The 57,346-nt window shown below is 38.4% G+C and overlaps 2 protein-coding genes across 4 annotated transcripts in view; one reads left to right on the forward strand and one right to left on the reverse strand.

The window, feature by feature from the left end:
* Window positions 1–8,537, reverse strand: part of LOC120543300 (heat shock 70 kDa protein 4-like) — a 42,722-nt gene extending 34,185 nt beyond the window's left edge. Inside the window, exons 1-3 of the mRNA XM_039776336.1 lie at window positions 8,113–8,537; window positions 212–269; window positions 1–94 (exon numbers count right to left, since the gene is read on the reverse strand). The exon at window positions 1–94 is cut by the window's left edge and continues 47 nt beyond it. Of these exons, the coding sequence (XP_039632270.1) occupies window positions 1–94; window positions 212–269; window positions 8,113–8,219 (259 nt within the window). The 5' untranslated portion in view covers window positions 8,220–8,537. The remainder of the gene's footprint in view (window positions 95–211; window positions 270–8,112) is intronic.
* A 15,510-nt stretch (window positions 8,538–24,047) lies between these two features.
* zcchc10 (zinc finger, CCHC domain containing 10) lies at window positions 24,048–45,262 on the forward strand. Of its 3 annotated transcripts, none has more exons than XM_039775226.1 (5): window positions 24,048–24,392; window positions 24,641–24,769; window positions 30,210–30,371; window positions 31,383–31,433; window positions 43,833–45,262. In XM_039775226.1, exons 2-5 carry the CDS (start codon window positions 24,753–24,755, stop codon window positions 44,113–44,115), a joined length of 513 nt encoding a protein of 170 aa, XP_039631160.1. In that variant the 5' UTR covers window positions 24,048–24,392; window positions 24,641–24,752; the 3' UTR covers window positions 44,116–45,262. The 3 variants fall into 3 exon arrangements, with proteins under 3 accessions (XP_039631160.1, XP_039631159.1, XP_039631158.1); XM_039775224.1 differs by lacking the exons at window positions 24,048–24,392; window positions 24,641–24,769 and adding exons at window positions 28,785–28,840; window positions 29,406–29,569; XM_039775225.1 differs by lacking the exons at window positions 24,048–24,392; window positions 24,641–24,769 and adding an exon at window positions 28,743–28,840 and having other exon boundaries at window positions 43,833–45,261.
* The last annotated feature ends 12,084 nt before the right edge of the window (window positions 45,263–57,346 follow it).

Below are 57,346 nucleotides of genomic sequence, written 5' to 3' on the forward strand. Positions count from 1 at the left end.
GATGATCCTTTGACAACTGAATGAATGGGTCAGAATATGCACGCCCGTGGAACTGTTTAAATCCGATTACAGTGTTTTTACAATTTGTGATTGCCTAGATTTGAATGAACAAAACAGGAAAAAGGTCATATACTAATATACACTAAGTCAAATAGATGTGAAAAAGTGAACAATTTACGACATTCTCATTTGGGGGGAAAAAATAACTTGCCTGGGTTTTAGCTGCTGCTCCAATACTCCGATTCCTTGGGCCAAAGGATACACAAGCCCTTAGAGAAAATAAAGGAAATAAAATTACCAACCTATTCTTACTGAGGAAATGCTAATATAAAAAAATATAAAACAATTAAAAATAGTTTCAGAGATAACTTAAGTATTATGTTAACTCAACCTACTACATCTTGTTCATGGGAAATTAAAGTCTATAATAACCAAAAAAAAAAAAAAAAATTCAGGAACAAGATATGGACAGAACACCAAACAAAGTGTATATAGAAAAGAATCATTCTGCCTCCAAAATATTCACATTTTGTTGCTTTGCAGTAGTGCTGGGAGTTATACCGGTTCATACTGAAAAGTTTCTTTTTTTATGATATGGATTTTTCTTATACCGCAAAACCTGTTTAAATAGCCTAAACAACGTTCGGAACGTGACGCAGCAGGAAACTGTTTAAGGGTGGACCTTTTCACTGCTACACCGCTAAACATGCATACAACGGAGTACATACATTAGTGGATGTACTGAGCGGTCAAAATGGACACAGAACATTCCGAAACTGAAGCTGTAGCAGATGATAAAATTGAACATGATGACACAGAAGAACTTTTGCCGAAAAAAGGACCCGTGTCTGTTGTCTGGAGATACTTTGGTTTTAAAAGGTCAGATGTGGACTAAACAACCATTTACTGCAAATGCTGTTGAGCTAAATTTGTCGCTGGAGGCGGGAGCTTGAGCAATTTGCTGCACCACCTTAGCTGCAAACATGCTTTGGAATACCATGAATGTATGGAACAAAGATTGGCACTCTACACGTCCTCAGGTAAAACTGAAAAAGCTAGTGGACACTTGAGTCAGATGTCACTTGTAGATGCATCTGCTAGAGGTACTGCCTACAGCAAAAAAGCAAGCGGGTGGATTGAGATAACCAATGCAATTACAATCAATATAGCTAACATGTCAGTGGACAGAGATTAACAGAAAGTGCAGCTGATTTACAAAAAATATTTACTACTATTCTTTTTCTAAGACATGTTCAGTGCAATACAACTTTTGACAAGCACCTCTGGATATTTTACTAAGTCTAAATGCCTCTTTGGATGGTTGAAAATACAGGCAGTCCCCGGGTTACATACGAGATAGGGACTGTAGGTTTGTACTTAAGTTGAATTTGTATTTAAGTCGGAACAGGTACATTATTTTAATAAATGCTATTGTTGACCGACTGTAACCAAGTGCTCTGCCAATGAATGATGGAGTTTCACCTCTCTCTGACCTTATTATTTCTACTTTATTTTCCCTGGTGATGGTTTTTCTCTTCTTTACTGTATCACCAGCACTTGCATTAGATTTTTGTTTTAGAGACATTCTTGAAGGGTGAAGACAAAAGGTTAAGATGAGCTCTTCTGCACAGCACTGTACACGCTATCACAGCAGGAAGGCACCCGTCGTCAACACGTCTGATGTACTGACAAGAGACAACTTCCTGCTATGCATAACAGTACAAGCAGGCTTGCTATTGAGAATGAATGGGGGCAGCGAGGGACGGTTCACTTACACTACAGTATGCTGCCTGCAGCATCCGCCCACCGAAAATGAACACTGTGCGGCCAAAGACGGGTAGTGAATCGCCCACCACCGCCCCCATTCAACAGGCAGCCACCCTACAATGCTACCCCCCGCAGCCCCATTTACCCTCAATGGCTAGTCACATATTAAATGCTGGACATATGATGTTGGAATTATAACTTAAAACCTGACCCCACTAGTTACAGTTTACCTGTAGATATTAAACAATCTTAAAGTGGTATTTTTTATTATTAAAAAAAAACCTTGTAACCTCTGTTATTGTAGATCCAGAAAACAGAGGGAACAGAAAAGATAGGGGAGCAGAACAACATGATACTGAGCTGGAACTACCACCTCTCAAAAGTCGATTCTGGAAGACTGGCTTAGAGATTATTTAACTGAATCAATGGCAATGCCCATTAGCGGGATAGAGCAAGAAATTGACATGTACATAAGAGACCCCCTATTGCACTCCTGTGCTGTCCTTTGAAATGGAGGAGAGAAAATTCTCCAAAGTACCCACTATTATCCCCACTGGCCAAAACATATCTCTCAACTACAACAAACTCAGTTCCAAGTGAATGTGTTTTTTCAACTGCAGGAGATATTGTGAATGCCTAAAGGTCACTGTTCATAATTGAAAATGTGTAAAAGGTTATGTTCCAAAATAAAATTGGTGATACCCTACACTAAGAAAGGAGAATAACCTTTGCTCTTATTGTTTATATTCAGTCCTATTACTAGATTATTTGTACTATTTTGGCACTATACTTTTTTTGGGAATGAAAAACTTCTTTAAAAAAAATAAGTAGTATATTAAGCATAGTATTAAAAATGTGATGTGCTCTTTTATATATTGTGCAGAAGACTTTCAGTCTTCCCATATTGTCTAAGTAGGGGAAAGGAAAATGCATTGTTGATTCTGAAATGCATGGAAGAGGAATTGCCTCAGATATAAATAATAAAGAAAATGCTTTTCAATCATAGGTTTTCTTCATTCAGATTTTCTTTAAAAATCTTGGGTTATTGAATGGCAAACCCAGTATCATGAATCGAGTTGTTACATCCCTAAAAGAATTATATTTTCACTGTAAATACGAAAAAAAAAAAAGTTGGACATGAGCGTCAGTAGGTTTTGCACCCTAAGAACCAAATTACTCTAACTATTCTGTAACATTTCAGTTATTACCTACCACTCTGATGCTGACCTTTCTGATCATAAAATATGTAATTACAATAGCAATTGAAGAGAATAATTCATTATTAATTGAAGAATTACAATATTTGCCATAATTACCAAGATATCAAAAATTCATCTGAGGGCTCTTTTAGAGTGACTCTTTCTCTTGCACAATTTGGCTCAAAAACGCACATTGTCATCTCATAACATGCTTAAGTTTTGTTTGGTATTTTTCTGTCCAGCCATTTTAGCTCTAGACTGTCCTCAAGAAACTGAGACACACAGACACACACACATAGACAGACAGACACCCATCATTGAGATATCAATGTTTTTGGTATCAGGAGACCCTAAAATGTCACAATCCTTCAAAAACCGGAGATGGAAATTTCTGATGAACCCAAAGCGTTCACTTCTCCCCCATAGATGATAGGTTAGGGAGGGAGAGTGTACAGCAACATGTCACCTTCATGTGATTTAGCTGTTTAGCGGGACACCTCTTGAGGCCAAATGTGGCTCCCATAGATTAAAATTATCAAGGCAATGTTTAACCTGATTTGCCTGATGAGGCAGGAAGATGTCATTAACAGTAAAAATGTAAGCATTCTACGACTTTTTTTTTTTTTAGGTGTAGGTGTGAAATAAATTCTTATTTTCCACTTTATTTAAAAGTACTTTAAAATGTAAGAATTTCCAAGAACAGAGTGAAGCTTGCGTGATTACGGTGAAGGCAAGCAATTCCCAAAATATCCACATAACATTGATAAAAAAAAAAATCAATAAGCAAAATACACCAGATAATACAAACTTGCTCCCTTATGACACAGTACATTTTCTTTCACAACTAAGTAGTAGCGAGAGCAACATTTGTGTGTTAAGTGTTTTGCAGACAATCGCAGTGAAGCTAAGCCACAATGAATTTCACACAACCTCCAGCAATGTATGGCAAAAAAAAAAATAAACTAAATAAATAAACACCAAACAATAGCCAGTGGAAATCATTTTATATTGTATGTCATATGTCTGACATTAATGTGGATTCATTTCAAAGCAGTGAAGGTTAATGAAAAAGAATTAAAAACACAGTGCAAGGGGGGGAAAAAAAAAAAAACGGACACCCAGCACTTTAAGTGTATCGCCCCTTAATTATTTTAATAAGTTTTAGTTGTGGTTGAATAATTGAATAATCAATGTTTTTGATGTAACATGAAATACAAATTGCTCAAGTGAAGACCATAATATATTCTAAAATAAAACATTATTCAATTGTAGATGTCACACACAGATATTTGCTTTTAATAATTTATTGGTATACACCATGTGGCCGTATTTCAAATTAAAATCCTATTAAACTATGTTCCATAAACCAAACTTTATCTGAAACTTCAGCGTTAAGATGTTGGAAATATGTGGGGCATGTGTTGAGAATGGCAGCATCTAGAATTCCTAATACCTGTCTCTTCTTGGAGCCCCAATTTAGATAGAAAAGACCTAGAGGGGGAGTTCACCTAACAAAAAAAAGCGGCAACTTCAAAAATCAGGCTAAAATTGCATTATGGTCCCATCTGGCTTGAGCAGAAAGAACAAGACATGGCCAGTGCATCTGACAAACCTGGCAAGGGACCAGGTTTAATGGCGTGAGCTGCCCCATAATGCTGTTGAATGATCAAAGGATGGTTGAACTCGACAAAAGTACAAGTACAGAGTTATGTATGTATCCAGCACAAGATGTACATGAACAAAGAAAACGTTAAATGTTGGTGCATGGTTATTAAAGGTACAATACCCTGTATAAATTCACATCACATGAAGTAATCTTTACATGGGACGCATATTTTAATATTGTATCTATATTAATGTAGTACATACAGGAAATTTGTCAGTATAGTTGTAACCTAAACATGGCAAGAAAAGTAATTTGACTAAAATTAAAAGGTGCGCATCTACAACTGGCAAGTTTGCTTTATGTCTAATATAAATCAATCACAAAAGGTCTGAAGATCAAGACAAATTAGACTTGAACAACCTACAATATAAAGATATTTGCAAGTTCACTATTCAATATCAAATAACATTCCTGAATACAGATGTAAGCCATGAGACTGCCCTCTTCATATAATCGGGCAACTTAAACAGTAGACAAAGACGGCAAATTAAAACAAATTGCATTCAGATAGCTACAAACTTTAAATCACAATGTAATGAACTAAAAATGAAGCATAAACATCACCACATTCATCATTCAGCTAGCTATTTTTACCTCACACACTCAAGAGACCCATTACAACACAACCTTTGCTATGCCCAGCCGGTCTTACATAAGGCATTAAAAATTACATGGTTGGTAGGGAGGAAAAATAACTTATGAAATGGTTTTACCATTATATGTACAGTACTCGTTTCCCAAAATATTTTTCTATACAAGCTAAACAACTGTTAATATGCCACAATTGTACTGTAAATCTTTACTAACATTTGAAAGGATGCTTTAAAATGCTTGGAAGAAAGGAGGTGGCACCTTAGCAGCATTTTATAAGTGGTATAAACCTAGACTAAACAATGGCTTATTTACTGGAGTCTGATTAGCACAATCTGCACCTGAGAGAAAAATGTCAGTTAAGTTGTCAACCAAGAAGTCTAGAGACATAAATGAACAATTTATTTAAGGGCATGCACAAGACTAAAGTCAAATATAGCCAAGGAAGTGAACAGCAGAAGCAGAGAGCCAAGGAAGTGAACAGCAGAAGCAGAGAGCTTGTAAAACTAAAGCTCTTACTTCAAAGAATAAGATTAGTTCAATGAATCATTTACATCCAGTAGACAGATAGGAACCATCCCCTATGACCCAGAAATAGATTAAGCAGGTTTGGGAGTTTTACTTTGCTCTTTTAAATGTTACTTGCCATAACTGAAAGTTGCAAGAAGGCAGACTACCTTTATAACATCCATAGTAATGATGCTCTTTAGTTGAGTGCATGTTTACCTATATTAAATACTATGAATGAGCAAGCGTCTCAAACTTGAAGAGTAAATTGCTCATAAGAAGCAGACCCTTAACATATTTTTACACACAACCAGTCAAAAGTTTTTGAACACCTCGTTTTTTAATTAAATTAAAATCAGCTGAAATGCAAAAGGTTTAAAGTGTAGGTTAGCAAAAACTGAAAAAGGGAAATGTCAGAATATAACAATCTGACCTTCTTCAGAAAACAACTAATAGATTACAACTTGTAGATGTCCTGCAGAAGTTAAAGTAAATTAAGCCTTCAAGTTTAAGCAAACAATTCGCACAGAAGTCCCAGCATCTGTAGAGTACTCAAAAACACTGCTGGAATAGACTGTGCTACTTCACCCTCTGATATACAACTTGGAAAATACTGCAATGTAGAAAGTTGTACATTCCAGTGAGAATGACAAGAAAATGGCAATTAACACATGCAAAGAGACTGAGCATTATTACCCTTAGAAGTGTAGGCCTTTCATTTAATGAAATTCCAAAAAAAAAAAAAAAAAAAAAAATCCCAAGGCAATGAGAAACTGGAAGAAACTTTGATAGGAAGAGATCTCACAGACCCAAAGGTCCAACCCAATCAGATGACAAGTTTCTGTGGGTGAGTTTCTACTACAAAGAGGTGAATTTCTACTGCAAATTTTACAGGGCAAGTTGCAGTAAGTAAGCCATTCCTTAAAGGACAAAATAAAGTGAGGCTTGCCTGGGCCATGAAATACTGGCTGTGGACTACTGCAGACTGGAAGAAAATCTAATGGACCAATAATCAAAATCTGAAACCTTTGGTTCATCATACAGGGTGTTTGTACACCTTCCAGTTGGTGAAAGGATGGTTCCTTGGTGCGAGACACTAACTGTCAAACATGGAGGAGTAAGTGTGATGGTCTGGGGTTCTTTTGCTAGAGGCATAGTTGTGATTTGCACAGAGTGACTAGAACTTTGAATCAAAAGGGTTACCACTGCATTTTGCAGCACCACTCAATACCTGCTGGTCTGTGTCTAGATCAGGAGTTCATCCTACAAGCAATACAAAGACCCAAAATATACCTTTCAGTCTATGTCAGAACAAAGTTAAAAGAAAAGAGCAAGAAGGTACGCTACAAAACATGGATTGGACTGGACAGTACAGTCTCCACACTTAAACCCCACTGAGTTAGTTTGGACAGAAGGGTGAAAGGAAAGCAACCTACAAGTGCATCACATTTGTGGGAACTTATGCAACAGTGTTTGGAAGATCTTTCTGACCAATATTTGATTTCCTTTATAGAAGCCATGCCACAAGAATGTCTGGCTGTTATATCAGCAAAAGGTGGCCACTTTGATTAATTTAAAAATTGTAATACATTTTGTACACTTAATGATTCAATTTTTTTTTTTTTTTGGTTAATTTAATTGAAATAATCAATTTTGAAGTAACAGCGGATCCAGTCATGGCCCAGGCGATATATAAATTGCAAGACACACTAACTCGTAATTCATTTAATTTAAACTACGTAGTCACAAACTGGAAAAAAGTAACAGAATGCCAAAGTGTGGATAATTGTTGAATATTTTTAGATTATGAATGGGCTCCAGAGTCACTCGAGCTGAACCTAATGCCACAGTCCAAAGCAATTAAAGGCTCAGTGATCTCCACTGCGGTGAAGTTAGATTTTTTGATACACCTCAGCATTTTTCACATATAGAAGTATACTTTGCTTATGTACGGCAATTTAGTTTATACAGTACCCGTTCCGTTTACATTTAAAAGGAACATACACGCTTACACGTACATCGCGAAGAAAACAAAATGATCTGTGAAACTTTCGCTGCATTTAAACGAAACATAAAATTAATAGTGAAATAACTAATATATCGGACAGTGAATGCATCATACTACTGATACAAAGTAGAACTGCAAAAAAAATCATGTTTAAAAAAAATCACGGAATGAGTTCTATTTTAACGCGAGGAAGAATAAACGGGCCGACATCGTGCGTGACCTGACAGGCCCGATCCAAACCATATTGGAGGGGTTACTTCACCTAAGAGGGATTCGTTCGCAGATGGCACGCGTACCCCGGGAACCTAGTTGAAAAATAACCACTGAACCTTAATACTTTGTAAACGCACAAACTTTAAAAATGTAATACTTACGGCGTGCAGCGGTCACTGTACTCGTTGGCCACCGTCTCGATTCCTCCAGCCCGGGCAACCGCGACATAGCAGTTCTGAAATCCTAAATCGATACCAACCACTGACATGTCTCAGAATTAATAACAGAAAACAAAGAGACAAATGACGTTTATAAAAATCACACGTAAAAAAAGAGATGGCAAATACAAAATTTGAACACGAAAAGTGTAGCAAAATATCCTCAATTCAAAAAGCGTTACTGTTGATTATGCGAAAAGATGAAAGTTGAAAAATGATATTTGCAGCTGTATGTGAGAATTAATCTAAACTTAACCCTTCTTTCTTAATGGGTTCTATTTAGCACGGCGGTTGAATTAACTGCTAAAAGCCGGTAGCACACTGTCTCTCCTGGTGAAATCTCGCCGTCAGGCCCACGGCTGTGTTCTCGCGAGGTTTAAACTCCCGTTTCTCGAGTTCTCTAGATTGTTCTTTAACCCTTCGTTGGAACACTGAAAAGAAGAGAATGAGAGTCTGTGGCCTAGCAGCTGATTTCCTGGACTTCTCAGTGTAGAGTGGAACATTTTACCAACACCATGTGAAAAATTTTGAACCAGGAGCATTAATTAATCAGTATATTTACGGAAGCGTATTAGGGCCACGGTGAAAAAAAATACGGACACAGTGAAGAAAAAAAACTATATGACTACACATTTCCACTTTAATCTCGACGCATATGACGAGGATAATCTCGACACGTTGACTTTATTCTCAACATTTCCACTTTATTCTCGCCGTTTATGTCGAGATTAAAGTCGACATTTTCACTTTATTCTCGTAGTTTATTTTGTCAGTAGAAAGTCGTAAAGGAAATTACGAACGAATTTACTATATTACACATTAAATATTAAATATATTGCACATTAAATGCCTTGTGTTCAATGTTCCCCAACCCAGTTGTTAATCGCAACGTGCTTCTTAAACTGACTTAATCTTGCACCGAGGAGGCGCAGGCAGCGATCGCCGCACAGAATACTGTAGCGTCCCGGCCAGGTTGAAGCCTTTTCTTTTTTTGAGTGACTGTTGGGTCCGATTGAAGGAGAGCGGAGTACAGCACAGAAGACTGACAGCGGGGTATTGGTTGTACAAGGGGTTGGAGAGGGTGATGGAAGGTTGTGTTTGGGGTTACGAAGTCGCCGTTCTTTTTCTTGATTATAAAAGTAAAACTTTTGTGAGACTTTACTACGTCTGTTAGTTTTTTTTTTAACTTGTTCTCTTTTCGAGCCTAACACGGAGGTCGCTACATTACATTCACGTCATGATATTCCAGCTCTCTGAACGTTTAGAATGCTAAGATAAATACTTGATATCATTTTCATGATGAAGTGCATTAAAGCATGTATTAATCATGCACGGTGCTGTTCCCTCGCCGTAAGGGGTCCCCAGGTCTGCCTTCACTGTAGAGAACTTTATGGCAGGTGTGACGAGGCTCCAAAAAACTGGATGTATGAATGGGTATCGCACAGGTTTAACTGAAATATTATGTAAATGTTTGGTTCGTGATATGGTGGACGGAGACACGAACACAGGATTCAATGGATGTTCTTCTGAGCGGGCTTTCTTTATTGCACGCGTGCTGTCTGTATTTGACATACCAAAACTACCTTCCTTTTTCTATTTTCCATTTAACCAAACACCACACAATAAACGTAATTGTGAAATTAAAACTACTTATAAAACTTAGACCACGGAGTGTTCAGAACTTAAAAAAAAACTTTCTTATACATGTTTAATTATGCCATCCGTTTAGGGTTGCGTCCATCCTGGCAAGCATCGTGTGCGAGGCAGGAGCAAATCTTGAATGGGGCGCCAGCACATCGCAGGTTGAATACGAGCAACACATACACTAGCTGGGTCAATATACAATAACAAACCTCCACATTCTACATGACTTTGAAAGGAAGCTGAAGGACGCCGAGTAAACCCACCAGAAAATCATGCAAACTCAAGGCAGGGAACACCCGGGATATCTGGACTTATAAAGGGCCCCACGTCTCAAACAGCTTAGGGCCTTACCAAGTCTAAATCCAACCCTGAGCACTGCAGCCTCCACGCCACCGTGCCCCACGTGATTAACATATGTTTTAATGCATTTCATCATGAAAATGATATCACATGTTTATCTCAGCATTCTAAATGTTCAGGGAGCAGGAATATCATTAAATTAATGTATTGTGTGTGATGATCGCTGCCTGCGCATCCGCTTAGTGCAAGTGGAAATCAATTAACATGACTCGAGGAACACTTAACAGAAAGCATTTAATGTGCTACATTTATTTATGACGGTGTTTAAGAAAATATAGTAAATATTCATTTTAAGATGAAGTTTAGTTTACGATGTTCTACTTTAATGACAAATTACGAGATTAAAGTCAACATGACGACTTTAATCTCAGCAAAAACGGCGAGATTAAAGTGGAAATGTCGAGAATAAAGTCAACATGTCTACTTTATTCTCGACATAGTTTTTTTTTCTTCACAGTGTCCGTATTTTGTGTCTTCACCGTGGTCCTAATAGGCTTCCGTATAAAAGCACAACACCCCGCGGAAGAACCACTGAGGTTAGACTTTCTCTCGATTATTTCATGGACTTTTACAAAGGTGCAGCGCCGGGTCAAGCCAAGCACGAGATTACTGGATTTTCAGAACTGGGTGGGAAGCGCGATTGTAAACCAGGTAAAGGCCACATTACATGCGATCCACAGCGCATCTTTGAGAGAGCGTGTCCATAACAGACTAAAGAAAAAATAATTTGCTTCTGTCCAACAGAGCGCCACAGGATTCAACTAAAAAGAAACTAGAGTTATGACATCTGAGCGGCAGCCGACACGCTGAAGCGCGAAAGACTAAAACGATCGACGTGTTTGTCAGTATTTATAGTAAGTAAACTCCTTCGTAAAGGTTATGCAGTAAACATAAATATCATTTCATTTATGAATTTAAAAGCCTGTCTCGAAATGCAAAGAGACGCCAAAAAATGGTGCACTGATTGGATGCTAATGTATCCTAGTTTGCATAGGCAGACAAAGAGTGTTAAGATGTAGCTTACTCATTGGTAAATACACATGACTATTTAATTTTGTCGCATTTTAGATTAAATTAAGAAAGTAAGTTTGTTTGTAAGAACATCTTATGCTATCGCATATTACATGTATATGGGGTGACTTGGACAATTAAAATCTGGCAGATACAAGAACTCACACACCATCAATATAAAGTTAGGCAATTGCAGGTACTTAAAATACTTTGTTACTGGACGTAAACTTCAGGATTAAGTAATGAGGATAGTGTGATATTTTTTTCTATCGGTACTTTATATCTCAAATTAATATTGTGTTTTTCTCATTCACATGCAACGGATATTCGACCGCCTTAACAGCAATAGCACATACAAGCAAACGCATCTTATCCAGCGCTCTTAAATGTGCCCTCCAGAATCCCAAGAAAATTCTCACCAGGCTCAGCATGGCATTGAAGCAGTCTGTCAAAGTCCCAACAATTAGCGCAGCCTGTTTAAATTACTTTTGACAAACGGGATTGTCTGAGGCTAAATTTAACGTGGGTAGTTTTGCCGGACCTGATAGAACACAGATTTCAAATGCAGAACTAGATGTTTGGATAAATGATGAAGATGAAAGGGGGATTGTGAGTGTCCGGACTGCAGATCTAGTCAAACGCACGATCGCTCAGTTGTCCCCATATAAATCAATGGTGTTCAATTACTTCAGAGCAACAACACTGCCAATGCAGTGAGGAGTGAAAACGTCTGTACATGGGAGAGATAAAACAACCACTAAGCAAATTCATGGCCCATAAATTGGAGGGTCAAATGCTGCGGTCCACCCTCCTTTCAGCCTAGTAAAGTTGATGTCTCCCTAGTTGAGCTGAAATGAATTAGAGTTAGAGGGCCTGTCATATTTAATGATGGCAACTGCTGAATCTTGTAACCTCTGACAGTGTTGAACTATACGACTAGGAATCGCCAGGAGTGACTGATGGCACGATTCCCACACATAAAGCATTTTTATTACAGCTCCAAGTGTCCTATTTACGCCACTAAAATATCAGAACTTTGTCTCATTTTGACAGACGATCAGAGACAACTTCAATAGTTAGCCTGGAGACTAAACGGGCACTTACCGGACATGCTGTCCACAGTCTCAGGCAAGCTCTTGTTGGCCCCAAAGTCCAATGAACTGCTTATCTCTTTGTGCGGTCCAAACCTTTCACTTCCCTTCTTTTCTTGTAGCCATTCCTCTTCTTCCACATTTGTGGGAACTGCATACATTCCAGTTCCAGTTCAGTTCTCCCTCTCCATCATGTCCGGCACACACACGGGCCCACCTCTGTGTCCGGCAACTCGACACCATTAAGTCAAATCAGACTGGATTCGCTGTAGTGAGTCACAGAGCCCTATAAGAGGGGTGCTCGGGGTGCCTCACTAGCGGAAGCAGCTTGTGCAGTGGCTATCCACGGCAAGATATCATTTTCTACTTATAAAAAATGAAGCCTATGACAGAAAAGCTGTATGGTGACGTTAGCTTAAAGAACGCAGTAGGGACAATTTAAAAGCGTTTTCACCTTCAGTTCACAAGAGTATTTTTATAAGAACTGTGGAGAAATTTCCCTGCAGTAGGTTTAATTTGGCAGACATTCGCTCTGCAGTGTGTTTGTACAGTATAAAAAGAGCAAGGTCTTCTGGACACTTTTATGTTCCTGGCCCCTTCCTCTACGTGGGTTGAGAGTTTCTTATATAGGTAGCTTTGACCTGCAGAATTTCCAGATTCGAAAACGGTCAACGTCCCCATTAACCTATTTGTCACAATCTCTGGGGAGAAGGGGTCAGTACCCGGCCAACTCGGTCCTTAAGCAGAACTAGACACAGTCTCGCAGAAGTTTACTTCTCCATGCTACTAACGTAATCCTTGAAGGGTCGACAAACGGAGACCGTTTAACTGCGGACAGAGGTCGTACCGCAGAGCTCACTTCAAATTATGCCTGGCTCGTCATCTTTCTTGTTATGAAGCTGTCGTTTATGAGACCGTGGAAGGTTTGTGCTGGTTTTCCAAGCTGCTGGTCCCTTAATGATCAGCAATTAGTTGAGACATCGATACTTTGAGGAGTGTCACTCTGAGAGGTGCTGGTTTAAATTCCATATCATTGTCAATGATGAATAAACACCTCTCAGAATCTCCTTTCATGCTCGGATGGCTATTCAGACACACTCTGGACACGGCTGACTGGGAAAGAGTCCGGACTGGTTAAATCTCCTTCAATATGACCTACCTAGAAATGAAGGAGAAGAAAAGGAAATGTTTTTAAATCCGTGCTTTTTATTACAGAGCACCATTATGCCAGGCTCACGCTACACAAAATTCCTTCTTGCGATCAATTGGCTTTCGTGGTGGTAGAGTGCACGCTACACAATAAAGTGCAGATGCCTTCATGAACTGCAACATCTTTCCCCCAACGAACAGCACCCGATTCCAGAACTCCGTTGTTTGAGGAAAACGCAGGTGAGACACGACTGTTCCTGTTGACGTGACTTTTCTAATATGCAGCCAGGAGAGAGGCTTGTAGCACGAGCTGTCCGTGCTCTCAGTAGTCCAGAGAGAAGATACATGACAAAAAGGAAACGAGGGAACGTGCAAGATTTAATCAAAGACAGGTAGATATTATCAGTAAAGAATAAATCAATTCGTTAATTCAACATGATAGGACACTTGCGGACATCCAGGCGCTGAGGTTATAAACTTTGGAAGCTTTTCTGAGACGGTTGTGCTTTGAGCGGCGCTATCCTTGTAAACGAGGTTGTCTCAAGTGAATGACTTTCAAGAGTATTGCAACATATAATTCTCAAAACCACTTTTTAACACAACATTCTCAAATTGTGTTCACTGTGTACAAAAAAGGAAGCAGTACAGGACAGGGGACCAATTCATCGCAGGACCCATTCATGCATGCGTTCAGACTCATGCAAAGCTGCTTTGCTTTCTCTCATGTAAGCTTCGCAGACTCGGGGACATGGAAGAATGAAAGTGACAGCTTTAAATTCAAGCCCTATTTTCCTGGCAGCCTTCAGAGTAATATTACAGACAAAATTAAATAAGTGAATAAAAAATAAACAAACATATTCTGTGGCACATTTATTTATTGCGTTCATACTAAGTGCCCTTCTCATGATTTATTGTGACATTTGTCATTACTTTTTTATTTGCATATTTGCTCTTGTATTTATTTACATTTTGCCTGAAATATTCCAACATACAAGGAGAGGTTCCGAAAACACTGAAGTCCCAATTCGAAGGGGGTGAGGGATGAAGACTCGGTTTCAGTGAACAGGTGTCAGCACTGTTCTACAAGACAAAAAAAAAACAAAACAGAAATGATAATGAAAAATTGATAAAGGAAGGAGAAGTAAGGAAACATTGTGGTAAACTGGAAGAAAGCAACGCGAGGTAGAAGCTCAGTTGGTATATATAAAAGATTCCCCCCAGCATTTCTTAAAAAAATTAAACCATAGACGTATATGTATTTTGACAAACGTGTTTTGCATAATAAAAAACAAGTAACAAAAATGATCGAAGCGAAAATTGCTTCTTGGTGATGGATAAATGTGACATTTTTTTCCTGGTGAAAATTTTCTAGGGATTCTGAAAGGCATGTTTAAATAAGAAGCGTTTGGTTTTATGTGCTACTGCTATTAAGGCGGTCGAATATCCGTTGCAAGTGAATGAGAAAAAAATCATTTGGAGATAGAAAGTACCGATAGAAAAAGAGAGCACACGAACCATCCTACTTAATCCAGAAACTAATGTATTTAAAGTACCTGCAACTGCCTGACTTTATATGGATAGTGTGTGTTATTTTTTTATCTGTCAGATTTTAATTGTCCAAGTCACCCCATATAACGATAACATAAGGTATTCTCACAAATAAGCTTACTTTCTTAATTTACTGTAAAATGCAACAGAATTATATAGTCCTGTGTATTTACCCATGAGTCCATCTTAACACTCTTCATCTGCCTATGCAAACTAGGATACATTAGCATCCATCCAGTGCAAGATTGTTTTTTTTTTTTTTTTGTTTTCTTTCTTCGCACTTCAGGACAGGCTATTAACTTCATAACTGAAATGATACTTATGTTTACTGCATAGGAAGTGCATAACCTTTACGAAGGCGTTTACTTACCATAAATACAGAGAAACACGTCGATCGTTTTAGTCTTTCGCGCTTCAGCGTGTCGGCCGCAGCTCAGATGTCATAACCCTCGCTTCTTTTCAGTTCAGTCCTGTGGCGCTCAGTTGAGCAGAAGTACATTCTTTTTTCTTTAATCTGTTGTGGACACGCTCTCTCAAAGACGCACTGTGGATCGCATGTAACGTGGCCTTTATCTGGCTTGTAATCGCGCTTCCCACCCTGTTCTGAAAAGCCAGTACTTCTGTGCTTGGCTTGACCCGGCACTGCACCTGTGTAAAAGTCCATGAAATAATCGAGAGAAAGTCTAACCCAGGGGTGGGCAAAGCTTTTGGCTCAGGAGCCACATTGACTTTTAAAATTTGATAGACGGGCTGGGCCAGCACTAGATGCTTACATATTAAATATAAACATAGAAAAGTCATTACAGTTGTTGATAACCCTTTTTTGCCAGTGCATTGAAGTCTGGTGTTAGTTTTGTTGTGGCAATTCTCAGAACAGATCTGAGGTGTTCATCGCTCAACTGGGATCTGTGGGGTGCTTTGTTGGTGTTCATCAGACTAAAAGTCTGTTCACACACATACGTTGAGCCAAACAACACCAGCATCCTCTGTGCCATCTTGTGGATGTTTGGAAATTTGGCTGCGCTTAATGAAGCATAAAACTCATCCAGTTTAAGAGAGCTGAACTTCTCCTTTTAAGACGGTGTCACATTTGAGATAAATCAGTTCCAACTGCAACTCCCGTGGCGCCGTTTTAGGGTCCTGTGCGAAGGGACATGACACCAGCTGAAGTGACTTGTACATTTTTCCAAAATCTGAGAACCGACGGCAGAATTCTCCATGCAGGTCGTCCAGTGATTTCCTGTATTTTTTCACAAGTCGAGCGTAGCGTAGCCTGTGCGGTTAAATGAACGAATGAGTTATTTGACATTTGCTTTGAGAATAAAGCTAGCTTGGTTTTGAAGGCTCTGACGTTTGTGTACATTTCATGCACAAACTGGTCTTTCCCTTGTAGCTTCACGTTAAGCTCATTCATGTGTCACTATGTCCACAGCAAAAGCTAAGTCACAAAGTCAATCTGTGTCACTCAGCTCAGGAAAATCGTTAGCTTTCTCAAGTAGCTCCAAAAATGAGATAATCTCCTGTTTGAGCTCCCACACTCGTCGACATACTTTCCCCAAACTTATCCAGCGGACATTGGAGTGGTAAAGCAAGTCCTGGTGATCAGCGTCAATTTCTTCAAGAAACGTAATAAACTGACGATGCTTAAGTCCCCTCGCTCGAATAAAGTTAACGTGGTTTTACAACTGGCTTCACTACGTAGTCAAGCTGCAATACGGATTTACACAGTGCTTCCTGGTGGATTAGGCAGAGTAAGAAAATTACCTCCTGCTCAGGGTTGTCCTCTCCCTCACCCTCTCCTCCATTCTTTTGAGCAACCCGACGTTTTTTTCCAGTCAGATTTGGCGATCCATCTGGGGTAACGTTGACGAGCGTACTCCAAGGTAGATTGTGCCTATTGATGACCCCCGACACGCTGTCATACAAGTCATCTCCCCGCCTTTTCCCCTTTAGGGGTTCCATGGCCAAAAACTCCTCCGTTATCTCAAAATTGTCATTAATCCCCCTGATAAAAATTAAAAACTGAGCGGTGTCCTTTATGTCATTACTTTCGTCCAGTGCCAAGGAATATAATGTAAATGACTTTACTTTTTTGTTTAACTTGCTAGCTAAGTGTTCGTCAATTAGCTCAACACGGCGAGTCACTGTCCTGCGTGATAAGCTAATTTTTTCAAATGTGTTCTTGCTCTCAGGTCACAAGATACCTGCTGTCTCTACCATGCACTCTTTGAGAAACTCCACTTTGGAGAAATGCTTGCTGGTCTTTGCTAATTTGAATGCCAGCACATTACTTGCCTTCGTGCTTGATTCTTGGATGGCAGTTTGTCGGATGAAGGTGTTTTGCTGAACCTGTAAACTAGCTGCCAACAGGAGCGGTAGTCGTCCGTTCTTGCATTGACTGGTTGTTAGCATAATTAGCATGCTTGGTGGAAAAGTGACGGCTGATGTTGTATTGCTTTAAAATCGCAACGGTTTCTTGGCAATTAAGACATACCTGTACAGCCTTTGACTGGACTTCAGTGAAAAAGTATTTAGTTGTCCATTCCTTATTAAACACTCGGCACTCACTGTCGACTTTTCTTTTCTTTGACCCACTCATAGTTACAGATGGGTTCAGAGCAGTAGCAGAGTAGTAACAGAGAGTGACCCTGGCTCTGCAAAATCAAGTCAATGTATCACGGCGCCTAATGCGCCACCTGGTGGAACGAGAAGCATTACAGGACAAGGTCAAATGAATGCTGTCATAATTATATGATTTGATTTGGGCAATTCTGTACAATTCTTCGTCGAGCTGGATTAAAAAGACCAACAGGCCGGATGTGGCCCGCGGGCCGTAGTTTGCCCACCCCTACAGTGGCGCTTCAACTAGGCGTTGTGCTTTTAAGCTAACGACTTGGATCCAATCGCGCTTTCTTTAATCTTCTAATGTCTGAAATGAATGTTCCTGGTAAACGTAGCGTTGAAGCAAAGCAGTGCCATTGTGCAGTAAGCCCGCTGAGCTCCTGAACATTTTCAGAAGACGAAAGGAAGAGACGTCGGATCTTCACACTTGAGATCGGTCTTTAAAACTCCATCCTGACAGTCCCATCCTCCTTCATCAGCAGTGGTGCACGCTATAGCATGGAAACCACTTCTGTTGTCCCACCTGAAAGACACAACTCACTATAAACAATAGGGATGCTTTAAAAATCGGCGGCATGACAAAAATAGTACACAATACAAATAATAGGGACGCGTTTAGAAACAGTCGTGAGCGGCATGAAATAATCGCGCGCAACAGAATTCAATCGCATGCGTCAAAAAATAATCGTGCACGTCAAAATTCAGTCGCGCGACAAATTTGAACATCCTGTTAATGCACACCACCTGTGTCCCAAAAAAAAAAAAAAACGCTTCTTGGAAAATCGAAACACCTTCTGGTAATCTTCGCTTGCGCCAGTAGGAATACTTGTATGGAGGATGATGTATGGATGGCTGGCTCACATGTGCACAAGTGCCATGACATAAATAAGTAGCTAATTCAGAGTTTGCTCTCAGGTTGTGCCAGTTACTCCTGCTCTTTTTTGTCTTCAGTGCATCAAATGTTAGTAGAGGTACTAAAGACCAAATCTGAGGGAATGAGGGATGAAAAATCTGTTTCAGTCATATCAGTAAACAGGTGACATAGTGTTTTAAAAGGAAAAACAAGAAAGGGTAATAGAGAATGGAAGGAGAAGATATAAAACTATATCCTCAAATAACATAAAGCAACTCAAGATTCATTAGGTGCCTTTGGGTGGACTTTTTGGCCCATATCCAAAATAATTTGCCCACCAAACCAATTTTTTAAAACATCATATTTCATATAGGTTTATAGACTTTTACTGAACATGTTTTACTTATAAAAACTGAAAATAAATAAATAACCTGACTCAAATTTACTTTTTGTCAAGAAGAGTGCAATGTGTCATTATTTTACCTGGACAGCAATTCCCTGAGATTCTTGAGGACAGCTTCCAGAGTGCTTAGTTTTAAAACTGACAACAAACAATTTCAGTTTTAGGGTTTTCCTTGAACTTCTCAGGTATAATTTGAAAAAACTGCCTGGATCGTTTCATGTGTTTGTAAAAGTTTTTGGGTGCTGAATTCCCCAACATAAAACAGATTTTTAGCGGTCAATTAGTAATTTTTTTTATTGTTCTCACACTATCACAAAACATCAATATTTTATTTTAATGATGCATTCTGTAAATTTTAATATTTCTGAATATTGAAATCTATTTTTAAAGCAAGCCTTTTTTTAACAGCTTTGAACTACTTTGAGCATCATTGGTTCGAGTGGAGACCTGAAATTTCTGTGTGTATCTTACCGAGTCCTCAGTCAGGATTCACACAATTCCCAGATTTTCTCTGGAAAGGGGACCACAGAGCCAAGAATTGATATTTGGGCACTGAAGGAATGGCCAGCTAGAAAAAAAAGTTACAGCTTGGTGCCAAAAATGGCATCAGACCACCTTGGTGGATCTAGATTAAGTGCTCCTACCATTGCTTCATATTTAGTTTGCTACAATGAAGCAGTCTGTCAAAGTCCCATCAATTGGTAGAGCCTGTTTAAATTATTTTTGACAAACATTTGCAGGTTTGTCTGATGCTAAATTTAAAGTGGGTAGTTTTGCCGGACCTGAAAGTAGAACACAGATTTCAAATGTAGAACTAGATGGTACGATAAATAATGGAGATGAAAGGGGGATTGTGTGTGTCCCGACTGCAGATCCAGTCAAATACACGGATCGCTCAGATGTCCCCATATAAATAAATGTTGTTCAATTACTTCAGAGCAACAACACTGCCAATGCAGTGTAATGCAGTGAGGAGTGAAAACGTCTGTACATGGGAGAGATGTAACAACCACTAAGCAAATTCATGGCCCATAAATTGGAGGGCCAAATCCTGCAGTCCACACTCCTTTCAGCCTAGTAAAGTTGGTGTCGCCCTACTTGCGCTGAAATGAATTAGAGTGCAATCCAAACCTTTTACTGCCCTTCTTTTCTTGTAGCCATTTCTCTTCTTCCCCGTTTGTGGGAACTGCATACATTCCAGTTCCAGTTCAGTTCTCCCTCTCCATCGTGTCTGGCACACACACGGGCCTAACTTTGTGTCCGGCAACGTGACACCATTAAGTCAAATCAGACTGGATTTACCGTAGTGAGTCACAGAGCCCTATGAGAGGGGTGCTCGGGGTGCCTCACTAGCGGAAAGAGCTTGCGCAGTGGCCGTCCACAGCAAGATATAATTTTCTTATTATATAAATGAAGCCTATGACAGGAAAGTGGTATGGTGACGTCAGCTTAAGGAATGCAATAGAGACAGTTTAAAAGCGTCTTTACCCTCAGTTCACGGGAGTGTTTTTATAAGAACTGTGAAGAAATTTCCCTGTGGTCAGGTTTAATTCGGCAGAGGTAAACACAACATTCGCTCTGCAGTGTGTTTGTACAGTATAAAAGGAGCAAGCTCTTCTGGACACTTTTACGTTCCTGCTCCCTTCCTCTACATGGGTTGCGAGTTTCTTATATAGATAGCTTTGATCTGCAGAATTTCCAAATTCAAAAAGGGTCAATGTCCCCTTTAACCTATTTGTCACAGTCTCTGGAGAGAAGGGGGCAGTGCCCGGCCAACTTAGTCCTTAAGCAAAACTAGTCAAAGTCTGACATAAGTTTACTTCTTCATGCTACTAACATAATCCTTGAAGGGCCAACAAATGGAGACCATTTAACTGCAGACAGAGGTCGTACCACACGTAGAGCTCACTTTAAATTACACCTGGCTTCTCATCTTTCTTGTTATGAAGCTGTCTTTTATGAGACCGTGGAAGGTTTGTGCTGGTTTTCCAAGCTGCTGGTCCCTTAATGATCAGCAATTAGTTGAGAATTCGATACTTTGAGGAGTGTCACTCTGAGAGGTGCTGGTTTAAATCCCATATCATTGTCCAGTAATGATGCATAAACATCTCTCAGAATCCCATTTCATGCTTTTGTGGCTGTTCAGACACACTCTAGACACGGCTGACTGGGAAACTGTCCCAACTGGTTAAATCTCCTTCAATATGACCTACCTAGAAATAGAGAAGAAAAGGAAATGTTTTTGTGAGCACTTCAGAATTCACTCCTTCAATCTGTGCTTTATATTACAGAGCACCATTATGCTAGGGTCACGCTACACAACATTCCTTCTTGCGATTGATTGGCTTGTCCTGGTGGTAGAGTGCACACTACACAATAAAGTGCAGATGCCTTCATGAACTGCAACGTCTTTCCCTCAACAAACAGCACCCAATTCCAGAACTCCATTAATTCAGGAAAATGCAAGTGAGACATGACTGTTCCTGTTGATGTTACTTTTCTAATTTGCAGCCAGGAGAGAGGCTTGTAGCATGAGCTGTCCGTGCTCTCAGTAGTCCAGAGGGAAGATACGTGACAAAAAGGAAATGAGGGAACGTGCGTGATTTAATCAAAGACAGGTAGATATTATCAGTAAAGAATAAGTTGTTAATTCTTTATGATTTGGAGGACATTTTTTCGCACATCCAGGCACTAAGGTTATAAACTTTGGCAGCTTTTCTGAGATGGTTGTGCATTGAGCGGCGCTATCCTTGTAAACAAGGTTGTCTCAAGTAAATGGCTTTCAAGAGTATAGCAACGTATAATTCTCAAAGCCACTTTTTAACACAACATTCTCAAATACAAATTTGGAGTCGGGTGGTAATGTAGAGCAAATCCATTCAGCACTGGGTGCAAGGAAGGAAGCAGTACAGAACAGGGGACCACTTCATCGCAGGACCCATTCATGTATGTGTTCAAACTCACGTAAAGCTGTGTGAGTGGTTGTTTCATCTCTCCCATGTATAGACGTTTGCACTCCTCACTGCATTACACTGCATTGGCAGTGTCGTTGCTCTGAAGCAACTGAACACCATTGATTTATATGGGGACACCTGAACGTTCCGTACATTTGACTGGATCTGCAGTCGGGACACACACATTCCACCATTCATCTCCATCATTTATCGAACCATCTAGTGCTGCATTTGAAATCTGTGTTCTACTATCAGGTCCGGCAAAACTACCCTCTTTAAATTTAGACTCAGACAAACTGGTAAATGTTTGTCAAAAATAATTTAAACAGGCACCGCCAATTGATGGGACTTTGACAGACTGCTTCATTGTAGCAAACTAAATATGAAGGAATGGTAGAAGCGCTTAATCTAGATCCACCAAGCTGGTCTGATGCTATTTTTGGTATCAAGCTTTTTTTTCTAGCTGGCCATTCCTTCTGAACCCAAATATCAATTCTTGGCTCTAGATTTCAGTATTTGGAAATTTTAAAATGCAAACAAAGCATCATTAAAATAAAATATTGATGTTCAGTGATAGTGTGAAAACAATAAAAAAAAAGTCCTAATTGACAACTAAAAATACGTTTTGAGTTGAGGAATTCAACACCCAAAAACTTTTAAAGACGCATGAAACCATCAAGACACTTTTTCTCAAATTATACCTGAGAAGTTCAAAGAAAACACTAAAGCTGAAATTGTTTGTTGTCACTTTGTAACCAAGAACTCTGAAAGTTGTCGTCCAGAATCTCAGGGAATTGCTGTCCAGGTAAAATAATGACACATTGCACTCTTCTTGACAAAAAGTAAATTTGAGTCAGGTTATTTCTTTATTTTAAGTTTTAATAAGTAAAACAGGTTCAGTAAAAGCCTATAAACGTATGTGAAATATGATGTTTTACAAATGGGTTTGGTGGGCAAATTTTGGATATTGGCCAAGAAGTCCACCCAAAGACATCTACTGAACCTTGCGTTGCTTTATGTTATTTGAAAAAATAGTTTTATTTCTTCCCTTTCCATTCTCTATTACCTTTATCTTGTTTTTCCTTTTAAAACACTCAGTGTCACCTGTTTACTGATATGACTGAAACTGATTTTTCATCCCTCATTCCCTCAGATTTGGTCTTTAGTGTTTTTGAAACCTCTACTAACATCTGATGCACTGAAGACAAAAAAGAACAAGAATATATGGCACAACCTGAGAGCAAACTCTGAATTATCTACTTAGTTATGTCATGGCACCTGTGCACATCTGGGCCAGCCATCCATATATCATCCTCCATACAAGTATTCCTACTGGCGCAAGCTTAGATTACTAGAAGGTCTGTCGATTTTCTGGCATGTGGTTTTGTTTTTTCTTTGACGCAGCTGGTGTGCATTAACAAGAGGTTCAATTTTGTCACACGCGATTGTTTTTAAATGCATCCCTATTGTTTGTATTGGGTTCTATATTTGTCATGCAACCGATTTTTCACACATTCCTATTGTTTGTATTCAATTGTGTTCTGTCGCGCGAATCTCTTTCAGGTGTGACAACAGAAGCAACTTCCATACTATAGCGCGCACCACAGCTGATGAAGACTGTCAGGATGGAGCTTTAAAGACTGATCTCAAGTGTGAAGCTCCAATGTCTCTTCCTTTCCTCTTTTGAAAAAGTCCAGGAGCTCTGTAGGATTACTGCAGAATGGCATTGCTTTGCTTTAATGCTATGTTTACCAGAAACATTCATTTGAGACATTAGAAGTTTAAAGAAAAATCGATTGAAAATTTATTTTGTCAGTAAAATATCATGAAAATTATATCATGTATTTATCTTAGCATTCTAAATGTTCAGGGAGCAGGAATATCATGAAAATAATGTACATGTATTCTGTGTGATGATCATTGCCTGCGCCACGTCTTAGTGCAAGAGGAAATCAGTTTAAGAAGCACATACCGATTAACATGGCTCGGGGAACACTTAACACAAAGCATTTAATGTGCTACATTACCTTATGACGGGGTTTGAGAAAATCTAGTAAATTAAATATTCATTTTAAGATGAAGTTTAGTTTACGATGTTCTACTTTAATGACAAATTCAGAAAATATCATTTAAAAAAGAAAAAGAGACACTTATTTGATTTTTAACTTGAAAGGGAAAAATGAAAAACATAAAACAATTACTTTTTTCCTTTTGTTCTTTCGCACATCAGAAAAGAAAAATGCAAGAAGCAAGAAAGAGAAAACGCCCTTTATTTATTTTATCTGAACCGGGAGTTTTTGTAGGTCAACAACCTGGTCAAATAAGGCGTCATTTGCAGCAAACACTGGTCACTAGTGTGTAGATTGGACCATCATCATGACGTTGAAACAGTACTCAGACGTGACTTTAGAGATGGCAAAACAAGGCCTGTCATCGAAAATTATATCTGAGCGTCTGTCATATGAACACGTAGAAGCGAGAGGGTTTTCTGTGAGAAATGTTAGAAAGTTTTATGCTGAGGCAATCTCGGATTGTCGACTCTCTGACACACATTTGGAGATAGGGGTGACAAAAGCTATATAAATAAGGTAAGGTACTCTCTTCCTACACCATTTGATTGTGTCTGCTTGTCTTAACTGGGGTTAGTGGGGTTAATTCTGTGACTGTGTGTGCGTGTGTTCATGCATCTTGTAGGTGGTGGATTGTTATTTAAAAGATGTCTGTCACTGATATTAGTACAGTTAATTAGCACAATAATGTTTTAGTGTTACACATTTGGTTTTAGAATAAGCTACTTTACCATTTGCTATTCTAGCATGAACTTTATTTTAAACAGGTGGGCCCAACATATGGCCTCAAAATGATGAAGGGTTATCTGTCTACAAAAGGGATACATGCTGCAGAGGGACGAATTGGGTCAATTTTAAGAGAAGAGCATCAACCCTATCATGAAGCAAGATGACAAGTATGTTATTCAGTAATCTTCTGCCAGAACTGTATTCAAAAGCTGTTTAAATCATATTTGTGACATAAAACCTGTAATGGTAATTCTGTTTTACCGAATACAAAGTTTGAATTAGTTGACATTTCTCCATCTTATGATAAAATCTGTCTTTATCCTATTAGCTGTCATTTATTCTTGTAATTTTTTAAGGGAGCTCAGAATCTTAACCCCACACCATACCATGCTTAATACATGGGGCACAAAAACAACTTAATGGTCCATCCAATGCTGATGCCAGTGTAACTTCAAGGTTGTCGATCAATGTGTTGTGAGGAGGTCTGTTCGCACGTGTGTCAAAAATCACACAGAAGAAGTACTTCTGGTTTCAGACAACGAAAATGCATCTGTTTTGTTGTTTTTGAGCTATTACACTTTCATTATTTGAATCACAAATAAATACAGAAAAGTATGTGTAATTTAAAGTTTATGACTGCTATTTTTTACCATAGAATTAAAAAATACCTTATTTTCCCTCATTTTATTCTTTAATCAAAAATCTAAATCTGAAAATTCCTTTCGTTTTTGTTATTGCTTTCAAAATGAAATTTCAAATACCAAAAAGTACACGGACCCATGTCGACTTTAATCTCAGTATAAACGGCGAGATTAAAGCAGAAATGTCAAGAATAAAGTCAATGTCAACTTTATTCTCATCATGAGCATCGAGATTAAAGTGGAAATGTTGAGAATAAAGTCAACATGTCGAATTTATTCTCAACATATAGTTTTTTTTCTTCACTGTGTCCGTATTTTTTCTTCTTCATCATGGCCATAATACGATTCTGTAGGTATATAATGTACTCTGCAGTACTGTATAAAAAGATGAGGGTCTCTTAAAGGGAGTATATCTACCTTACTGAATCAGCCCGAAATCTCAGGAGTTCTCTTTGACTCTAGCATGTCATTTAAAGCACATATTACAAAGTTGTCCAAATCATGTTTCTTCCATCTTAAAAATATTAGGAAATCAAGGTGTTTTCTAAATAAACAGGATTCTGAAAATGTAATTCATGCATTTATTTCTAGTAGGATTGACTACTGCAATGTGGTGTTCACTGGATGTTCAAACTGTTCTTTATACAGCCTCCAGTTAATCCAAAATGCTGCTGCAAGAATTATCACAAGAACAAGAAAGTACAAACACATAACTCCAGTTCTTAAATCCTTACACTGGCTCCCGGTTAAGTTTAGGGCAGATTTCAAAATCCTCCTTTTAACATATAAAGCATTAAATGGCCAAGGTCTGGCTTACTTGTCTGAACTTATCATGACTTACAAACCAGAGCGCACATTAAGATCTCAAGACGCCGGTCTGCTTATGATTCCAAGGATTAATAAAATAACAGTGGGATGTCGAGCTTTTAGTTACAGGGCCCCTAAATTGTGAAATGGTCTGCCTGCTACATGCCCCTTCGGTCTCAGCTTTTAAATCCCGGCTGAAGACTCACTACTTCAGTTTAGCATATCCTGACTAGAGCTGCTGATTTACTGTACATACTGCATCTATGTTGTTAGTCATTAGCACTAAAACATAAGTAACGTGATAGTTATAATTTGATACTAACCCTCACCTATTCTGTTTCTCTTCTCGGTACTCAAATGTGGCACTCGCTGCCATGGCCCACCTGCCAGGTTGTTGTGCCTGCTTATGGTAAAGTCATCCCTGATGGATGATCGCTGGAATCATGGGAAAGAGAGGTCCTTTCGGGTTGTCCAGCAATCGGAGGGTCGCAGGTTCGATCCTGGCTCCCAGCATGAGAATGCAGCTGTTGTGTCCTTGGGCAAGACACTTAACCTACCTTGCCTGCTGGTGGTGGTCGGAAGGATTGGTGGCGCCAGTGTTCGGCAGCCTCACTTCTGTCAGTGTGCCCCAGGGCAGCTGTGGCTACATAGTAGCTTATCATCACCAGCGTATGAATGTGTGTGTGAATGGGTGAATGACTGTTGTGTTGTAAAGCGCCTAGGGGGGTTCTTGAACTCTAGTTAGACGCTATATCAAATACAGGCCATCTACCATTTACCATTTTTCATTGGATTGGCTGGCCCTGCAGTGTTTCAGCTGTGAAATGGCCAAATGGGGGAGGCAGCTTGATGGATGAGGTCTCCAGGATTATAAACAAATCTAAATCATATTATGTGATGTCATCCATTCTTAAATTCTGCTACGTACTTTTAAAATTTTTATTTGTATACTGTATTGAGGTTTTGTTCTGTTCTGTGTATTGTATTGTATTGACCCCCTTCTTTTTGACACCCACTGCATGCCCAACCTACCTGGAAAGTGGTCTCTCTTTGAACTGCCTTTCCCGAGGTTTCTTCCATTTTTTCCCTACTGGTGTTTTTTGGGGAGTTTTTCCTTGTCTTCTTAGAGAGTCAAGGCTGGGGGGCTGTCAAGAGGCAGGGCCTGTTAAAGCCCATTGCGGCACTCCTTGTGTGATTTTGGGCTATACAAAAATAAATTGTATTGTATTGTATTGTATTGTATTATATGTTAGGTTTTGACAGTAATGCACAAGAACAAATTAGTGTCCATATTAATTGACGAATATTCTGTGAAGTCAGTTTCCAATAGCATGAAAGTAATGAGCGCCACTAGTTTAAGATATTACACTTTGACACGATTGCAATATTGTAAGCATCTAAATTCCAATAGTGGCCTGCCATACCTTTGACGTCAGTCGCGTAAACTTCATGGGATGCCCACAATGTCGACCTGCAACCATAGACATATATAGATAGATGCCGCATTCACTGTGTTGCCCAGTCAACACGATACGTCAGAGCATCCGTCATATTGCGAGTGGCAAAAGTGCCATTTAAAATAATACAGGTAGATGTGGAAACCGGGTTTTCTGATGAAAAAACAATAACGTTTAAAACAGTATCGTTTACATACAACAGATTTTGGTGAATTGTTTAAATGCAGCTATTTATATCCATTTATACACTAATAATGGCAATTATTAAATAATAATAATAATAATTATAATTATTATTAAATAATTCCTCCCATATTAGTAACATTTCTCGGACCGCCTTCTTCCATCTCCGAAACATTTCTAGACTTCGTCCTGTTCTTATGCAACACAGTGCTGAAGTATTGGTTAATCCCCAAGTCACCTCATGCATAGATTACTGTAATGCTATTCTATCTGACATCGCTCAAAAAAGGGTCCATTGCTTACAACTTCTTCAAAATTCTGCTGCCAGGATAATAACCTGTTCTAAATCCACTGAATAAATTACACCTATTCTCTCCCAACTCACTCAGATCCTGTAATTTGAGATTATTCAATCTTGGCAATATGGCAGCCTTAGTTTGTGGAAGACCTGAACAAACTGATTGATCAAAGATACACTGACAGCTTGCCCTAATGTCGCTCAGCTACTTTGACCACCTTCACTGTACCCTCAGAGGGAATCATCTAACCTCCTTTGTTTTTTAATGTGAGCAAGTAGTAGCTTTGAACATATGATGCCAGTACACCATCTGTTACCAAATTAGCACGGTACACATTACAGGACAGTTTTTTAGCTATTAACAGCTAACAACAATCTACATAGTGACAATACTTTTAGCCAAAACGTTGTTTGGAGGCTCAATTGAGCACATAAATGCATAGCTTTGCTAGCTTAGCCTGACGTAGCTAAAGTTAAGATTATAAAACGGGATTTTCTAATTGTCAAATATAACCAAAACAATTGTCCAGCCTTACCTATAAAGTGTAATCCCCCGGGATCTGGTTTGGATCGTGCAGCGGTTTGCACAATTCCAAGCAGCACATGCATGAAACATCTTCATCCATTACTTCACTCCACAGCGGTGCCACTCGCAATATGGCGGCGATGTTGACGTACGATGCTGCTAGTCATGCGGCGTCTAGTAATCCTATGCCTATGCCTGCGACAGCAATGACGCTATCTGTGGGTCGCAGTTGCACATGCGTGACGCTTTATCGGCCCATGCTGCTTTGCGTTCCGCGCAACCAAGATGGCGACGCCCATGCATAGAATACTTGCTCGTAGACAGGCGTAAGTAAATGATCCATATTAGATGATACTTCAGATGTTTCTTTCAGGTTGCTTCAGACAGACATTACACTTGGTTGTTTTTACACTTACTAAAAATGGACTTGATAAAACAACTAAAAAGTACACGTTATGCCATCCACATCACTAAGTGTTAAAATGATACATATTGTTCTCCTATAAGCCGTCTCTGGAAGGGTAGGGATTCTGTACTTAAGACACAAAGTGCGTGCTTTCCATTTTTTAATCGGTTTTCACGTGTATGTTGAGAGCCAGTTCTACCGCCACCTTTTACCTCCGTGTTAAAAGTAAAGTAAACCAAATAACGTATTTTGAGTACCGTTCATAGTTATTTTTTGTAATATGGAGAATATTAAGCGTTACAAATGTACACGTTGTATTAGATGTTTGCACAAAATCCGGAGCAAATCGGACAATTTCTGAATTTGAACTGATGATTTCTTAACGATTATACCAGCGATGGTGCCGAAAGCCAGGTACATAATGCAAGGAGTTAAAAAGACGGCGTTATTTCCACAACTCGTAAAGCAGCAGTTGTGTTTTTCAGTTACAAGGAAACTGCAACAGGTTCACTCGTGTACACAATAAAGTCTGTACACCTTGTTCTCCAGCGGTGCTTCTTATATGACTAAACTGACCCTGTTTGACTCAAGGAAGACACTCTACGATGAAGATTGTGTTGAATTCTATCTATTCATCCATCGATCCACGGTTTGTTCAGTCTATTTGCCCATTATCAGCATAACCTATTGACCTTTATGTTTATGCAAATCCTTAAATAGATATCTCACACACTGAGTTGGGAGATGCCATGATGTTTTGCATGAATGATAGTCCATTCTGATATGTCCCTTCTGAATAGTTGTTTCTTTCCACTCTCCATAATACTGTAATAATGTTACAAAAATATGCAACTAAAACAAATTAATTCCAATTCATTTTTGTTGTCATATACATACTTTAGAAATTTGGAAGGCACTTTTTCGGAAATCGGAACCATTACTCATTTAAACTATAAGTTTTCAAGGATGTTGTTCATATTTAACCTAGTGTCCCAGTGACTTCCATTATAATGTGTAGGTGTGTATGTGTTTTTTTGTGTGTAACTTAAATTAATAATTCACAAAACAATGCAACTTTCCATGGCAAATTAATACATAACATTATTGTGAAGCAATAACTTTAATTTCAAACTTATTGATTGTATCTTGTAATATTTTGACATTTATTTTAGGACCTTGTAAATCTGAATTGGATTAAGTAGATTTAGAATTGTTAATATATGAGGTAGTGTTTACTTGTTATCATATATCTGTTAGTTACAGTTTACTTTTCATTTGTTTTATGCTAGGGAAACTGATAAGCAACGTGTTAGGTGTCAGAAATGTTTGGAATTTGGTCACTGGACATATGAATGTACTGGTAAGCGGAAATATCTACATAGACCATCAAGAACCATAGAATTAAAAAGAAAACTGAAAGAAAACCAAACAAAATTTCCAGTTTTGCAGAGGTAAGCATATAAATGATGCCATCTCATGTATAGACAATATAAATAAATAATGTAATGGTGGTTTGAAATGTAATTCTTGATCATTGAACAACAGAGTGATATCTCAAAGCAAGTAAAAAATGATAATGAATGGATATAATCTATAGTGGGCACAATTACCTATTTTTCCATGTTTAAAAATAGATGAATGCAGGGAATAGCTATTTGTGCAGAAAATGTTATATATATTTCTGATGAATTCAGCTTGTTAAAAATAAATGTGGAAAATGTGTAATTCATTGCAGATTCTCATAGTCACTCACCGCTTACTCCTTAAGTATGCTTTTGCTTGAATGTCACATGTTTAACAATAATGAATGCATAAATACGTGTGTATGTGTGTATACACACATTCTCCAAAACCCTAATTCAGGGTCACAGCTAGACCTTGCCTCAGTAGCACTGCATGCATGACAGGACATAGCAGCGAAAGGGATGCTAGTTGGAATACACACATTCACATTTATCTGCAATGAGGCATATTTTGAGCCACTTTTCAGCTTAAATTGTCTCTGGGGATGTGGGAGGAAAATGGAAGAATGCAAAGAAACACCCCACAGGTCCAGGGAAAACATGAAAACTCCATACTAACAATGACAAGGCACATGATTTAAATCCAAGACCCTGGATCTCTGAGGTATATGACACAGTAATACAATCCTGAAATGTCATTGAAGTAATTTTTATGTGTTTTTTTTTTTTAATTATTTAACCTTTGGACTCAGGAAAAAAGGCCCCATTGTGTAATAAAAGCATCTTTCGTGAATTATATTTATATGTGTTACTCCAGCAAATACATTTGTCATTGTTGTCTCAGTACATGAAACTGAGCTGCACATTATTTTAACTCTTGCTGACTGAGATGGTTTGCCATTAAGCACCATAACTTTGATATATTTAATTGTTAATGTATTTACTTTATATGGTAGAGTAAATTAATAGATTTTTATTTTAATTTCTTCTTTATTTTAGTCCAGGAACTGAACTGTCATTCGAGAAGAGGTCAAACAATTTGAAGAAAAGGTATTTAGTGTTTTTTCTTTTCACATTTTTGACATTTGTGTAAGTTTGTAAATGTCTGCAGTCTGACAGTTTGCAGTTTGTTGTTAAAGTAGAATTAAATGTGTTCAGACAGTAGATCTATGTTTATTTATTGCTTAGGTGAGGGGTTTTCAGACTCGGACCCTGTGTACCTCCAGGTTTTTGGTTCATGCAAGTTCTGTTTTTAATTGGACAAATAGCCTAATTAAGCAAGCTGTTGTTTACAGTGTTTTGTGGTCAATGTAAAAATTGCAAAAGAAAGGTCTGTTTCTATTAGTGTACCAAGTATTTACACATATTGCACTGAGATAATTTAGTGATTGGGTTTTTTTTTTATTTACATTTTTTTTAAATCCTCATCATGATTTTCATTCTACTTTTCCAGGTATTCTATGTGTATTTAATGCATTATATACTAAAGAATTTATTAATTGGTCTGACACTGAAGGTAGTTGCTGCCGTTTAGCATTCAGTGTTGTTTTCTAGAGTGACTGTTATACTCAGTGACTGCTATGCTCATTCTTAATTATAGGATACAATTAAAGTCACCATCTACATCAGTGTTTCCCAAACTCGGTTCTGGGGACCCCCTGTCGCTGCAGGTTTTTTTTCCAACCAGCTTCTGTTTTTAATTGAACTGCTGGGCTAATTAAGTGAACTGATATTTCCCAAGTTCTGTGTGTAGGGAATAATACAGAAATTAGAAAACTAAGTTTGCTAAAAAAAAAAAAATTAAATGTACCAAGCAGTTATATAGGAGTAATGTATTTTTTTCTCTTTTTAACAGTATTTTCATGTTGATTTTCATTCTACTTTTCCAAGGTGTGTTAATTGTTTAATTAATCCATTATTTACTAATTAGTGGGTCTGACCCTAAAGTAGTTACAGCCTTTGATTATTCAGTGTTGTTTGCCTGGGTGTCTGATCTGCTTGTTTTGAATTGTCATTATTAAGATACAACGAAGGGGGAAAAAGTGCGCAGAGAAAGGGCAAAGTATAATGAAATCAACAAAAGAGAGTTAAGCATTTAAATCTACAGCAAAAGCAGAAATATTTCTAAAGGCCTTATAAATGTAAAAATCATGCTGCTATGTTTTTCTGAATGTCGAATAAAAGAAAAAAATACTAGCTAATTAAATTAGATCAGTGTTAATCAGGTACAAAACTGATTAGGAATGTGGTTGGAACAAAAACCTGCAGCCACGGGGTCCCCAGAACCAAGTTTGGGAAATGCTGATCTACACAGAAAAAAGTGAGATTAGTAGGAAAATAATTGAAGAGAATTGAGCATTTAAATTTCTAGTAAAAACACAATTATTTTATAAATGTAAAATCTGTTATGCTTTCCCGAATGTAGAATAATTCAAGAGGGACAAAAAGACCAACTAATTAAATTTGGTCAATCTGAGGTATAATAACTCACTGATTGTGGTATTGGTTTGAACTAAAGTCTACAGCCACAGGAGATACCCCATAACTATGATTAAGAATCACTGGTTTAAGGAATAAAATGGTCATTCCTAAAGTTGTAACAGTACTGGAGAAAAGGAATAGACACAGAGAGGGTTAATAGAAGGGGTGCTCTGGGAATTAGATGAGCTTGCCATAAAATATTCACATTTTTTATCCAAGGATATAAATAAGAATGCACTTTAAAGTGGCAAAGTATTGGTTGTATATTTTGGTGGAGGAGGTGTTGTTAATCAGGCAAATTTAAACTGAATCTTTTTCTAGTTTAGTGCAAGTCAAGAGCCTTCATAATCACAACTACTGTGCTATAATGTATAGCTGAAAACATGAATACAAATGCTAATTTAAAATGAGTTTAGTTTTCAGTATTATTTTTTAAAAGCACCAAGGCACCACATTAAATTGTAGTGTAAGAATACCTGCTTCTAACAAAGCAAAGAGTGTCACTGAAAAATGTCTTGTTTTAGGGAGAGACTTAGTCAGCAATGGTGATGCAGCGATCCTTAAGAACGACAATACATCAACATTACATTGGAGTCTTATTACACCTCTGTTCTCAGTTAGCTGCCCGGGGCTGGAGGCTAGGAGTGGGAGCTGGCCGTCTGGAGTGGTGGGTTGCTTTGCTCTGCATTGGACGGGGGTGCCTGCTCATTATTACCCCAGCGGAACGGGGCTAACTCTGGCGTCCGGGAATGGTTGTGCCTCAGGTACGGCAGCACCGGGACCAGAGTTAGTAGGGTGTGTATGGGGAGTGTGAATGGGTGTCTGGCGTACATCCTTGTAAGTCTTGGGTTGTATGTGTATGTGAGAGCATGAGGGAGGGAGTGTATGACTGTGTTTGTGTGTGACTGTATATGTCAGGTGGGGTTTTGGACTCCTCCCCTCTCCTGGGACATCTGGCAATGCTACAACATCTTTGCCTACCCTCCCCCTGCCACATTTTTTTGTTTTTTTTTTCTTTCTTTTCTGTCTGGTCGCACCCGGTGGCTGCCTGATGGGATCTGGGTCCCTGGGCTCTGTTGGGTCCTCGGCGGGGTGGGTCGCCCTTGGGTCCCGGGCTGCTGGGTTCTGGGCCCGGCCGACTTGGGGGTGAGCGGCTGCGGGCGGGCCTGGGGGCTTGCTGGTTGTGGCCCCGGGGTGATCCTCTGTGCCTCTCGAGGGGGGGGTTGGGGCTTCTCTGGTGACAGTCTCCCTGGGGGCTCCGCGCTCTGGGGTGACCTCTGGATCTCTGTGCTTGGAACTCCCTCCATCTTCCGCACATTGTTGGGGGCAGGTCTGTGGCCCTTCACACTCACTATTGGATGCTCCTATAGAGAAACCTTACACATACAAGCGTGCGTATGCACACAGGTGCTCACATGGTGCTTTCATAAGTATGACTTGGACTTCTTCAGCACATGACCTAAGGCTGTGGTTGGCCCTAAATGCCTTAGTAATTATTACTGTGTGATTGTCAGTAAACATTTTTACTTTTATATATCTTCATGTAGCTGATGCAGCAATGTTTTTGTCTTGTGGTGGTTTTTTTTTTTCTTTTGTGTGTCCCCCCCCCCCCCTCTCTTTCTGCAGGTCGAGAAGCTGATTCTGGTTCATTCATTGTTTATTCTATACGAAAACCCCCCCTTCCCCCTTTACCTCCATCTCTTCCTTTTCTCTCTTCTTTTTCTTTCACTTTTGTCTCCGTGTCCGGTTCGAATCTTAAAAACATCTGAAAATATTTCTAATAAAGTTTTGGTATCAGGCGTGACGTTAGCAGAAGCTGTAATGCTCCACCTGAGAGAAAAACTGTAAGGCTAGTCACCAGCATTCAGACATCAATTCTGATTGCTTCACAGCCGAACAGGACACGGTAAAAAAAAAAAAAAAAGAACGACAATACAGTTATGACCTGCTAGGCTGGCTAGTTCGAATAGCTGTTTAAAGCTGATCCTCTGGCTAGGACATTAGATATTGCTGGGTCCCAAGTGCTTGACACTGATTCTCCAAATAGCTGTGAACCGCCCAGTCTCACTGAGATTGCAAAGGTGGTGAACCAGCTGAGGGTAGGGAAGGCTAAAGGGATCTGTGGTATATAGGGTGAACTTCTCCAGGCTGTTGGATGGGCTGTCCTCCTTGCATTGCAAGCAGTCTTTACTTCCATTTGGGAAATGGGTATCTCCCCAACTGACTGGAAAACGGGACTTGTTGTCCGTATCTGGAAAGGGAAGGGTGATAGCCTGGATTGCGGCAACTACCAGGGGATAACACCTGTCTCGGTGCTGGGTAAGGTCCTTGTTAGGGTCATCTTCAATAGGATCTGTGATTGCTTGCTCACCTGACAGCAACCGGAGCAGTCTGGTTTTACACCTAAGAAGTCTACCATCGACCGCATCCCGTCACTGAAGGTTCTCATGGAGTGCAAATAGGAAGAGTTTATTTGCAGCCTTTATCGATTTTCATAAAGTGTTCAACTCAATTGATCAAGCTGCCTTGTGGGACATTTTGAGACTTCGCAGGATCCCTCCAATGGCCGACCTGTACACTGGTACTGTGAGTGCTGTGCAAAGTAGAGGCAGAACCTCTGTGTTTTTTTTCATAGTTGATTCTGTGGTTCACCAGGGGTGTGTTCTTGCTCCTACTCTATTCAGTGCTTGAATGGACTGGGTGTTGGGCAGGGTCTTGGGCCCAGCGGTTATAGGGCATCTGTTGGTCAAGAGAGATTCACTAATCTTTGCCAACTGTATTGTGATCGGCGCTTTCAAGAGACTGAGCGAGGACGCAGAGTGTCTGGGCTTGAGAGTGTCCTAGATGAAAAACAAGATCCGGGCCTTTAATGTCCTCTTGAGCACATGAGTTTTTGACTTCAGAAACTTGACTATGTTTATTTTGTCTCACGCCAGGTATATTTTAAAATGTATGAAATGTACATATCGGGAGTACTAGAATAGCAAAACATGCATCATCTTAACTGAATAAATATATAAAATAAGCTTCAAGCTACACAATAGAAATAATTATTCTTTTCTACTTAAGTATGACAATGAAAGATACATATAACTATTTTACATTACAGCAAGTAATTAACCATAGTAAGAAATAGTCAAATGTCATATACTGAAAGAAAACATATATGCTTTTGCATTTGTCATTTTTTTTAAGTTCAAAATAAGCCAATTATTTTTTGTTTTTTTCGCTACCTGTAAAGCTTGTGCTAGTTCGCATTTTTTAAATTGAATCATATTCAGACCTGGTAAATGAATTGGTAATAATTCAACAGAATGACTTCAACCATGCATTGGCAATTCCATTAAATGCCACCTACTTTCCATTGCACTGATGTACCGAGTATCTTAATATACTTGAACTTCATCCTGAGGCTGTTCTTTGGATACATTCACACATACTCAATCGTGCCCCATTTATGAATGTACTTGTAGATGTACTTAATACTCATAACCAATGCATAATGCTCAACATTAATATGACCATTGAATCGTTTGAGCAAATACGGTTGTACGGTACAATCAGTGAATCACAATGATCATCACAATTTTAACAACTTTCTTTCCGTGATAAGTGTGTTGTTCGTGACAATTTTCTCTGCGTTGATAATCAGGAAAGCCAGCCATAGTCATATGTGTTGAATTAACAAAAGCTTTAGGAAATTTATTTAAACACTTTTTTATTTTTTGGATTCCCAACATACTGAATCTTTGAAATGATATCCGTGAGGCATGTGTTTAAAGAATTTGTACCATAATTCAGGATAGGTTTCTCTTATTGGAATTTCGGCACAGACAAAACGATCTACATCAACAGGAGTTAATAATTTAGAATTAGAATTAGAACAATCTAGACGAGAACAGGCCATTCAGCCCAACAAAGCTCGCCAGTCCTTTATCCACTTGCTTCCTCCAAGAAAACATCAAGTCGAGTTTTGAAAGTCCCTAACGTCTTACTGTCTACCACACTACTTGGTAGCTTATTCCAAGTGTCTATCGCTCTTTGTGTAAAGAAAAACTTCCTAATGTTTGTGCGAAATTTACCCTTAACAAGTTTCCAACTGTGTCCCCGTGTTCTTGATGAGCTCATTTTAAAATATAAGTCTCGATCCACTGTACTAATTCCCTTCATAATTTTAAACACTTCAATCATGTCACCTCTTAATCTTCTTTTGCTTAAACTGTAAAGGCTCAGCTCTTTTAATCTTTCCTCATAATTCAACCCCTGTAGACCTGGAATCAGCCTAGTCGCTCTTCTCTGGACCTTTTCAAGTGCTGCTATGTCCTTTTGTAGCCTGGAGACCAAAACTGCACACAGTACTCAAGATGAGGCCTCACCAGTGCATTATAAAGGTTGAGCATAACCTCCTTGGACTTGTACTCCACAGATCGTGCTATATAACCTAACATTCTGTTAGCCTTCTTAATGGCTTCTGAACACTGTTTGGAAGTTGATAGCTTGGAGTCCACTATGACTCCTAAATCCTTCTCATAAGGTGTACTCTCGATTTTCCGACCGCCCATTGTGTATTCAAACCTAATATTTTTACTTCCTATGTGTAATACTTTACATTTACTGACATTAAATTTCATCTGCCACAAATCTGCCCAAGCCTGTATGCTATCCAAGTCCTTCTGTAATGATATAACGGATTCCAAATTATCTGCTAATCCACCTATCTTGGTATCATCTGCAAACTTAACCAGCTTGTTACTTATATTCCTATCTAAATCATTTATATATATTAAAAATAGCAGCGCCCTAGCACTGACCCCTGTGGAACACCACTCTTAACATCGCCAGTTCTGATGAGGTTCCTCGCACCATCACCCTCTGCTTCCTGTGTCTGAGCCAATTCTGCACCCATCTAAAAACATCACCCTGAACTCCCACTTCTTTTAACTTGATGCCCAACCTCTCATGTGGCACCTTATCAAATGCTTTCTGAAAGTCCAGATAAATAATATCATAAGCTCCACTTTGATCGTATCCTTTTGTTGCCTCCTCATAGAATTCCAACATGTTAGTAAAACACGACCTCCCTCTTCTGAACCCATGCTGACTGTTCAGAATAACTCCTGTCCTTGTCATGTGTTGCTCAATCTTATCCTTAATAATTCCTTCCATTAATTTTCCTGTGATGCTTGTTAAGCTTACTGGCCTATAGTTGCTTGGATCTGCCCTGTCACCCTTTTTATATAATGGGATGATATTTGCCATTTTCCAGTCCTTTGGAATCTCTCCAGTGCACAGTGACTTCCTAAAAATATGTGTCAAGGGTTTATATATGTACTCACTAGCCTCCTTAAGAACACGAGGATAAATATTATCTGGGCCTGGTGATTTGTTTGATTTCATCTTATTTAATCTGAGCAGCACTTCTCCCTCTACAATTTCCAAATCCCTCAGTACCTCCTTAGTAGTTGTGTTTACCTCTGGCAGGTTATCCACTTGCTCACTTGTAAACACCTCAGAAAAATGTAAGTTTAGGGCATCTGCTATTTCATTGTCTGTATCTTTTAATTCCCTTTACTATTCCTGATGAACTTGACCTCCTCCTTAACTGTTCTTTTACTACTAAAATACTGAAAGAATCTCTTGGGGTCTTCTTTCGCCTTATCTGCTATATTCCTCTCCAACTGTCTTTTAGCCTCTCTGATATCCTTCTTAATGGTTGCCCTCATTTCTCATACGCTCACGGTTCTCTTTGCAGTCATTAGTCTTATATGCCTTATACAGCAGTTTTTCCTTTGCAACTTCTTTTTAAATCTTTATTAATCCATCGTGGAGTTTTTTAGTTTCCTATTACTTCCAAATTTAGGTATGTATCTGTCCTGCATTACATGTAAAACATTTTAAACCTGTTCCACTGCTCCTCGACTGTCTCCACATTTAAAAGCTTATCCCAGTCTATCCTACTTAGACTTTGTCGCATCTGCTCAAAATTAGCCCTACTAAAGTTCAACTTAACAATTTTAGTCTTTGCATCTGTACTCTTACAAAATACTGAGAATTGTATTACATTATGGTCACTTGACCCTAGTGGTTCAATCACCTCTACACCCTCAATTCTATCCTGATTATTACAGAATACTAAATCCAGACAGGCTTCACCCCTTGTTGGTGCTTTAACATGCTGTGTTAAAAAACAGTCGCTGATTACTTCTAAAAACTCCTGCTCTTGTGCTCCTCCATCTGTAAGGTTATCCCAGTTAATATTTGGATAATTAAAGTCCCCCATGACTATAATATCCCCTGTAAACTTGCCTTTTGATATTACTAAAAGATGTGTGTTGAAATTACTGTCTGAATTGGGTGGTCTATAACACACTCCTAAAATGAGACCTTTTTCCCTAATATTTTCCAGGCGAAGCCACATGTCCTCACTAAGATGGGGCTCATCATCCAACTGAAGATGACTTACATTTAATCCCTGTTTGGCATAAACAGCAACCCCACCTCCTTTTCTGTTCTGTCTATCCTTCCTAAAAAATGTGTATCCCTCTATGTTACACTCATCCCCATCTTTGTTATTTAGCCAGGTTTCCGTTATTGCTATAATATCATAATTATGCTCTGCTACATACAACTCCAACTCACTTACCTTATTTTTGATACTTCTAGCATTAAGGCAAGCTATTTTTAATGTGTTAATCCTTCTATCTTTACGTGTTTGCTTAAAATTTACATTACTATGCATTTTTATTTCTACACCATTGTTTGTTCTTCCATGTATAGATCTAAATCTGGCCTTTCCTAAACTCCCTGCCCCCCCATTCCCTAGTTTAGACAATCCTCGACTAGCCTACACATACGCCTTCCCAATACATTGGTGCCCCTCCGGTTCAGATGTAACCCGTCACGGGAACAGGTCCCATCTGTTCCAAAAGGAGTCCCAATGCCCCATAAACCTATACCCTTCTACCCTGCACCAAGATTTGAGCCATGCGTTAAGCCTTCTAATCTCCTCAATCTTACCTGGACTGGCGCGTGGCACAGGCAGAACTTCGGAGAAGTAAAGTAACCAATAAATGCATTTGAAGGTTTTGCAGATAAATTTCTTGTAAAGTGTGATACTTTTGGACGTATGGATTTGTATCCATTATTGGCTGTAGAATTTCTAATCTCTCTCATCACGCCAAGTATCATAGATTTCTTGCGTTACCAATTTATTTGCGTGAATCCAGGAGAGATGCAGCGGGCCAAGGGGAACGGGACAAGTTTGTCCAGTTTCACTACTACGCGGGTGCAGGCACGGGGGACAGCTAGCAAGTAATAAGATAAATCTACCTGAGCATAGGAATAAAATGACTGTAGTTCTTTTTTTTGCAGAATACAGAAAGAACATACAGGGATCATTTTTAATGTTTTACAGCTCAAGTATTTAATATCAGTATACTGCCAAAACTTTGTATACTGTTACACAATTGGCAGAATCTATTATTAATGCCCAAATATAAGTGAATAATTTTAAATATACAGTGGTGTGAAAAACTATTTGCCCCCTTCCTGATTTCTTATTCTTTTGCATGTTTGTCACACAAAATGTTTCTGATCATCAAACACATTTAACCATTAGTCAAATATAACACAAGTAAACACAAAATGCAGTTTTTAAATGATGGTTTTTATTATTTAGGGAGAAAAAAAAATCCAAACCTACATGGCCCTGTGTGAAAAAGTTAAAAAATAACCTAACTGTGGTGTATCACACCTGAGTTCAATTTCCGTAGCCACCCCCAGGCCTGATTACTTCCACACCTGTTTCAGTCAAGAAATCACTTAAATAGGAGCTGCCTGACACAGAAAAGTAGACCAAAAGCACCTCAAAAGCTAGACATCATGCCAAGATCCAAAGAAATTCAGGAACAAATGAGAACAGAAGTAATTGAGATCTATCAGTCTGGTAAAGGTTATAAAGCCATTTCTAAAGCTTTGGGACTCCAGCGAACCACAGTGAGAGCCATTATCCACAAATGGCAAAAACATGGAACAGTGGTGAACTTTCCCAGGAGTGGCCGGCCGACCAAAATTACCCCAAGAGCGCAGAGACGACTCATCCGAGAGGTCACAAAGACCCCAGGACAATGTCTAAAGAACTGCAGGCCTCACTTGCCTCAATTAAGGTCAGTGTTCACGACTCCACCATAAGAAAGAGACTGGGCAAAAACGGCCTGCATGGCAGATTTCCAAGACGCAAACCACTGTTAAGCAAAAAGAACATTAGGGCTCGTCTCAATTTTGCTAAGAAACATCTCGATGATTGCCAAAACTTTTGGGAAAATACCTTGTGGACTGATGAGACAAAAGTTAAACTTTTTTTACATCTGGCGTAAAAGGAACACAGCATTTCAGAAAAAGAAAATCATACCAACAGTAAAATATGGTGGTGGTAGTGTGATGGTCTGGGGTTGTTTTGCTGCTTCAGGACCTGGAAGGCTTGCTGTAATAGATGGAACCATGAATTTTACTGTCTATCAAAAAATCCTGAAGGAGAATGTCCGGCCATCTGTTCGTCAACTCAAGCTGAAGCGATCTTGGGTGCTGCAACAGGACAATGACCCAAAACACACCGGAAAATAACCTCTGAATCCCTGATGAAAAACAAAATGAAGACTTTGGACTGGCCTAGTCAAAGTCCTGAATTGAATCAAATTGAGATGCTATGGCATGACCTTAAAAAGGCGGTTCATGCTAGAAAACCCTCAAATAAAGCTGAATTACAACAATTCTGCAAAGATGAGTGGGCCAAAATTCCTCCAGAGCGCTGTAAAAGACTCATTGCAAGTTATCGCAAACGCTTGATTGCAGTTATTGCTGCTAAGGGTGGCCCAACCAGTTATTAGGTTCAGGGGGCAATTACTTTTTCACACAGGGCCATGTAGGTTTAGATTTTTTTTCTCCCTAAATAATAAAAAACATCATTTAAAAACTGCATTTTGTGTTTACGTGTGTTATATTTGACTAATGGTTAAATGTGTTTGATGATCAGAAACATTTTGTGTGACAAACATGCAAAAGAATAAGAAATCAGAATGGGGGCAAATAGTTTTTCACACCACTGTACGTATATAAACAATCGGCAAGTATTTATTTTTAAATCCTGTGTGGCTATTTATTTGTGAGGAGTTTCATAAATATATTCTAGTATCATTCTTTGGAAGTCTCTGCATATGATATTTCCTTTTTGTATAATTAAAAGGTGTAATAGGTATTTGTTGAGTTAAATTGTAACACCTTCTCAGTAAAAAGAAAAACGCCACCCAAAAGTATTTTTTTATATTACTCACCCCCCTTGTTGTAAAGAGAAAAAAAAATTAATCTCATGTTTTCAAGCAGAACAAAAAAAAAGTTTATGATGTAATAGAACCCAATGGCAGTCAGTGCTGAAAAAAGAAAATAATTTTCACATTACTTATGTTGCTTAATCCATATATCATTTAGACAATAGTGTGCTCAGAACATGCAAAACACATGCATTTTTTGCTTAGATGTTAGTAATTGTTACTTAAAAAAAACAGCATACAACAATTAAAAGGAAAGGCTTTGCCATAATACTATGCTTTGAATTGAATGTCAGAGGTTTAATTCAAAATCATGGTATTATGGCAGTGTCTTTCCTGTTTATGTTGTATACTTAAAATCCAGCACATTCCTTTGGAGCATAGAGAATGCTAAAACTAGTAATGAAAAAGGAGATAAGTGAAGTGTATTAAGCCTCAAATGAATCACTTTTTTGAACTTGATTAGCCCCCCATACAGTTGACAATTTTTGGAATTTCTGTGGCTGAAACACTACATTCCATTTTTTGTTTCAGGTTTTATTTAATAATGTTCTTATTAGTTAAAAATATAAGTTATTATACTCATGGTTATGGTTGTTTGAACTTCTACCACCATTATTCCTCTAATGGCCTGCTTTTAATTTCTTTTATTTCAGAGCACTTCTGAATTTATTTTGAAGGAGATCCTTTCAGTCTAGCTAAGACTGCTAATAAGATATTTCAGTGAATGTGGTTCATAAAACTACATGTATTTAAATTGGAAATCTCAAACTAATTGAAGCTGGACTGCCACTAGACGAACATGCTCACATCCGAAACACATGCCATTTAGGCTAATTACTACTCTTAATTGGTCTTGTACTTTCTCTTTGACCATTTATATAGGGTGGTCCAGATCTAATTATGCAATTTTCATTCTGTTATAACTTATTAAGTTTATTACATAGAAAATCTCCCGAAAAATACCGGACCATCAAGAAGTGTGCAAACTGACGATACGAAGTATCGTCTTTGCGCCGAACTGGAATCGTCCCAACATAAATCAAAATCATCCAGACGATCTGGATCTTTATAATTAGATCTGGACCACCCTGTATTTGCATTAGGATTCCCTGCAATGGGTTAATACTCTGTCCAGAGTTATTTCCTGCCATCAAACTAATGCTTCTGGGAAAGGCTCCAGTTTCCAGCAGACATGAATTAGATTAGTGGTTTTGGGAAAATTATTGATATTCTGTTGCTATGTTATGGTAATCAGCCTATGCTTGGTGTTTTTTCTTGAAACAGTTGGACAGTTTCAAAAGATAAATGTTATCTAAATAATAAATTTAATAGCAAATTATCAAGTCTTGGTTTAAATGTCATAAAGATAAAAGAATACATTGTGCACTTCACAGGACACAGAAAGAAAGAGAAGCATGTCCAGGTCCACTTTGTTGGCATTATAGTGAACATTCCTAAATCTTTTATTTATTTATTTATTATTGCTCATCATTGACTTTGGAATGTTTAGCCCTGATTTCTGAAGGCATATGGCAAGAAAAATAAACAAACCATTTTACTATGTAAAACTATCTTTTTTATGTTAAGCAAACCCTTTTACTGTGTAACACAAAACAAGGAAATACATTTTTTTCTTTTTCAGAAGCAAGGAATCCAGTTCATCCAGCAGCAGCAGCAGTAGTAGCAACAGCACCAGCAGCAGCTCAAGCAGTTCATCCAACGACTCATCTTCAGAAAGTGAATCTTCCTGTTCTGTATCTAGCAGTGATAGTAACGTTGATAGTGAAGACAGCTCATCATCCTCAAGCTCTGTCAGTACAGAAAGTGACTTTGATGAAGATGATGATAGCAGCAGCAGCAGTGGCAGCAGTAGTAGTATTAGCTCTGACATGGAGCCACCAAAGAAAAGAAAGAAGCACAAGTAAGCAAGTAAACAGCTGAAGAAAATATCATGGACATAAGTGGTACTTTTATATTTTTGCTTTTCATTTTCAAAATGCATCCAATACCTTTTAAAAGGACAGTGTTTCAAAACTAATTGGCATGGAGCCACTAGGGGGATTTAATTGGAGTATTAATGATGTAACACAAGAGCTGCAGTGGTTATTTTTGTATAAAAAATTAAAACAAATTGTATTTGATTATTCTAAATTAGAATTGTTGTCATTGTTCCTGTTTAGTATGAATCACATAGAAAATGCAAATATTGTTTAAGGCTAATTTAGTGAACATAAAACCAAGGAGAAGCTAAATTGATTTTTTGAGATCATCCTGCTGAAAGTACACTTGGATAGAGAACATAACATTTTACAGGATTTTTGTGCCTGCATCTTTGTCTAGTCACAGATGCTGGATATGCAGGAGCCAGACTTTATATAATTTATAAGATGGATTTCCTGAAAATAATACTTGTAATAACGAATTGGTCATTTGAGAGTTTGCACTCTTCAGGTTGGAAAGTATTCGCAGAGCCATTGGGTATTTATTTAGGAAATCCTGCTGTTTTCTGTAATTCATATTTTAGTATATTTTCATAATAAACACATAAAAGATTTTTTATAAAAAAAAAAATAAAAATGACTGCTTACATAGGCATTAAATGCATTATATTCTAAGTACAGTAGAATATTAAATGGAAACATGGTATGAATAAAGCCATATTCTAGCTGTTACAGGGAAAATGAAAGCTGCGTTTGAAGAGCAACGGTAGGAGTTAAATTATTCATGGAATGGGTATTGTTTAGTAATCTTAAATCGAGTGGTTGACAGAGACATTAAATGAGTTTATTTCACACTAATCATTGGTAAATATGTGTTGTTAAATAACAACAGGCCAATATACGAACTATATGAACTAAATATCTTTATTTACACAAAAGTGTATAAACCTGTGGTAATTAAACTATTAGAGATTTATCTTTGTATTGTAAGAAGAAATTGTAAAAAAGATTGCCCTTTGAAATCTGTAAAAGTCTCACTTGTTTATTATCTATTCTATACACATTTGTACATTATTCATTTCCTGATTTTATGATTTTGTTTAACATTAAACATTGGTGAAGTATAATTATTTATTTTTTGTATATATTTTCTATATTCTTTTGCTCTGCATGTTAATGTTTGTTATGCTTTGCCAAAAAAAGATTTAGAAATTTTGTCTTTTTATCCATTTCAAGGCTCATATTAAGGCTTTTTTCCATACACAACAAAAATGCATTTTAAAGGAAGAGAAATATTTTTTGTAATTTTCTTGAAATGGAAGATGTGAATGTTAAAACCAGCTTGTAAATTTATATTTTCTGTTGTTGCTGTGTACTGTCAACTTAATGTTCCCTGAAAAAAGTATAGAATATTAAGATATTTTTTCATTTTTCTTCATTTTGTCTTATGAAGTGCTAAAAAATATAATGCATGATTTTTTAAATTTTTTATTGAAAAAACTACAACCGTATAATTCATTTGTGTATGTAATATCTTTTTTTTTTTTTACCTAAGTACATTTATTTTGAACTAAAACTAGTGTTTGGGAAGGTATTTCTGCAAGCAATATTTATAATTATAAATAATTCTCTAATATAAAAAGTTACATTTTGACATTTATTGTATATGTTGCGAATTACGTGTACATTACATATTTCATTTCTGTTTCTGCTACTGTGTTTTAGTTATGGGTTTTCATATTTAACCTATCATAGACAGCTGTGAATCATTGGTGAGGTGTGAAACTCGGCTATTCAGTGGTAATGAGCTTTTTACTGTAGGTGGCATGATGTAGATGAAATCTTTGACAAAAGCCGTTTCATTCAGCTGTGACAAACTGTTTGCCTCATCATATACATGTGCAAATCGCACATTTTAAAAAGAAAGAGAGCAGACAATATGGGAACCAATGATTTGTTTAAAAGAAATCATCCTTAGTTGTGTAAAAATGTTATTCCTTTTGTTTGACTTGTGGGTTTATACCAATGAACATAAACAACTTTGAAATATGTTGGTAGCTACACATTCAGATGTGTGGTAGCACATTCTGCCCTCACCAAAGTACATTTTCTAATTTCTATTTCCTTCATGGTGCAAGGCTTGTAAAACCCACTTTTTGGCAAACAGAAGTTAATAATTCAACGGTAACAAAGATCATCTTCACAATTATGTCAATGTGGAATGTGCTGCAAAGTTGAAAATGCTAATTTCTGACATTGCCTCTGGGGTTTTTTTAGCACATGCAGGTTATCATTTTTGCTGGTCCCTTTGCTAGAGCTAATGAGCACACCATCAGGTAAAGGTTGAATAGAACAAAGATTTTACTGAATGATAATGACGCTTTTTTGTGAATTAAATTAATGTATAAAATATAATGTGAAAGAAATACTAAACTCATCCATGCTCTGGCCAGATAAAGCAAAAAAATGTTATTTGTCCATGATTCAAAATGTCATATTTGATGAAAACCAAACTTTTTTGAAAAATTTACATTTTTGGTTGAACAAGAGTTGTGATGGTTTGGATTGGTTTTCTGCCTCGAGATTTATGTGCCTTACAATGTTTGTCTGCCTTTAATTCCATACCATATCAAGGCAGTATAGAGAAATTTATGATTTCAAGCAAAACTTGATTGTAATACTGGCCAGTAATACAAAACCCAAAGCAAACCTACCACACAATGGCTGTGAGCACAGAAAAGAAGGATTTTTAATGGTGATCTCCACTCCCAAACCACACTGAAGTGCTGTGTTCAGACCTGAAGACAGATTTGCATGTAAGAAAACTCTCAAACATCACAGACCACAAATGCTTATAAGTTCTCCAGCATGAACACCAACTAATATGAGAACCTGTACAACTTGAAAGCAAAATATTAAAAAAGAGCTGCAGCTTGAGGCAGTTGGACACAGACTACAGAATATTGGTTGAATTAATGATTTTGAAGCATTTTCCATGTTATTTGTCAAATGGGCATTAGAGTCTGTTGTCAAATATGCATAAGTATTTGTTTGGTTTTTTTGGGGATTTTTATTTGGTATTAAGAGCCTTGATCAAGGGCCTACAGGTGTATTAGCCCAAGTCATAGCTGTTTTAATGTACAGTATATTCTTTTTTAAACCCTGCAGACATTAATTTAAAACTTACACCATATATGTTTTCTGTATGTTATTTTTGTTGTTTTTGTTTGGTTTAACTTCGGTTTCGAGTGGCATGCTGGCAGAGTTGTTAACACTGCTACATCATGTGCATCTACTGAGTTCCAATCCAAGCAATCTCTGTATGGAACATAAGAAATTTGACAAAGGAGAGGACATCATTCAACCCATAACTAAGCTCTCCCAGTATCTCATCCAGACACTTTTTATAGGTTGTCAAGGTTTCTGATTCAACTACATGCCTTGGTCGTTTTGTTCCAGATTTCCAAAACTCTATATAAATAAATGCTTCCTGGCTTCAGTCCAAAATGTATTTCTCCTTAATTTCCACTGAACTCCATTATTTCCCATAAGCTGAAAAAAATCTTCTGGACCTATTTTAGCAATACTTTTGAGAATTTGAAAGACCTGGGTTAGGAAACTGCATTGGTGAAAGTATTTAACATGCATTTTAATGCTGGTTCAAATACAATATTACAGTATTCAATCTGAATGCAGCATTTGATAACCATTAATTAGTGTTCTTATTGACTGACTTTCTGGCAATCCCTTGAGTTGGTTTCACTCTTGCATCACAGGAAAAAAAAAATCTTTTGCAGTTATGGCGATTTACATCAGAGGTCCATGAAATTACAGTATGTATGGTATGCTACAGGGATCTGTTTTGGGCACCTTATTACTCTCTATCAAGATGCTCCCCTTAGACCTGATCATTTCAAAACATAAAGTGAATTACCACAGTTAACCACACAACTCAGAGACATTTTGGTTGATAGCACCATCTAACTCTTACCAGCATCATCGAATGGAGGATGAGTAGTAATTTCCTTAAACATAATGAAAAAACAGACATTTTAATTATTGGGGACAAAGGAAAAAAATAAAGAAATATTTTACAAATAGGGCCAGAAGTTTAAAATCTAGGCATTGTTTTAGAATGAGCGCTAAATTTCAAATTGCACGATAGGCATATTATTAGGAAAGCATTCTTTCACTTTAAAAATATTGCACAAGTTAGATGTTTACATCACTGCAAGATGCATTTTTCTTTGGCCATCTACATTATTGCAACTGACTCCTATCAGGATTAAAAATAAGGCAGAACTCGGCGACAAATAGCCCACAATGCAGCAGTAAGTATACTAATTAAAAGAGAAAATCGGATCATATCTCACCACTCTTAGTATTGTTACACTTTCTGCCTGTGTCTTTTATGATTGATTTTAAAATACTACTAAAAGTATATAAGGCTCAGAACAGTCTTATCACCTTTTAATTGTATATTTTGGAATGCTTGTTCCCATATATTACCTAATTGTAATCTTAAATCCTCTAGCACTGGCTTGCTCAATATTCCTAGAGTGAAACATAAAAGAGACAGTGAGACACTTTTCTGTTTCTATGCAGCAAAACTCTGAAATACTATTAGAGATACACCAGGCCATTACAGTTGAACACTTCAGAAAGCCACCTCATTAATTTGTCTGTCTCAATTACTGGCATCATTAGCTCCACAAGAGTCTCCTGTTGAAATGATAACACATCCGTGGACTATAGAATCCCTCCGACTGGAGTTTTTATTTTCATGTCCACCCTGACCCTCTGATTGTAGTTTGTAATTAAGCTGGACGTTATGATTCTCTTCTGTTATAAATTACTGTTCTTAGTTTATAGTTTCTTTTGTAACTATCATTATTGTAAAGCACTTTGACCTACTTTCATGTATGAAAATGTGCTATATAAATAAAAGTTGTTGTGTTATGCTCAGCAAGACAGCAGAGATATTTTTTCCTTCCAAAATTTTGGGGTATTAGTAATAACACAGTCTGTTTTGCTTTAGAAAAGTAATTTTTAATGCAAAAATATTACATATATGATATAAAACACAGTGTAATATTTTTTGTTTAATCTTGGTCTTCAGGTTAGATTTGATTTGTAAATTTTTTAAAAAGAGAAAAACTAAAATAACCTTTTCAATGAGGCATTAACAAAACAGTATTGCCTGAATTGTTAATAATACCTGAGTGTGCTCCTTGTTCTGCATAAGGTGGACATTTTGTAAGCTGCACAAATAAATAGTCTTACTGACTGTTTATTATAGTACAAATAGCATGGACAGCAAATGATATGAAGGCAGAGACAAGTAGATGAAAAAGTGTTTGCCCCCATTTTCATTTCCTGTGTTATTCAAAATTTGATATTACAAAAGGGGTGACTTGATAAACATTTCTTTCAATATTTTTCATTTACCTATTGAACAAAGTTATCCAACACCAACTGGCACTGTGTAAAAAAGGTAATCTCCCCTTTCATCCATTAAAGAGATAGGGTCATCTGATTGTACCCAGTCAGCCCTGAACCTCTAGTAGACTTCATGTAGTTTGACTGGTACGGTTCTGTACAAAGATTCAGCAAGTGCATAATGCCACAATCAAATACAATTCCTAAATAGATCAAATGGAAAGTTGTTGATATATATCAGCCCAAAAAGGACTACAAATCAATTTCTGTGAGTGTAGCACTCCACTGAACCACAGAAATAGCCATAATCTCCAAATGAAAAACCTGTGAAATAGTAGTGATTCTTACCCAGGATGGCTGGCCTCTCATAATTATACAAGACAAATAAAATGGCTTTATTGCCATACCATCAATACACAGCATTGCAGTATACTGTGGTATGAAATAACAATCCCCAGGACCGCAGTGCAACACATACATACACGACAAGTGCAAGACAAGTAAAGAACTATACTATAGTATACTATGCTATGCTATACTATATTATACTAGAAATAGATAAGTAAATACTGTAAGTAGTAAGTAGATAGTAATACATTAAATGTATTGTAATAAATAAATAAAACAAAAGTAGCAACAAATATACTGCCTATAAACAAAATGCTAGGAGCAGATCTGAGGGGAGGGATTCAGCTCAGAGTTCAGATATCCAAAGGGAAGAACCTGTCAGAACTGGTTTTAAAGCTGTGGCACTTTCTGCCAGATGAAAGCATGACGAAGAGACTGTGGGGAAGGATGTGAGCAGTCCTCCACAATGCTGTAAGCTTTGCAGATGCAACATTTAAAAGGTGCATCTTTAATGGAGGGTGGAGAGGTCCAAATGATCTTTTCTCCTGTGTGTACTATCCTTTGTAGGACCTTGTGTTCAGAGACACTGCAGTTTCCAAACCAAACAGTGTTGCAGCTGCTCAGCATGCTCTCGATCAGGCCCTTGTTGAATATGGTGAGAACCCGGGGTTATGTAGTCTTGCCTTCCTCAGTCGCCAAAGTAAGTGGAGACTCTGCTGTGTCTCTTTGACTATGGAGGTGTTTTTGAATGACGAAATAAGGTCAGTTGCCAGGTGCACACCATGGAATTTGGTGCTCTTGACCAATTTACACCATAGCGCTCTTGATGTACAGTGGGATGAGGACAGCATGGGCTTTTCTGAAGTCAAAATCCATCTCTTTTGTCTTGCCAACATTGAAAGACAAATTGTTGAACTTGCACCAATCTGCCAATCTTGGTATCCCTATTCAGTAAACTGTATTATTGCCATTGCTAATGAGACCCACCAGTAATGCGTTGTCAGCAAACTTAATGGTGGTGTTAGATATGTACAGCCATGAGGTCAGCACAGTGTACAGACGTGGGCTGAGTATGCAGCCCTTGGAGGGTGCTAGTGCTCAGCTTGATGGTGCTGGAGATGATGTTTCTAATTTGAATTGTGTGTGGGTCCATCTCTCTGTCAGGAAGCTCAGGACCAGTCACATAGGCAAGTGTTGCAGCCTAGCAGACTCAATTTTCCCATGAGCTTCTGAGGGATGATGGTTTTGAATACTAAGCTGAAGACTATGAACCTCATTATAGCATTAGTCTCCCTTTTGTCAAGATGGAACAAAACAAGATACAGTGTAGATAATATTACACCCTCAGAGGAAAGCTTTAGATGATGGGAAAAACCCAGTAGTGCCGCATAAAATCACCCAGAAAGTCACAAAGGATCCAAAAACTATCCAGAGAACTTATATTGGCTCAGCAAAGGTCAGTGTTCAAAGCTCCACAATAAAAAACACAGGGCAAAATTGAGCTTAACAGGAAAGAAGGAAAGCAAAATCAACTACCCAAGAAAACATAAATGCTTGTCTCTCATTTGGCAGGCAGCATCAGGATGATTAACTAACATTTTCTATTGACAAATGAGAGAATGCTGGATAAAATGTGTCCCATTATGTCCAATATAAGGGAAATACAGCATTTCACTGCAAGAATCTCATACAAATATTTAAACATGATCTTGTTAGTGTGCTGATTTAGGGATAACTGGATATACTGTAATTGAAGGAGAGCAATGAATTCTGCTTTCTGTCGGAATTTATTTCAGAAGAATGTCCACTCATCTGTTTGTGAGTTGATGCTTGAGCAGAGTTGCATCATACACTAAGATAATAATTCAAAACACAACATCAATTTCACTTCCTAAAGACTGAAAAGAAAGAAAATTAAATTTGTGGATTTGCTTAATCAAATTCCAAACTTAAACTCAATAGAAACACTGAGACAGATATAGAAATAAAGGAGTGCATGTAAAACATGTTTCCAATGGGGCAATTACATTTCCACACAACAGAAAAGTGAACACCCAGTGGTGTTCAATAACTTTGTGTATTCAATAAATAATACATCCATCCATCCATTGTCTAACCCGCTGAATCCGAATAGGGTCACGGGGGTCTGCTGGAGCCAATCCCAGCCAACACAGGGCACAAGGCAGGAACCAATCCTGGGCAGGGTGCCAACCCACCGCAGATAAATAATACAGTATAAGTAAATTATTAAATAAATAACATAAGTAAATTGTGTTATTTTTTTCATTCAGGTGATCTTGATCTAATATTAGAGTTTGGTTGAAGTGATGAAAACATTCATTCTTGGAAAATTCCAATAATATAGAAAATCAGGAGAAGACAAACAAAAATGTTCTATACAGTGGGATGCAAAAGTTTAGGCAACCTTGTTAATAGTCATTATTTTCCTGTATAAATCGTTGGTTGTTACGATAAACAATGTAAGTTAAATATATCATATAGGAGACACACACAGTGATAGTTGAGAAGTGAAATGAAGTTTATTGGATTTACAGAAAGTGTGCAATAATTGTTCAAACAAAATCAGGCAGGTGCATAAATTTGGGCACCGTTGTCATTTTATTGATTCCAAAACTTTTAGAACTAATTATTGGAATTCAAATTGGCTTGGTAAGCTCAGTGACCCCTGACCTACATACACAGGTGAATCCTATAATGAGAAAGAGTATTTAAGGGGGTCAATTGTAAGTTTCCCTCCTCCTTTAATTTTCTCTGAAGAGTAGCAACATGGGGGTCACAAAACAACTCTCAAATGACCTGAAGACAAAGATTGTTCACCATCATGGTTTAGGGGAAGGATACAGAAAGCTGTCCCAGAGATTTAAGCTGTCTGTTTCCACAGTTAGGAACATATTGAGGAAATGGAAGACCACAGGCTCAGTTCAAGTTAAGGCTCGAAGTGGCAGACCAAGAAAGATTTCGGATAGACAGAAGCGACGAATGGTGAGAACAGTCAGAGTCAACCCACAGACCAGCACCAAAGACCTACAACATCATCTTGCAGCAGATGGAGTCACTTTGCATCGTTCAACCATTCAGCACACTTTACACAAGGAGATGCTGTATGCAAGAGGGATGCAGAGGAAGCCTTTTCTCCGCCCACAGCACAAACAGAGCCGCTTGAGGTATGCTCAAGTACATTTGGACAAGCCAGCTTCATTTTGGAATAAGGTGCTGTGGACTGATGAAACTAAAATTGAGTTATTTGAGCATAACAAGGGGCGTTATGCATGGAGGAAAAAGAACACAGCATTCCAAGAAAAACACCTGCTACCTACAGTAAAATATGGTGGTGGTTCCATCATGCTGTGGGGCTGTGTGGCCAGTGCAGGGACTGGGAATCTTGTCAAAGTTGAGGAACGCATGGATTCCACTCAGTATCAGCAGATTCTGGAGACCAATGTCCAGGAATCAGTGACAAAACTGAAGCTGCGCCGGGGCTGGATCTTTCAACAAGACAACGACCCAAAACATTGCTCAAAATCCACTAAGGCATTCATGCAGAGGAACAAGTACAACGTTCTGGAATGGCCATCTCAGTCCCCAGACCTGAATATAATTGAAAATCTGTGGTGTGAGTTAAAGAGAGCTGTCCGTGCTCGGAAGCCATCAAACCTGAATGAACTAGAGATGTTTTGTAAAGAGGAATGGTCCAAAATACCTTCAACCACAATCCAGACTCTCATTGGAACCTACAGGAAGCGTTTAGAGGCTGTAATTTTCTGCGAAAGGCGGATCTACTAAATATTGATTTCGTTTCTTTTTTGTGGTGCCCAAATTTATGCACCTGCCTGATTTTGTTTGAACAATTATTGCACACTTTCTGTAAATCCAATAAACTTCATTTCACTTCTCAAATACCACTGTGTGTGTCTCCTATATGATATATTTAACTGATATTTTTTATCGTAACAACCAACGATTTATACAGGAAAATAATGACTATTAACAAGGTTGCCCAAACTTTTGCATCTCACTGTGTATATATATATGTATATAAATTGCTCAAAAAAATTAAAGGAACACTTTGATAACACATCAGATCTCAATGGGAAAAAGAAATCCTCCTGGATATCTATACTGATATAGACTGGGTACTGTGTTAGCAACGAAAGGATGCCACATCGTTTGATGGAAATGAAAATGATCAACCTACAGAGCCCTGAATTCAAAGACGCCCCAAAAATCAGAGTGAAAAAATTATGTGGCAGGCTAGTCCATTTTGCCAAAATTTAATTGCAGCAACTCAAAAATGTACGCGGCACTTTGTATGGCCCCTGTGTTCTTGTATACATGCCTGACAACATCGGTGCATGCTTCTAATGAGATAACAGATGGTGTTGTGGGGGATCTCCTCCCAGATCTGAACCAGGGCATCACTGAGCTCCTGGACAGTCTGAGGTGCAACCTGGTGGCATTGGATGGACCAAAACATAATGTCCCAGAGGTGTTCTATTGGATTTAGGTCAGGAAAGTGTGGTGGCCAGTCAATGGTATCAATTCCTTCATCCTCCAGGAACTGCCTGCATACTCTCACCACATGAGGCCAGGAATTGTCGTGCACCAGGAGCCACTGTACCAGCATAGGGTCTGACAATGGGTCCAAGGATTTCATCCTGATACCTAATGGCAGCCAAGGTGCCTTTGTCAAGCCTGTAGCGGTCTGTGTGACCCTCCATGGATATGCCTGCCCAGACAGTCATTAACCCACCACCAAACTGCTCATGCTGAATGATGTTACAGGCAGCATAATGTTCTCCATGGCTTCTCCAGACCCTTTCACTTCTGTCACGTGCTCAGGGTGAACCTGCTCTCATCTGTAAAAAGCACAGGGCACCAGTGGTGCATCTGCCAATTCTGGTATTCTATGGCGAATGCCAATCGAGCTGCATGCTGCTGGGCAGTGAGCTCAGGGCCCATTAGAGGACATGGGGCCCTTGGGTTACCCTCATGAAGTCTTTCTGGTTGCTTGGTCAGAGACATTCACACCAGTGGCCTGCTGGAGGTCATTTTGTAGGGCTCTGGCAGTGCTCATCCTGTTCCTCCTTGCCCAAAGGAGCAGATACTGGTCCTGCTGATGGGTTATGGACCTTCTATGGCCCTCTCCAGCTCTCCTAGAGTAACTGCTTGTCTCCTAGAATCTCCTCCATGACCTTGAGACTGTGCAGGGAGACACAGCAAACCTTCTGGCAATGACACGTATTGATGTGCCATCCTGGAGAAGTTGGACTACCTGTGCAACCTCTGTAGGGTCCAGGTATCGCCTCATGCTACCAGTAGTGACACTGACTGTAGCCAAATGCAAAACTAGTGAAGAAACAGTCAGAAAAGATGAGGAGGGAAAAATGTCAGTGGCCTCCACCTGTTAAACCATTCCTGTTTTAGGGATCATCTCATTGTTGCCCCTCTAGTGCATCTGTTGTTAATTTCATTACAGCAGCTGAAACTGATTAACAACCCCCTCTGCTACTTAACTGACCAGATTAATATCCCATAAGTTTCATTGACTTTATGCTATACTCTGATTAAAAAGTGTTCCTTTAATTCTTTTGAGCAATATATATATATATATAGTGATACAAAACAGGGCATCAGTGATCCCCAAACCCCAACACGAACACACTAAGAGAGCCGGCTTTAAATAAAGGTGTGTTTAATGCACCAAATTACACAAAAGCTCCACAAGCACAAAAGCACAGGTTTCTCTCGGCACAAACCAGTTCTTCTCCCCAATTCCTCTCACTACCGCACTGCACACCTTCAGTTGAGTGTTGCTTCACACCCTCCTAGCTCTGACTCATCTGGGTAAGGAAGTGCAGACCTCTGTTATTAAGGACCCGGGAGTACTTCCGGTGCCAGGGCCAGTGCCCGATGGAATCAGTTTTGGGTCCTATGAAAGTCCATTACAGCAGGGAGCTTGTCTCCTTGTATCACCCTCTTGTGGCATCCAGTGACCCCAACAGGGGTGCTCTACCGGACTATATCTCCTGGTATGCCCTTCTGGCTTCCCACTGGCCACTGATATCCGGGGCCCCTGTCATCTAGCGTGGTGGGGGAGTAAAACTCCCCCAACGACATCTTTCTTTTCCAGTGGGCTGTCCGTCCATCCCTTTTTTTCCTTCCTTCTGGGTCTGATCCTCTTCTCCTCCCTGGGCCGGGATGCCTATCTGCCTGTTAGGAGATTTCTGTCTGGGTAAGGAATCATCCCCTTTTCTGTCCAGGATGCCCATCCAGCACATATGGCATCTACAATATATATATATATATAGAATAACCGGACATTCTACAATATATAATGATGTTGTCAATATTAAATTATTTTTCTAAATTGACTAAGAATAGTCTGTATTTTGTTGTCACTTATCTGTTCACAGGGGAATATGTAAAATTTGTTACTGTATTACTGTGTCTTACAAATAACTTTTGATAACACTTTAATCTTGTTCACCACCTGCATGCCAAAAGTGTTAATAATGCTAAAAATGATGCCAGTAAGAGAAGCTAACCAGGGAAAATGTAATTTAATTTCTTAAAATCATATCATTTAATGTTGAACTGTGATTAAAGTTTCCTGTCTTTTTTTTTTGCACACTTCTTTGACATAATGTATTGTTATCAAATCTACACTGGATTCAGAAAGTATTCAGACCCTTTCATATGGTCATATTTTGCTGTTGCAGCCTTGTGCTAAAATTATTGCAATTAATTTTTTACCCACATCAAGCAATATTCAATACTCCAGAAGGAAAAGATGAAAACAGAATTTTAGAAATATTTGCTAGTTTATTAAAAATAAGACTAAAATACTACATTCACAAAAGCATTCAGACACTATGGTATGCCACTTAAAATTGGCTCAGGTGCATCCCTTTCTATTGATCATCACTGAAATGCTTACCTTGTTTGAAATCCACCTGTGGTCAGTTCAGTTAACTGGACGTGATTAGAAAGAGCACATATATGTGTCTATTTGAGGTTCCACAATTGAAAATTTGTATCAAAGCAAAAACCAAGCCATGAAGTTGAAGGAATTAGCTACAGAGCTTAGAGACAGAACTGTGTTAAGTTCCAGATCTGGGCAAGGTTACAAAAACACCTACAGCACTGAAGGTTCCCAGGAGTACAATTGCCTTCATAATTCTTCAATGAAAGACATTTGGAATAACCACGACTCTTCCTAGAGCTGGCTACCCAGCCAAACTGAGCAATCCAGGGAGAATGGCCATAGTAACAGAACTGACCAAGAAACTGATGGTCATTCTGGCTGAGCTTTGGAGAACCTGTGTGAAGATGGGAAAACTTCCAGAAAGGCAACCACCATGGTAACACTCCACTGATCTGGACTTCATAACAGTATTGTCAGACAGAA

Source organism: Polypterus senegalus, chromosome 13 (genome assembly GCF_016835505.1).
Source record: "Polypterus senegalus isolate Bchr_013 chromosome 13, ASM1683550v1, whole genome shotgun sequence".
Taxonomy (NCBI): domain Eukaryota; kingdom Metazoa; phylum Chordata; class Cladistia; order Polypteriformes; family Polypteridae; genus Polypterus; species Polypterus senegalus.

Bases quoted from the DNA above. Each gene is read 5' to 3' on its own strand.
- zcchc10 (XM_039775224.1), top strand. From the start codon at position 29,526: ATGAAGATTGTGTTGAATTCTATCTATTCATCCATCGATCCACG. The intron at 29,570-30,209 runs GTTTGTTCAGTC...GTTTTATGCTAG, and splicing joins TATTCATCCATCGATCCACG to GGAAACTGATAAGCAACGTG. The intron at 30,372-31,382 runs GTAAGCATATAA...TCTTTATTTTAG, and splicing joins AAATTTCCAGTTTTGCAGAG to TCCAGGAACTGAACTGTCAT.